The following is a 72,089-nucleotide window of genomic DNA, read 5'->3' on the forward strand; positions in this document are numbered from 1 at the left end:
CACAATTTCGACTGTTTGGAAAGAACTATACAGTAGGTGTGGCAGCAGATGGGTCAATCTCCTATTCAGGGATACATGGTATCCAACAGTAAAAATTGTTTTGAAGTAATTTATAGAGCGAGTGGTGGTCATACTCCATATAGATGTTTTGTGTGAATTTTCATTTTGAGGGTACATCATTTCCTTAACATTTCGCTTAAAATTGTGATGAGATACTTACATGAAATTTATGCAACTTTGAACTTAAATTTATATCATAAACCAAGAATTAAAGAAACCATTTATTGTTTGCATTTGTTCTCTATAATTTCAAAAATGTAAGGTGAACACTTATAAGTTTTGGTTCAGTGTACATAGCATATTTCACCATTTGGAAGCGAGGTTAGGGTTAAGTTCAGAAACTGAAAAAAAAAAAAAATATATATATATATATATATATATATATATATATATATATATATATATATATATATATATATATATATATATATATACTATTCACTTTCCTATATACTTATCTGGACTTAAAGAAAAAAAAATCTGAAAAAAAAATCAGTTATGGATATACAGTGTGTATAAATGTTGAAAGTAAAAAAAATGAAGTTCATGAAAGTAAACGTCAGCAGCAATGTGAGTTTGGACAAGATACTGAGACTAACACAGAAAGCAGTGAAATTCACAGTGTTCTTTCTGATGTTATCAGGAAAATGGAAGAAATTGGTCGTTTGGATGACTTTTGTGCATTAATGAAAAACATCAGAACATGGCAACATTGCACTCCACTTGTTGCTTGATATCGGCAAGTTCTATAAACAAAGGACGGTTTATTATACATGAGATATAGTGATGAATCACTGTCATTTTGGGTAAAACTGTTTGAAGGGCAAGGTTTGTCTTTTTTCAAAGGAGGACTAGGACTTACAATGTAGTGATGGTCGCAATATCAATATTATTCCTAAAGAATGCAAAATAAACTTAATAGTCGCAATTATTATTATTGTCATTTTATATGCATAATGTATATAACATTGTATAATAAAACAGAAAAAAATAAAATCAGGTCGAAGAAAAGTGTTACTTCTTTTCAAGATTTTTTCATTAATACTTTGTTTAACATTCTAAATTAACCGTGGCTTCTCTTATCGATAAGTATTGAATCAATCATATTTAAAAAGTTTCAGTTCTTTTTTATGACCTCCATACTAATTAGTATATAGATCTTGTATAATGTAATCTGTATTGAACATCTAGTACTGATATTGAATAAGATATTTTCGTCTCAATTAATTTTGTACGAGGGCCGTTCAAAAATTACGCGGACTTGCTGCACAGAAAAAATATTTGACGACAAAATCGGGCAAAATGTCGCACATAATATAAAAGAACCTTAACTTATATGGTGTACAAAATTTCATATCAAAATGTTGTAAATTGGTATCAATTTTTAGTGATTCTTCATGACATACCATTAATTCACGGAGCAGCAAAATCTTCGACGTCAAAGGCATTATAACAAAAATGTGATTGAGTTTTCATTTTCTCAGCATTTTCCCAAGAGTACCTGTACAGTTTGAGTTATCTTATCCACTCAACATCCAAACACCATTTCTTGTCAAGCTTTAAATCTTTTAAACAAGTAAAGAAAATTCTTTTTTTGTTTTAAAACCAAAAACCTGCAGGTACTTATGAGATATAGTATGATATTGATGACTCTCAATCCATTCTTTGTAGTCCGGATCAAGTTTTCGTCGATAATCTTCTTCCCGTCCTCCCGTATAGCCATTGAACAGAGGTCTAATGGTCTAAAATTCCTATTTGCTATTTGTGGACAAATGTCACGAATACCCTAGTTTACTACATGTTTTATTATTCATATTTTGGATCTATGTTGGCAATACTTCGAGCATTACACATAATTTAACTAAAGTGTGATGCACCGTCATTTCACGAGACGTCATTTTCACAGTCGTTTTCTCGGGAATCGCATCAGAGGAAAATCACTTTATTTCTGTTAATACTTCAAATATCACGCCAGAAATCCAAATACACAATAATAGAACAATTTAAAGATAAATTTGAGAAAATTGTCGAAAACTATTGCGAATTATAGAAAATAAATGAGTTAAATTTTGGATTCCAAATTCTTTTGCTTCAGATTTTTTGTCGTGCTCCGTACCTCTCCATCAGCGATATCAATATACCGATAATTTCAGTAGAATGTTTTTAAAATACAGGAATTTTGACCAAAATTTATTGGAATCTTTGAGATACATATTTCTGTGAAATTTCATATCTCTATGACGTCTGTAAGTTTAAATAATAGCACAGTCCGCGTAATTTTTGAACGGCCCTCGTACATATACTACGGTCATCTCTATAATTATATTACGGTCATCATCTACTTTGTCGAGTGTGGTTATTACGGTCATCATTGTCAAAAACTTTGAGGTCCTACTACAGCTTTATTTCTTTAAATTCAAGTAAGTTATACTAACCTATAGCAAGTTCTCATTAGCGTACATTTAAATTTTGCAAGAATTAACACAGAAAACCTAGCAAATGTTTAAAATCTTGACTGAAAATTTCTAACCGGTGACCTCGGCCGACATGTTTTGATGACCGTAGTATATACTACGGTCAGCCGCTTTCCTACAGTGAATAAAAAGCGCCCTCGTTCTTTACTCAAATTAAAGATGTTTATCTCTGTGTGTTATAATGTTTCACATGCAGAGTTCGGGGGGGGGGGTTAAAATTTGTACAGTCATACATTAAAGAAACTAAACGAATTACCGGTATAACTGACTTTGGACCCTCCACTTAGAAAACGCCGATCAAACATTTATAAATAGCTCTTTGTTTGTACAAATAAAATATGTTTACATGCATAGATCTAGAGAGAGGGGTCTAAAACACCCCTTTGAAATTTGTAAAGTTATTTATTGCACAAACTAAACCAATTAAAAGTTATTTAATGTATAAAATAAATAAACTAAAATGGACCTTAAATTAGACCCCCCCCCTCCCCAACCGAAAATATGGATTTGTGTTAAGTTGGTATGAAAAATGTCATACACATAAAGGTATGACGTATAAGAACCCCCTCTCCCCGGCCGAAATAAATTTTCACATTTAGGAAAGGACTTTATGTTTTTTTTTTCTTGTCAAGAAATTTCTGGGTTGGATTTTTTTTTACCAGAGTGACCCTCTTTGAAAAAATGTCCTATAGATCCGCGCCTTTTTTTTTAATTTACATAAATATCAATATAAAAACAAAATTTATTCAAATATGTGTGGCAGTTGGCAGTAAGCAGCTAACAATTGGCAGTAAGCAGTCAGCAGTTGGCAGTAAGCAGTTGGCTGTCGTATATGGCATTCCATACCCGACTTTTTTTTTTTTTTTTTTTTTTTTTTATAGTTTTTATTGCCGACATTTAAAGTTGTCATCTCCGACATTTTATATGTAGTGGATCGAAGAATTCACTTATGAAAAATTCTAAAGAATAATTTATACACTTTATAATATATCAATGCTGTGGCCTCCAATTAAAATCTAGATACATTGAAATTTATCAATAAACAATGAATATTTCAACTCAGTCATTATCTCGACTCAATATATATCAGTGAACTTGAACAAAAATAACTTACAGAGCCTGTTCTATTTGTTTCATTTTTGAATATTTATTGAGTATAGACGATAAGGACAAGTGACTATCGAGATGCCATCAGCTTTTCCATCATCTTTTTTTCCTTCTAATTTATAATTATTATATTTCCACCATCTCCTGCATACGCTGTTCATGTCTCCAAATTATTCGATACTCAAGAGCATGCTCACAATAAGGCTGTCAATCAAGTTTTAAGACAGGCTACTGCCAGATTAGTTGATGTTACAGGTTTTCAAAATTCTTGTCTAAACTTAACTTTAATGTATAGGGCTCAAGCCGGGTGTCAATGGATAGCAAGAAAAATAAAACTCCTCTCTTAGGTCTTCGTCTTTTGATAATTTCTTTAAGATGAATATGGAGATAACGAACAGTATTCAATATCAAAGTCCATAAAACAATACAAAATAAGAGAAGAGCAAACACGGACCTCCGAAACATCAGAGGTGGGATCAGGTGCCACGGAGGAGTGAGCATCTCCTGCCGACCGGTCACACCCGCCGTGTGCTCCTTGTCACGATCAGGAAATAACGGAAACAATCTGTCGTCAATTCAGTGTATAAATAATGGACTAACAATTAGTATGAAAAACGTCAATCGGCATTTAACTCAATGATAAATTGTATTTGCTGACAAGGTCATTGTATCGACCATAGAACTTGCAAAATGTGGACCTGAAATAAGACTGCTGATATTCTTGTTTCATCAACTTGTTTATCAATAACTTACCTCGTTTTAGAAATTTTTCATACATAGAGCATGCTATTGCGTATCGAAATAACTGTCAGAGATAGATATAAACTCCGTATGCAGGTGATGAAGGTATATTGCTGCATAAGTAAGGGAAGTTGACAATAGAAAAGTGAAAGTCATCACGTTTATCATTATATCTTGGTTGTTAGGTTACAATTAACGTCTTTTTCAAGTAAAATTTCCAAGTATGAAACAGATGTGTCAGACCCTGTGGTATCTTTTAAATGATCTATTTTTTCATCAGTATATAATTCTGCAAATTTTAAACTGTTTCAAGTGGTTTCGGCTAAAAATGGTACAGAATAAAGTAAATCGGCTGGTGTATATTTACCTGTTAAGGGAAATCATGTTGACACTAAGATTGACACAAAAGAGCGGTATAGAATACTTTTTATTTTCAATGATACATGTATCTTCAAGAAAAAGTATATCCTAAATTTTCGTTTTACAATCTTCGCCACCATATCCAGCCTCACATTTACACTGACTTCCGGTCTGGTGTTCCTTGCACTGACATGCGCAGTTAGACTGATCTACTGTTGCTCCGTTAAAGCAGTATATATTACAGCGACTGTTGCACTGCGGTCCTGTTTTTAAAAAAATCAGTTGCAATGCTTAGCGAAATTCATTTTCATATATATAACATATAATTTGAAATATATATTCCTTTAAATATGATAACATTTACCCTCTTTTATCAATTTAATGTGTTCTGTGTTTGAGTCCGGTATTTTCAATTGAATCATTAAAGTCAGAGATGCAAATTTATTAATATCGCACAATATTAACTCTCATGGAAATATGAAGCCTACATAATTTCTTTAACAGTCAAAGAATTTGATAACGTTTATTAAATAGGTAGGAACGATAGTCTAAGACGCGGAGTCTGAGAAAATATGGGATTGAAATTCTACGGTCTTTAAAATAAATTCATGTTCAATACACCCTAAGTACCATCATGCAGAGTGTTTGTAACTGAAGAAGACAAATAATATCAATTTCGGGATTGTTTGAATTGAGGAATTAATTTAATGGCTACCCATTTTATACGGTATAAACTGGGATGGGGCAGTTTACTCTTTATAAATCGCAAGTGGTTTATAAAAAAGCTTAAACTGTTCCAACCCAGTTAATACCGTATAAAATGGGTGGCTACTAAATTCATTCCTTATTAGTTAATCTTCATTAATTTTGCGTAAGAAAAAAAGATGATTGTTCTTGAAAAATGACTGCAATTTGTACAAAATTTGAATGTAATGTCAGGCGCATTGACACAAGTCGTGGTGACATAGGTTACCCATTATATACGATATAAAGTAAATTTTTAGCCAATCAAATACAGTGTTACAATCAGAATTAAATTAATCAGAGTTTTTTTGTTCAATTAAAAAAAAAAATAATAGTACATTGTATTATAATAATTAATCGAAATAATTGGAAGACGACTGTTTCATGCATAAGAGGGGTGAAGCAGGTACTTGGAAATAAAACAGGAAAGGTTTTGGATTCCCACCCTCATTCCAGTTTTATTTTGTTTGTCCAAAAAGAGAGAAAACAATATTTAGTTTCAACCAAGAAATATATATGCAACATATTCTGAATGTTAAAGATTCAATCGAAAGAGTTCTTGTACAATAAGTTTAAGCTCTGTAGATATATCACATTAAAAATTCTACATGAATTTCAAACGACTTGGAAATTCACTTTGCGTATGAAAAAGAAGTCCCTGTCGAATTTAACCAACTCGTGTCATTATCTGTCATGCAATAATTTGACTTCAGCAGATGGAAATGACGTGAACTGCTTGCCAATTAAAACTCCATGGTCTTGAGAGAATTTTTTTTGGGGGGGGGGGCTTAAACAAAAAACAATACATATTATAAACTCTCAAAAGGCAAACAGTTTGTAAAAAAAATACTTATATCCAATTTCAAATTTTTCTGTGTTTAAAAAATTGTATTTTATCTAACTGATCGTATCTATTGCATTTTGTCGAAACTTATGCCGAATTTTTCACCATAGATAGTGCCATTCATATTAAACATGAATCTAATCTAATGGCGATACGATACTATTGGAATTTAATTTTCTTTAGCCATGGAATGTTGTCAAAAATTACACTGAATTTTTACCATTCATATAAATAAAGAAAAAAACATAATGGTATAGCCTAACCATAAAATCCATTGGGGCAGTCACAGGAGCAGATCTTTGTGTTAAATGTTCCACCATTAGCGCACTGTCCTTGACAAGTTTTAGCTTCAATGGAAATAAAAAATTTTATATATATATATATATATATATATATATATATATTTATATATATATATATATATATATTATATATATATATATATATATATATATAAAGGAGTACCGACTTTTATCATAATAATATACTTTCATTGTAAGCATAATAGGACTGAGACTTTTCAACATGATTATGATAATATATATCGAACTAAAGAGAATTAATTATAAATGAAAACCCGGTATGTATATATGAAAATAAGCAATGACTTCTGTAAAAAAAATGTTCACGCTACTGTTTTAAAGTTTTATGTTTTATCTTTCCATTTACCAGATTTTGGTACAGTATACGTATAGTTAATGCCAGTATTATTCTTGTCACCATGTCTGTAGTGCTGAAAATATGAGTGAATGTCGTATTTCAATATGCACTGTACCGGATGTAAACAACATTCAAAACATCTGAAAGCTTATCAAACATTATTTACTTTAGAAGATTTTTCACCATGAATTATATTTATTTATGTAGAATGTTACCGCAGTCGCGTATATATATTTGTGTTGTGAATAATTGTTGGTTTAATTTGTTTCCATCAGTGTATAATAGTTTGTTTAATTAGTGTCCATCCTCTTTGGACTGATAAAAACTATTGAGACATTACCTTGATGATGACAGGTTCTGTGAGAGGCCCTTTAGCGTACAGGTCCTGACGCCACCAAGTATACATCCAATACGTACCCGCGAAATTTGTGGGGTTCTTTGTCGTATCCCAAATCCACTGTTTAAAGCTGGACAGAATTACAAGTCCGTCTTTGTTGTAGATTTCTGAGACAAATGTAGATGAATTCATTGTATTATAATGATGATTTACCTTGCAAGGTAAGTACATTGTTTTACAATTATACACGATAAAGAAAACAACAGCATTGTTTTTCTTAATATCTATTGCGAATATGCCTGAGACTTTACCATAAAGACTGCTTGTTTTGTAATACAGGATAGTATTACACATGAAGATATACCAAAAAACGGGACATCGTCGATTCGACTTTGGAAGATAACTTCAGATATCTCGAACCCCCGGATATCTCGAATTCGTGTCCAGGTCCCCTCAACTTCGAGATACTGATATTTCACTGTATACACATATATGTATCTTAGTACTGTGAAATCACAAATTTTCGTGGGGGGTTAATTTTCGTTGTTTTCGAGGTATGACGAGACCCACGAATTCATGTCCACCACGAAATGTAAAATTTTACATACATTGGTACTCATTAATTCTTTGTCCACGAAATCAAAGCCCCACGAAACAAGAGGTTTTCCTCAAACCATGAAAATTTGACCCCACTAAAATATGTGATTTTACAGAAATACTTGAAAATACATGTCCTCAGATTAGAATTCTGAGAATTTAGTACATGTCTGTTGTAAACAATAGGATATTATAAATATAAGATTGCCGATTGTGTATCATGTAACTTAACTTATTTATTAGAATTGAATATTCATTAAAAAAACTGGAAGTATGTGAGTAAAACGAAATAATAAAGCATAATCTTAGATGATAATGTTAGAATAAAGACCATGTTAGTCTGCAAAAAAATTTATTATGTAGGTCTCTCTTCTGGGAATGTTCTGGTGTATTTTTAAGATTCTGCCTCCCTGCTTGCTTATTTAAGCCAGGTTACGACAAATGTAAATCCATTACCTACATAGTTTTCCCTCATAACTCCTAGCCAGTCAAACCAGAAACGTATGTTAATCGCTCCAGCGGGTATCTCTGTAATTGTCTTCCTTGTACCTGAAAACAATTAAAATCATTCATTAAAGACAATTAATAAGATAACAACTAATTTGAGAAAGTGAAGACGTCAAGTTTAGGGCCAATATTTTATAAATTTTGTAAACTTGTGTTATAATGATTTTGCGAACAGATCTAACCCATCACTTGGTTGTGTTTTAGCTTGTTTGTTTCATTCTAAATGTTAAGCATTTACTTCTTTTTATTAGATTTGATCACGAAATGTTCTGTCTACTTGCTAAATACGTAGGGCTCTCAGCAAGAGTGGGCGGTTAGAGAATACTTATTCCCTCTAGGCACCTAATCCCACCTCTGGAGTTTCCAGGTCACCTTGTTTACTATGCTTTATTCACAGATTGTTAGTGTTTAGTTTTTGTGACATAGAATTGTTTGTTATTTTGATTTTATTTTTCATTTATCCTGTTCAATACTTTTTATACCTTAGTAAACCTTGCCACTGTTCTTAGCACTATAAATAACAGAGAAAGAAAAAGATTTCGTAATATTTTAAATACTGAAGTCCTTTATGGTATCTCACGTGCCTCGTGCTGTTCTCTCCGTATACACTCCATTTACTTTACACGTAGAATTATCTCCTTTACAAACACCGCAGATGTCATATTTACCGTTGAGCTCTCCGTTACAACCAAAAAACTAAGGTTTATATAATACAAAAAAAAACAGGCAGTAAGTACATGCAAAACTAGTACAGTGTATATCTTCTTGGTAACTTAAGGGATTAACTTTATATAGCTACCCAAGTTATAGGTATATAACCTGCATGGGTTAAAATAACGTTTTTTTTTGTCTAAACCGTTTCATTCATGCGGTTTACAAAATAACGTAAACCACTCCAAAGCAGGTCATACCGTATAATATCTGTAGCTATATTAAGGTTATTCCTTGTAACAAGTCTCAAGTCTCCACTAAGTGTAAGACAAAAGACAATTTCATATCAATTATGACTTTTAATTTTACAAAATTTAAATGTAACTTTAATACGTTGATACGTTTTTACGCAAGTTGTTGTGACAAAACAGTAAGGTTATACAGTATAAATTAATTTAATCAAAAATGTTTTTACAACCAGAATTAAATTCTGTAATTAAATATGTGATAATACAACTGTGCGAAAGGCAGGTATAAACATTGTTTGTCTTTGCTTGAAGCTAAGAATAAATTGTAAGACTTTGTGGATGTCGTTTTATATTTTTTTTTTAAAGTTGGTTGACCAGGGCTGCACATGTGAGTTGTTTCTTTATTTTTTGAAAAAATCCACTTTTTTTGGTGGGCAGGCAATTGTAAACAAACGTTATAACTTTGTATAATCTAATAAATTTATCCCTACCCTACAATAGCCGTCCAAACATCTGTAGTTCTTTTCAGCGGGCCCTTGGCACGGGGTACCTTGGGGCATTAAGCCAAACCTTGTAAAAGAAGGAGTAGTGTATCCCGACACCGCAGCACATGACACCTCGCATTTCATATGCCCTACAATGGTATTTTTAGATCCATTTCTTAAAAAAATTGTTATGTTCTCTAGAACGAAATTTTGTTCATTTTTCAAAATTGCATTGCAAATATTATGAATTGCAGTTAATGTACATGTTGATAAAATGACGTGACCAATGGCACAAGCAGGGGCGTGAATTGTTTACGTTGGGTGCATCTGTGGAAAAATATCGCGACGTAATGAAACGGCGCACTTAACTGCAATTGATAATAAAATGCCAAATAGCCCTTCTTATATCATAGCTAGGTGGCGGGTACACTTTTTCGTTTAAAACTTTAAGTGTAATAACCGCGACAAGCAGATGATGCAAATTAAGCAGATCTCTACCGTACCATTAGAGTTCATTTTCCTTCCAACCGATGTGTACTTTGTAGAGTCCAATACTTTATTCTTTAACAATCTACTGCAGGTTTCAGACGCCCGCTGATTAATAAGCGTGTTTATGTCGGAACTGTCGTTAGGGCAAGGCTTCAATTAAATACCATGTCAAAGATTACCTTATATATGTGTTAATTTATAAGATGCAAGTTTAGTATCATAACTTTATTAGATTCAAAGAACTGATTTTAAGAAAATCATCCATTGCAAGGACGTGTCGATTATCAACCAACCTCGGGATTGCAAGTCCTGGCTTCATATCCATTGTCATCTCCACCTTCACAGCCTGGATGGTTAAAAGGACTGGAGTACAAACAAAATGTTTTCATTCGGAAATAATATTTTTAACTCATAGTATTAGTGTTATTTTCATATACTATGGGTTAAAAAATATTTTTGAAACAAGTGCCCATGGTTTTAATATACAAGTAACATGTTGAAAATTTTGAACTTGATATACTAAGTGCAAGTAAACGCGAAATTAATCACATGATAATTAGGTAACATACCCATTTTTGAATCACTGTATACTTAGTACTTTAGAATAGAAGAAAAATAAACAAATAAACACCGTAAAATTGTTATATAGTGCTAAATGGACTTAAATCTCATGTCGAGAAATACAGGAACAACATTTAAGAACATTGAAAGACTTTGAAAAAAGAGAAAGATATCAAACTATATTTTAGCCCCCCCCCCCCCACAAATTAAAACCTTGGATTGTTGCAGAATCTCCTCCTGTAGGTTAACCCTGTCCCACAAGTCCTGGAACAGGGCTGCCAATCTGCCCAAGGTCCCCATCCCCCGGGCCTGACAACACCTGGTTTCATTTTGACCTCTTCAAATGTCGCGCATCTCCGATTGAAACATATCTGTTCAAAAAAGACATGCAGCTTTAATGCTGTGAAATATAGCTATATATACAGCACGAAAGTTAGAAAGGTCTTATTTATCTGTGTAAATTTGTACAGGCCTTACTTTGCCTGTTCCACAATATATTCCATTTAGAGTGTGCGTTGATGACGTAATCATTTGTCCAAATAAATTTCCTTCGTTCAAGTCTGCACAGCTATATAAAGCCTCGCAATCCTAAAAGAAATCAAAACATATAAACTACAAGTCAATGTTTATATAGAAGATTTCGTTATTCTAAATTTGTCACGGTAAAATAAATAGAGGATATTCAATGCTTTGTAGTTGAATATAGAATTTATTTCACGAATGTGACAGAATTTTTTTTATTTTCACGAATGAAAAATATTAAAAAATCCTGTCTCATGAGTGAAGTAAATACCATATTACACTACAAAACATTGGATTTTCTGTTTATTACATTTTCTTTGATTTTCCCTTTGCATATTTGATTTTTTGTAATATGATATACAGTCATACGCTAAATGACGTCATAGTTGAGGCATTTGGCAGTCTTATTCTCTGTCAGAATGATTTATTTACTCTCTTTATATATTATAACAGTCTAAGGAATATTTTTACAACACTCTTCGTTATGTGACAGGATATAATTTTTATTCAATGAATAAATTACAGTATTTCACTAATGAAAATGTAATATTAAATGATATTCTTACCCCAAGAAAGTAAAAATTACGGAAGTGAAAATTAGGGCCATACTGCATCTCACATAATTCGTCTGCACTGTGCATCTGACCTAGAATATTGGCAAAAGCAAGCAAAAAACTTTTATTTACGATAAAACAGGAAGTTTTTTTTTCTTTAGTGTTTATACCATAGGCGCTTGGGTCAAGGATACTGTATTTTTTCTACATAATGTATTGTCGAGGAAATTCGAACTATACTCGTAACATTTTTTTTCAGTGTGCAGTGTTAATTTTTAGTTTTTTGTAAACCTTTCTGCTTCATATACACTAGAATGTCGCGGAAATTCGATTTTATGCAAGCTTTAAAAATGACATATCCCACTGTATACTAAAATGTCATTTAAGTTCCTTTTCAGGAATGTCTAAAAATATGAATGATACACGAGTATAGAATTACAGTACAGAAATTGCGCCCTTCAAAATTGTCCTGATGGGTCAAAGAGGCACTATGTATTTGTATTCAAAGAAATTGCAAACTGATTTTTAATTGAAAAAAGTTTCTTTTTAGTATACAGTGGGATATGTCATTTTTAAAGCTTGCATAAAATCGAATTTCCGCGACATTCTAGTGTATATGAAGCAGAAAGGTTTACAAAAAACTAAAAATTAACACTACACACTGAGAGAAAAAAAATGTAACGAGTATAGTTCGAATTTCCTCGACAATACATTGTGTAGAAAAAATACAGTATCCTTGACCCAAGCGCCTATGGTTTATACGTGAAAATGATCTCAAAAGCATTTTTAACGCAATTTTGACTAATAAAAACAAGTGTATTTTATCATGCTCATTTAAAATTACCATTCACATCCGATTTATTTATCAGAGTTACATTTTCAAATCATTAAAATCATTTCTATTTAATTTCAACAGAATCGTGATATTTTGTTTACTTAAAACGGGCGACTGTTTTTATTTTGAAAAGATATTCTATGTAAACGTTGATCGTCTATAATAATTGTGCCTTTCCTACCACTGGATGCTAGGTTTGAAGAAATTAATGAAAGGAAGGATTGATGGAATAAAATATCGGGAGTTAACGATCACTATTCGAATTCAAAAGTCCGTTAAACAATACAAATCAGGAGCAGAGAAAACACGGACCTCTAAAACATTAGAGGTGGGATCAGGTGCCATGGAGGAGAATACATTCTCTACCAAATAGTTACAGCCGCCATGTGATCCATGTCCGGGAAATATCGAAAACACCCATCGGCAATTCAGTGTACATATATAATGGTCTTATAATTAGTACGAAAACGTCAGTCAAAATTTGACTGTTTGTTAATAATCTATACCTCGTTTTAGAAATTGTTCATACGTACTCATAGGTAAGTAAGATGTATTAGTCTCTGTAGTTAGTTTTGTTTCAGGTTCACCGGGATATTTCGTACAAGTATTGACAAAAGAATGGAAATACAATGTAACCATTGTTCATTAACAATATGTCGTCGGTAGAAGGCCACATTTTAGGTCAGTGTTAATTTTTTGTTCGGCCATATTGTTTTTGAGAAGAATTTTAAAAGGCAACTAGTGCTAATTGTAACGGGAACCGTTACAGATGTTCCCCAAACGCTCCCCAACTCCCTTCCCTTGCCATATTCCCTGTAAGTTTCATTAAAGAAGGCAAAATCTATGCATTTAAGACGTAAACAACGTTTTCCCAAAAGTATACCAAGTATTTCAAATTTAAGCAATGCAGGCGTGCGCATGTGATTGCATGAGCGTAATGACGATAACATCTTGTCTACACTATTTTACTCATTTGCACGTGCACGCACGTGCATGAGGACCATACCTTCTTGTAGGAGTCCATTATGTCTGTCTATGTTCTTAATCCCATCCTGTTTGGTTGAAAAACAAGGGAGTTTTAAAGTTTAAGCCAATCAGATTGCAGCGCACGTGCATGCGCGTATTTTCATGACAATTATTATATATCATATTGTAGGACATCTTAAAGTATGCTTATGTTTTAAATTTCAAAGCATTTTGTAAAAAAACAGAAAAGATATTGAGATTTTTGTTTCAGCCAATCAGAGCAAAGCGCACGTGCACACATGTGCATGCATGTGAATGGTGACCATACCATCCTGTAGGAGTCCTTTATGTCTATCTATGTTGTAAATCCCATGCTGTTTGGTTGAAAACCAAGGGAGTTATACTCATTTAAAGTTTCAGCCAATCAGATTGCAACGCACGCGCATGCGCGTGATTTCATGAAAAATTTTATATATCATATTGTAGTACATCCTAATGCATGTCTATGTTATAAATTTCAAAGCATTTCATCATAAAACAAAAAAGATATTGAGATTTCTGTTTCAGCCAATCAGAGCAAAGCGCACGTGCATGCGCGTGATTTCATGCAAATTTGACCATGTCATCTTATCTACACAACTTATATATCTTTATATAATGAGTTTCAAAACATTTTATCAAAAAATATAAAAGTTACAACCATATTAAATATATCAGTCATTTTACTCATTGCACGCGCCCGCACGTGCAGGCGTATGCGCGCAAAATGACCTTCGTTCGGCACATCTACACAACATGCCTACTAACCCTAAAAAGGTTTTAACTTAGTTTGGTGAACAGTTTCTGAGAACACTTCCGGACAAAAAAGTACCGGAGAAGAAATAAGAAGAAAAAAGAATAATAATAATAATAATAATAATAAGAAACAGAGTAAAAACAATATGTTCCCCAACTTCGTTTGGGGAACATAATAACTAGTGCTAATTGTAACGGGAACCGTTACAGATGTTCCCCAAACGCTCCCCAACTCCCTTCTCGTGCCGTATTCCCTGTAAGTTTCATTAAAGAAGGCAAAATCTATGCATTTAAGACGTAAACAACGTTTTCCCAAAAGTATACCAAGTATTTCAAATTTAAGCAATGCAGGCGTGCGCATGTGATTGCATGAGCGTAATGACGATATCATCTTGTCTACACTATTTTACTCATATGCACGTGCACGCACGTGCATGATGACCATACCTTCTTGTAGGAGTCCATTATGTCTGTCTATGTTCTTAATCCCATCCTGTTTGGTTGAAAAACAAGGGAGTTATAGCCATTTAAAATTTAAGCCAATCAGATTGCAGCGCACGTGCATGCGCGTGTTTTCATGACAATTATTATATATCTTATTGTAGGACATCCTAAAGTATGCCTATGTTTAAAATTTCAAAGCATTTTGTAAAAAAACAGAAAAGATATTGAGATTTTTGTTTCAGCCAATCAGAGCAAAGCGCACGTGCATGCATGTAAATGGTGACCATACCATCTTGTAGGAGTCCTTTATGTCTATCTATGTTCTAAATCCCATGCTGTTTGGTTGAAAACCAAGGGAGCTATAGTCATTTAAAGTTTCAGCCAATCAGATTGCAGCGCACGTGCATGCGCGTGATTTCATGAAATTTTTTATATATCATATTGTAGTACATCATAAAACATGTCTATGTTATAAATTTCAAAGCATTTCATCATAAAACAAAAAAGATATTAAGATTTCTGTTTCAGCCAATCAGAGCAAAGCGCACGTGCATGCGCGTGAGTTCAGGCAAATTTGACCATGTCATCTTATCTACACAACTTATATATCTTTATATAATGAGTTTCAAAACATTTTATCAAAAAATATAAAAGTTACAACCATATTAAATATATCAGTCAGTTTACTCATTGCACGCGCCCGCACGTGCATGCGAATGCGCGCAAAATGACCTTCGTTCGGCACATCTACACAACATGCCTACTAACCCTAAAAAGGTTTTAACTTAGTTTGGTGAACAGTTTCTGAGAACACTTCCGGACAAAAAAGTACCGGAGAAGAAATAAGAAGAAAAAAGAATAATAATAATAATAATAATAATAAGAAACAGAGTAAAAACAATATGTTCCCCAACTTCGTTTGGGGAACATAATTACTGCACCAACAAATCTTTCCTTATTCTTATTACCATTCCCCTCACCCAAGAATCCTTAGTGACAAGTTTGGTAGAAATTGGCACAAAAGTTATGGTCAGGAGGTCGAAAAAGTAAACAGACAGACAGATAGACGACAGACAAAATGTGATAGTAAAAATATTCTTGAGCATACAGTCCGGGGAAGTTACATGTAAAAGCTTAAGAATGGTGTTACCAGGAAGCGCTGGTGTGAGGGGACCAAAGACGGTTACATCTTTGCGAAACAAACACTGGCCCTTCTCACTTCTGAAATCAAGAAGAATTTGCATTCAGTTCATCTCTGCCTTAGTCATGAGTAGACCGCGAAAGCTTTGTCTAAATGGAGAACATCGAAAACTTAAAGCCGCTTGGTCCGATTCTAATCGCTAAAAATATATATTCGATTTTCTTCTTGAAAAATAATTGTCCATAAATTGTTTCAACTTTTGTCAAATTATGTCACCAAAGTCCTTTTCTTTTAAAAGATATCAAAATTCAAAAGTTGAAAAAATAATTTTTGTTAGGTCACACAAAAAATAATCCTATGTTGATCATTGTTGATATTGCGTTAAATCACCCAATCGCATCATCTCGGGTCTTTCCGTCAGAGGTCGGAAAAACAACCTCGAATGTATTAACATCACCGGATGTTAAAAATTTATACATTTCCTGTTTAGTCAAATATAGAAAGGACGGAGTAAGAAGTCCCTTCTATAGTATATTTTAGGTAATATCATTACATTGAATTAAGTTCAACTCCATATTCCACAGATAAAATATCTCCATGCATTTAGTTCAAAGATCGTGAAAAGGGGGAGGTGTCATGGCGGCTACCATATACATTCGAGGTCGTTTTTCCGCTATAGTCGGAAAGGCCCGAGAAGTTGCGATTGTTAAATCACCTTCGAAAAATTAAATTTATCGCTTACATGTTTATCTCATGAAGAACGAACCCGAGCATTATTTTTTTTTTCACAACAAAGTACATATATAACCTGTACACGGACAATATTTTAGCTCCCTTCAAAAAAATTATTTTAAATATCTGATCTTCCTTTAGTCTTTAAATATGCATATCAATATAAAAATTACTATGTTCAATTATTTTCTTAATTTTGAAAAGATGTATTATGACTAAGGCTTCTTATACTCACAGTAATAGAGAAAAAAATACTCGGGTATAAATTATCTTCATTATTAGATATATCCGATAAACTTATTTTTTTCAAAATTGACTTAACAACAGATCTTAACTTCCGTTAGGAACTACTGTTTGTCAATAAGGTTTTTGATCTGCATTTTCCATGTAAGGATTGTTGTAATAAACTATTAAATCAATCTTATAATTTCTTTTTATATATTATCTATGTAATGAAGTACTTTTATTGTATAAGATAATATGTGCCTGTTTCGGGTTAATTAAGCGGCTTTAAAGGTGAGAGAAAATGTAACATATTAACTTAAGGTCATATAGTTCGGCGGATATATATAGAGATCGAAACTTATGAAAGGAAGATAATTCAACTAACTAGCATGTATATAAAAATCTATTACAGTTCATTTTTTAGACATACTGTAGAAATTTATCAAAGTCTCTGATACTGCAGGAACTCCAGCCTGTCCCTTGTCCTCCCATCACACCTCTGTCACTTCCAGTACATCCTACTTCATCGTCATGCCGCATTCCCATACTTAAACATGTTAAAAAATATTAGTACGTTTCTTTCAGTGATATACAGTACATATACACGTGTATTTTTAATAGAATGAGAACAGTACATACACATTAACTAAAACAATGGCAACATTATTTTTTAAATAATCATTCCATATTTTTTGTATTTTCAGTTGTTTTGGTCTTCTTACCATTTATGACATTGTTCCCTGCTTTCAATGAATGAGATATTGCATATTCCAAACCTATTACAGTGTATTTAAACAATATTGTGTCTTCTTGTCTTACCATCGCCCGCGTGGTGCAGAGGTTAGAGCGTCTGGTCTAGTGTCGCGGAGAAAGGAGTTGATCCTTATTCGCGGATTTGAATCCCAGTGCCACTGTGGGACATGGAGACCGGTCCTTCGGATGATACCGTATAAACCGAGGTCCCGTGTCGCAGTAAGTACTAGCACGAAAAAGTCCCGAGTGCCGAGTATAGGACAAATTGCAGCTATCCACCGGCAGCTGGTGGGGTCTCCAAATGAGTGGAAATTTCTTGAGAGGGACATTAAACAACATACAACCAATCAATCCTTTCTTACCTGTGTCCTAGCTCGTGGGCTGTACCTGTGTGTGCTAATACTGGCAAACTATCGATACCACAATGGTAAAGTGGATTACAAGCAGAAGACTGAAAGGCACTACCATCAATGTTAGTTGGCGTCTCCCTAAAAGGTTAGTGAAGAATCACTTGCAAAGATATTGATCAATATAAAAGAAAGAAACAACTGGAATTTCTATAGGTAGGATTAGGTACCAAGGAAGACTAAGCATCCCCTGTCTATTGCATATAGGAGTAATTTTTTGCCAAGGATCTTACGTGTCAGTGAATATATATACAACCATTCAATTGGTAGGTTAAATTTTCTAGAAAGGACATTACACCGTCAAAATACTTTACAAAATGCTGATTCCAAACAAAATTGTTAAAATGACTGTAACATTGATTTTGTTTTTCAGAATTCTGTTTAGGTTAAGAAATTGATTGCACTTAAAGTTTTCTCGTGACTATCGCAGAAATAGGGAGAAATAAACGCCAGCTACCAATGATGTAATGATAGTGTACTATATTACTACATAAATATGGGAACAATGGAGAAGAGCGTTTACTTGTTGTTAATTTCAGAAATTGCTTTTAGCTCACCTCGACGAAGTCGAGATGAGCATCTGCTATACCCCTGTGTCGGTGTCAGGCTAGCGTGGGCGTTCCTGTTAAAGATTTAGGAGCAAGTCGCGCGTACCTATAAACCATATATCTTGACTAAACTTGCATGGGTGATGCAACTAGGCGCTACCAAACTTCCTTGAGTTGCTGTATTTGACCTACTTTTCCCGATGAGTGACCATGTTTTTAAAAGTATTTGGAACGGGTTCATTTTAAACTAACCATATGCTCTATCTTGATAAAACTTGGTACATTACATGGTTATGCATCTAGGGATGGACTCTACCAGACTTGCTTCGAATGCCGAATTTGACTTACATTCTTAAAAAGAGTGATCAGGGTAATAATTCTGGAGTAGCTTAATAATAATTTATAATACAGTCTATTATGAATTACTATACTTCTAAGGATGGATTCTTCCATACTTGATCCAGATTTGGAACTTTTAACTTTTTCCTAAGTATTAAACATATTACAGTCTTGGAGCAAATTCATTTGCTTGGATATTGAATTTGAAATACATACAAGTAGAAAAAAAAATATGATGTGATATTTGCTTTAAAGATAACATTCGTCGAGATGAGCTTCGTAATCTTTGATTTACTAATATCTTGTTCTCTGATGAAAATTACTTTAATTAACCCGGTTACAAGCAATCGATTTGACATTACTAATTAAAATGCTTTCATTACAGGTGACATTTTATGACTTTTTGATTTTTCTAAATAAAGAAGGAGAAACTTAGTGAATGACAAATCGCGAGAAACAAGAAGCCCCATTGACCACAGCGCTCACCTTTTTAATTTTAATCTGCACTTGTTTAAAAAAGATTTTCAATTTTTTTAATCTTTATGTTCCCTTGTGAATGATTAGTTTTTCGTTCGATAAATACTGAATCACCTTTAGGATGCTTTATCTCAAATCTGGTTGAAAGTTACAGTGGTTTTGAAAAAGACGCAAAGCTTTATGGGATTGCGAGATCAAAGACGGATATAGAATACCTGAGTACTTGTCACCTGACAACAATACATAAAATAAAACATACTTGAGCTTTAAGTGTGATTACAGTTTGTATTATACAAAGAACTTTATTCGGTATTCTACAACGATTATTGCCTACGTCAAAGAAATGCCGCGGACATTATTCTCCAATAAATCACGAACGTCATCAAAAAATTATCAGATCAGAAACACGTAACAAACCTAAACAATTCAAATACATGTTTGGTTGTAGCATAAAATTCTTGTTTTGACCATATCGATGCGTCGTCTTTTGCAGTATAAACACTGTAAATTGCATCAAGTTGCTGATGATTGTCGGTTTTTCTAGCTAAACGGAGATATTCCACGGACCTCTCTACACATTTAAACTCATGATTTTAGTCCCATTAAAGAAGTAAAACAGGAACATGATTTTGTTATTGTATATTCATTAAAACTAATCAATACATATTACGAACAAATTTGTAATTTAAAAAAGCTATTTTTAATGCAACGAAAGCTCAAATCGACTGCATTCCATACATAGGTAAGCAAACAAATTTTCCCTCTGTTGTTAAATGGAACAGCGTAATCGAGACATGTTGACCTAATTCGTTTCTCTATAAAGAAAACGACCAGCCGTATTCAAGCGATTTTAGTAGACATGGTAGAATAAAAATAAAGTCCGCGTTGTCGTGAATGATGCAGGATAACCTCCTCGGTCTCGAAATGTTGTTTGAAATATAAAAGCCTCGGCTAACGCCTCTGCTTTTATCTTTCAAACAACATTTCGAGACGTCGGAGGTTATCCTGCAACATTCACGAAAACGCGGACTTTATTTCTTAAATAACCAATATTTGCCCCCCAAATCAAACTTTAATGGAGATATATTCAATTAAGTTCTTAAACAGGGGAGTATATGCTGACTTCAAAGCACTGAATATTTTCATAAGTAATGACGCCATATGTACGTAATGACGTCACAAACATGACGTAAATTTCCAATCAGTTTTTATGAATTTTACAGAAAAATGTACATATTTCGTCGATATTTTGAGTAAAAGTCACCTAGCGCATGTGTGTTTAGGATCAATATTTTGATATAATGTGTAGAATGATAATATCAATGAAATATGTCAATATTGTTCCTGAACAAACTTGCGCTCTATAAATTTTAAAGATAAAATTGTTGAAATTTTGTCCATTTTGTCCATTTTGTCCTCTTTCTGAAAAAAGGATATAAAATTGGACTAGTTTGTGACGTCATAAAAACAAAATTGTGAATACACTGCTTTGACACTATAATATTTTCCGTCACTTTATATTTCTCATACAATTTATTGAATTCAGCACATTTCAGGAAGTTTTCAAAATTTGACTTTTGTGGGGGTAAATATATTCAATATACCGCATATAGTTCTTTCATTCAGAAAGGCTAAAACATATACGTACCCAGTATGCATATAGAAGATATCATAATTTATGGGACTCTTGCGCATGCCTACACAAAATGAATCCATGATTTTCCCAAGGTGATAATGTGTTGAGTAAAAGGACTGTAAATATAAAATCGTAATTTGCTCAGTTTTATTCTCGCAAAATTTGAGGTTTACGCCTTAATTAAGAAAATGATATCTATGTATATTGGAAAATGATTAATTGATAAGAATCAGAAGAATATCATTACCGGATCCTTCTCCCAAAAACCAAAATATTTAATCTGGATTTTTACATTGTATCCGAGAGCATCCGATCTAGAATATTCCATCTGTACCTGGATCAATTTAAGCAAACGTCATAATTAAAGGAGATTAGCAATTATAGTAAAAACTTGTATTATTCAGGTAATTGAGAAATAATGTTACAGTTGAAAACAAATACAGGTAAGTCATTAAACTCCACAAATCGGAGTATTATCTTTACATTTATGACTGTTATAAACGAAATACCGGTAAATCATAAGATTCCAATAAACAGCAAATAAGGATATGTTGAATATTTTGAAAAAAAAACCATGGCAACATATGATTTCACTGTAAGCTTACGTCATTTAAAACAATAACTATGTGGTCATGAAACTAACCCGTAATTATAATAGGTTTAAATATGGATTGATCTAATAGGTTTTTATTAGGAAAATTTTTACATCTGTAAATATTTTAAAAATGAATTTTAATTTTTTTATCATTAAATCTTTAATATATTCAGGCAATGAAATTCTATACCCCGTTATATTTTACGATCATAAGTTCAATTCTCCTTGCAGTGTCCTTAGATCGAAGTCTTTCTGTGTATTTGCTGTCAGTATACACTGCCAGTTCAACAACCACATCCTTTGTGGTGGTCTGTCTTCTGTGTTTGTCCTTTAGTTTTCTTATTTGGTCATCCAGTGCAGATAGACTGACATCTAACAAGATTTTGTAATTTTTTTTTTGCATTACGTATCTTGTATTTTTCATTGGTTTAACTTATTAACAAATTTTAAGTAGGAAATTCAGATTATATATTCGTTGAAGTACATGCAGCAATTAATAAAAAAGAATTGTTGGATTATAAAACCGATAAATTAAAGGGAATACGAAACAGTCAATCCTCTAAAATATGATAAAGGGTAGAAGATATTGTGTCACCTCTGACGTCAACAGCTGTCCCTCCCATGTTGTTCTTTTGTCTCATTCTACCAACCACAAGAACGGTATCTTCATCTGAGAAATGGAGTCTTTTGTTGTGAACTTTGGGTAGTTCTCTCAATTGAAAATCTCCAGATGGCGTGGTTAGTGTTCCTTTCTAAACATCAAAAATGTTGCAAAAAAGATTTTAAAATGCTAATAAAAGTCATCCAAAATATGATTTACAGTGTTTTCGTGGAGAAAAAATGCTGCACAAATGAAAACATTCCTGTAGAAATTGGTCACAAATTATGAGTTGGACGAAAGTATTGCGACTTCTATAAGAAGCATAATACGTAAATAATTTACCAAGCCTTCACAATGTGACAGGGAAGCAGTTCCGTTGTGTGAAGTCACGTGACCGACCAAGAAGCAATCCGGAATTATTCCTTTCCACTCTTGGTCGCCATCTTCATTCCTGGTTACAATCTTGACTTCCGGGTGTAACACGGATGCCGGTTTAGATACTTGTAACTGATAATCCTCACCAAAAGCTGACAAGCTTAGTTCTGTTGGTGATAACCCTCTGGTACTCCGGACATTTGATCTATTAATTTCAAAAAAAGCGTTTTCGTTACAGTAAAATACACAGTAAAGACAAAATGATCTTGAATTTGATATTTTTAAAGCTACATATTAACAAATACAAAATTGCAATTAAAGAAGATAGTTTTGAAGACTCAAAGCACTAAACACTTCCTAAAAGGTAATAGAATATAAAGTTTTGTGGAGATAGTCACGCTCACTGTTTTTCAAAAAAATATCTTAAGAGTTCATCTTTCTAGAAAAATAATCTCTAAATGAACAGGGACCATCTATTAATTTTCCTCCAAAAGTGAATCTTAATTAAAAAAAAACAGTTTAATGGTTAAAAAAGAAACCATTTCTAATAACATTTGCCAATTATTGACACTCAAGGCAACTATAAGATAGATAAAATGCAACCTCTGATAGGTTTCATGAAATATAGAGGTAATGAACAGTTTTCAATCTCAAGTACCATTTAACAATACCAATTTGGAGCAGAGCAAACAAAAATATCAGAGGTAGGATCAAGTGCCATGGGGAGTGAGCATCCCCTGACCACCGGTCACCTCTGCCGTATGTTCCTTGTTGTGTTCGGGAAAAACGAAAATTTCGCAGACAATTCAGAGTTTCAATAATGGCATGATAATAAGTACGAAAACGCCAGTCAATATTTGACTCAATGATGGGATGTACTATATACTAGTATGAACATATCGAGCATAAAACTTACAAAATGATGACATTAACATGTTGGTATCCTCGTTTTATAAACTTGTTGAAATGTTTAAATAAAATTTTAGTGAGAAAACAAGTTTTAGTTCCCTACAGAGGACCTATTAGCCCCTACTTCCTACTTTGCCTTTTAAATATAGTTTTTATCTTTTGAGTTGATGAATAAACCAAATAAAGATTCTTTGGGGTTATTTTTCTTACCGTCTTTTATCATGGCCAACCTCTTTTAAGCTAGAAATATCAATCGCCTCAATTTCCTCTGGAATGAAGAATAATATAAAATCAAGAAAATAGTTAAATAGTACGATAAGTAATTTAAATATCAGTACATAATAATTAAAGCAGGTATCATTAATTATAGTAACTGTAATAACTATAACAGACGCTTACCAATGTCTCTTTCAAATAAAGACTTTAAGGTTGATTCGTGTATCTTTTTATTTCCGTACATCTGAAAATGTATTAACGGTATTAGTAAGCATTTATGCAACAGCTGCTTTGCAGAAAATTTTTCTTATTTGAAATTAAAAAAAATCCAATTCTATAAAGAATTAATGAAAGAAATGGTAAAATCTATCTTCAAAACATATGGAAATTATGAAAAGTATTCAAAATCAAAAGTCCATAAAACAATACAAAATATGGAGCAGAGCAAACACGGACATCCAAAACATCAGAGGTGGGATCATGTGCCAAGAAGGAGTGAGCATCCCCCTGCCAACCGGTCACACCCGCGGTGTTTATTACCAAATGATAAGATTGCTCCAATCTGATATTTTCTATAAAACGTGATTTTCAGGGATGTACAGAAACTTGTCCAGGACATACTAGTAGTTTATTGTTTCCTGTTAAATTCCTTAAATTTTTGAATTTAAAAAAAAAAATCTTTGCATGCACAAACGGGCTATTTTTTTCTTCAGTGAATGCAAACATTGACCCCTGTTTAAATCGACTATTTACATCAGTCAAAATTAGTACTGATTTCTTGATGAAATTGATAAGTGATTATAATGATGAAAGAATTGCGGCAAGATGAAATCTAGAATGATATATGTTCCGAGGAAAATTATCAATAAGAAATTCAATCGTTAAATGCAAAGTTTTTATTGCAAAGACAAAATGAGGTCTAATGAGTGAAATATATACGTTTAATTACATTATTTTTATCAATTCTATTATTATCTATTAAGATCTACAAAATTATATAAAAAAAAAAAATATTAGAATTTTAAGAGAAATGAAAAAAAAAATGAACATCATATGAATTCAAATATAATTTTTTTTTAAAAACTGTAAGATTTGATAATATATCATTTACCACAAATTCAAAGGTATAACACCAATCTATGCATAGAACTTATTATAACACACAATTTAGGAATATGCAAAAAGATTAACACACCTCTGTTTTTCTTCATTTTTTTCAAAACAAATTTAAACATTTATTGATTTTTATTATTAGTTTCATGATCACTTACAGTTTGATAAAAACAATATACCAAAGATAAAAAACTTATATAAGTTAAAAGAATTACCTCAGCGCCGTAAGAGTACGTTGCAAAGATGAGAAATGGGAATACTACCAAGGAAAACGACATCTGGCTGCAGTTGTTGTTCCAAAGTAGTCTTTCGAACTTCTGTTAAATTACTTGTTAGCCAAACGCTTTTTATATGTAATGTTTTCCACGCTTTTAACCTTTAAGTTATAAATATTTATTATAAATTATATTTTATCAATTTTTCGCTGATTCTGCGGATTTTTTGTTCTGCCTACGGGCAATGTAGCTCATGAGATTGTTTTAATAATTATTAGAGAAACTCGTAAAATGGAGCATTTTATTTGACCTTGTACCTCAATATCAAAATTTAGAAAGGCAATGGTATCTACAGTAGAAACATTTGAATTCAGATCTGCTAATTAATATATAAATTCCGTGCAAACAAACCCTTTGTAGCATGAACGTAATGTGTTTGGTACTTTAATATCAAGAACGTTGCATGTAATTTCATGAATTACTGTTATAGTGTCTAGATATTTTGAGTCGTATAATCATAATATTAAAAATGTCTGATTATAGTTAAATAAAAAGATACATTTAATAAATTATATGACATCAAATTATTATATTTCCAATAACAGACAGAAAGGCATAATGGAGCCAGGCGTAAAAGATTCAAGAGACAAGAACTGGAAAGATATAGAAAGCATTGCTCAGGATTGACTGCTTGGAGGAATCTTGTCATTTGTCTTTGCCCCTAAAGGGGTAGCGGACATAATAAAGTAAGTAATAATCTTAAAGGTCTATCCTTTATCCAGCGTCCTTGAAGAAGCTCCACACATATGGAAGGTTTAAGTGTATGGCAGAGCTCTGAGTATGTAAAATGATGAAGAATTAGACACAGGAGTCAGTTCTTGACATCATACATGTGTGCTATAGATAAAAAGAATTCTTGATTTTTTGTTTTGACCAAGATTAGGTAATGGAGAACAAAACATTATTCAATAGTATTTTTACAGTGTTTATAATAAAGCATTTGTGATAACTCTACAAGTATATACAATTGCCTTTCTAATTTCTCCCATATAAAGTATAACAGTTATTCTTAGTTTAAACCGAAACAGATAAACCCAATCCTAAACTTTTATAGGAAGAAATTTTTTTAATTTTCAGTGATTTTTCAATCATTTTGCAGTCTTACTTCTGTTAAAAGAAAATTGTCGAACCTTTTTATTGTTTTATTCAAAATTGTTTTTTCTTTTGTGATTATGTTTGAAACATATGTTTTCATATTAATGGAATATAATGGAATATAGCAATTTTGACTGATTTTTAACCAATATTTAACCGAAATCATCATCTGTTTCCAGGCGCCAAATTGAATTGACTCATTTTCTCTCAATTGTATCTAAATTAAGGGTTATTAACATAAAAATATTAAGTTAATAAATAAGGTTTAAATCTATACATGAGAAAAATGTAAATACAGAACATATTGCAGCAGTGTTTTAACCAGACAATAAATATATTTACATTTTTAAAAACCTTATTGAAAATGTGCTGATAATTTCTCATTTAAAGAATAAAATGTCAGCAGGGATATGACTCATTTTATACAAGCAAACGATGATTAAAATATAGAGCATATTTTGTCATAAAATGACATTTAAAGTTCGCATCTTAGGGTAGTCCATTTCGCGGGTTCTGAAAATCAGGAGTAAGAACATGTAATTGAAAATGCTCATGAAGGTCACCAGGGAATGCTCACTCCTCCATGGAACCTGATCACTCCTCTTATGTTTTGGAGTTCCGTGTTTGGTTTTCACCAACTTTGTATTGTTTGTGGACTTTTGATCTTGAATATTGTTCATTATCTTCATATGTATCACAAAAGTCACTTTTAAAATTTATTAATTATGTACATATATATGTTTCCTCCTTAAGCTTCTTCATTGAAAGTTAAATTGAATCATTTGTTATATAATATATCAAAAATGACACATCTGAAAAAATGTCCTAAGAAACAACCATGGAAAGATTGCAGTATCCAATTCCTTTTTTTAACAATGCAATTATTTTTGTTATGGTATTATTTCATTGTACTCAAGATATGAAGGGACCAACAAACTTATGTCCACCACAAAATTTATTTATATATACATAACTTCTCAATTTTTCCCCAACCACGAAATCAAATCCGATCAAACCAATATTTATCTTCAAACCTCGAAATATTGACCCCATGAAAATAACATCAAAGTAAAGATAAAATTAAAGAAAAATAATAATTTGCGTGTTCTCTCACTGACAAATTCTTATTATTTAAACTTCCAAGCATAAAGTGCTCAATAATTTACTTCAATAATGATGATATTGCTGGTTAAAGATTCAGAAACTTAACTGTTACAGTTGTTTTGCATGGCAGCTCAAATATTGCTTAATTATTACATTTAAGAAATAAGGTATCATTTTTTGAGTTTTATTGAGATGTAAAACGGGTTGGTCATGTGATCAAATCCCATAAAGCCCGAAGGGCTTTATGGAAGATTTGATCATGTGCCAACCCGTCTTACATCTCAATAAAACTCAAAAAATGATACCTTATTACTTATATTTACATTTGTGACTTATTCATACTTTATATTTGCCTGATTGTTACTGTTAACGTGTGAAATGCCTTAATTTTTCAAACCCAACGGCATGTATGTAATCCACTAAACGCGTGTCGACCCTTTATGACGTCACAGAGAAATTACGTTGAACGTTTATCCAAACGCACATCTATGACCTCTTGACCCCATACCTGTATTTACACAGTTATAAAAACGCTTGCCTTTAGTAATTTATATAAAGGAAAACATTTGCAAATGTAAATATTAGTTTTTGAGACAAGTTTAAATGATGTTTAAGAATTGCTTTATAGTTATGTTCATAAACATTATAATCCAGAAATATTTTTTATATTTAATGTAGATTTCCGAATCCAGAGAAAATAGCATGGTATAGTATGCATACTAATTTCCATGAAAAACCACATTGTATTCATATGAAACAGATCCGTTTGTTGTGAGAAAGAAAGAGAGAGGGAGAGGTAAATATATAAAACAAGTTTAAACTTTTTCGTGTATAAAGTACACCAGAAAAAACAAGCATGATATAATGCCAAAATTAATTGACCTTTGTTAAAGAAATGTGCTTTAAAGGTCAAAGTAATGTTGAGAGACCAAAGGTCAAATATCGTGATGAAGCCTTGTGATTCTTTTATTTTCTGGTATGATTTTCTTTTTTAAAATCGTCGAAATGTCTGAAACAGTTGGTTTCAATAACTACGGAAGGTTCCTACTACCTGATAAACATACAAGCATATACATTTAGGGCCCACGGCGGGTGTGAACGGTCATAAGGGAATACTAACTCGGCCATGGAACCCTGCTTGAGGCCTGAAGGCGGTACAATGCCTATTTTTTTTAGCTTACTCAAAAATTCTTTTTAAGATTTTTTTTCTTACTTCATTGACCTGGATTCGTGCCTGGTAACAACCCGTTGTTCAGGACACCAAGCTTAGAACTCTTGTACCTTTTGTTGTTCATGTCTCATTTAGGGATAGGGTCATTTTCGTAAGTCAGGGATATATAGGATTCAGTCCAAAATCATTTTGCATTGTTTTCACAGTGATTGATTTTTTACCAAACTTTATGATCAAGAAGTATAAGAGTACATGTAGAACTGTTCTCAATAGAAAAGGAATTATATTCGTGCTTTACAATGATGTATTCTTTTTATTTATTATCTTGAAGGTTATTTGGTACAAACAACACACGTTGCGTCTCTGTCATTATGATAGGGCGGACAAGCCAGAGAACCGCACGCAATTCTGACGGTGTACAGGAGTTTTCCGTCCAACGTCACCTCATCTCCTGCTTGCCATTGATCTGTATGTTCATCCAAACAGATGTAATTTGCGGAAGATGTAAATGCTTCATTTCCAGATGCTAAGAAGCCTCTGTATTGCATTTTCCATCCGGGATAGCAAGACGATTTTCCTGGAAGCATGAGTGTGCTCTCCTCGGTTCTACTTCTACATACTGAACAAAGAACATTTTGTCCTACTTTTGATCCGCTTATTCCGTGATCATATTCCACGCCATGGATATACTGACCGCTTCCTACATCTGGAATTAAATAAGGATCTGGCACAAGACAAAGGAAATTAGCAGGTCCGCCTACCTTGGAATATTTAGACCCACCTGCATACCCTAAAAGAAAAGGAAACCGTGTTATTTTAACATTTTCTTCGCAAAATCAAATATTATTATAAAGAATATAGACCCCCGATTTACAAGAAATCATATAAAACACTATTTTCATAAACATGCTTATTCAAGGGAAATAATTCGGGTTTAAAAGCCCATGTTGTACTTAAAATAGGTCACATGTATCCATAGCTGCAGACCTGTAGCTCTCCGAAAAAATATATATTGATAGACCAGAGAGCTACAGAGCCACCCATTGAAAAAACTGTATATTTATTGCGCACAAAAAAGTGCGCTCGGTTCTCGATTTATTTCTCAATGTTTTTAAAACTGTTATCTCAAAATATTACTAACCGTGTGTTCCTAACATATTCTTTGACTCTTTCCACAACAAAAAAATCCTCATAATTGTCGTTACTGGTCCTCCTGGTCCTGATATTGCAATCATCGAACATTTAGCTAATTTATACTGCCATTTTGGTTTCAAAGATAATTCGGTCCAATATACTTCGTTCAGATGTCAAATACGACAGTACTTGATAGAGGACAGAGGAAGTTATTGAAATCTTCCATTTTTTGCAACTGAGGTAAGAATTTGGAAGAATTAATCAAGAACAGAGCGCACTTTTTTGTGCGCAATAAATATACAGTTTTTTCAATGGGTGGCTCTGTAGCTCTCCGGTCTATCAATATATATTTTTTTCGGAGAGCTACAGATCTGCAGCTAATGTATCCAATGATATAAAAGATAGCTGTTCCTAATACTTTTTTTCAAAATTTCTTTGATGAGTAAAACAATATGCGTTTCTTTTTTTGTTGTTGAGTATATACATGTATTGCATACATGTATTTTCTAACTGAAATCAGCAAATCGCATATTTCCTACATAGAATAGGGATTTCTGATATTTCCTATAATTCATGAAACAAATGGAATTTTTTATTACACATATCTACTGTAACATAAATGAAACATTGGGTTTTTTTTTTTACATATGTACCTGAGTATACAAGGTCCGTTGTATTGTCGGGACAAGTCTTTCTTCCCCATCGGACAAACAGTGCGCCACCTAAACCAAAAACATAATGCTGAATATATGCTATCTTTTGCTCACTTTTTAGGTTATAAATAGACAGTTTAAGTCATAAGAATTTTAAAATGATAAATGAAGAATTTACCTGATTTTGTCGTCGCCAGCGTTTGGTATTTAGATGACAGCGACTGAATACGTAATGCATTGTCGTCATTTTTATTGCTTTCTCGGAGCAACTTAAGGGTAAGATCTGTTATAGTCGATGATTGAGTTTGAGATTTCGTAGTGAGATCTTGAATTACGGTTTCCTGAGCTTTTACCTTGACCTCTAGGTCATGTATGACTCTTGATTGGTTAGCATTGACAGTCTTTGTTAAAAGAACTTCTGACTTCAGCTCATTGATGGTGGATTCCTGAGCCATATACTTGTATGTGAGGTCCAAGAGTTTGCTTTGTAAATCTTGAAGATGAGAATTTACAGAGCTCCCGTTGTTAATAAGAAACCGCTTTTCAATGTTTCCACAATATGCCTCCTTGACATAAACCACACAACACAATGTTGAAAGGAAAACTTTCACAAAAATAATGACCGCCATTGCTATATATTCACTTTGAACTATTTTTGTCTTATCAGTTGCCCCTGTTGCACGTTATAAACATGCATGTCATTCTTGTGCGCAAATATTTAGACAAGTCATTTAGTGTCATATATGTTAGTCAAATTTATTTGACCAACAATAGAGTAATGTTAGATTTTGACCAACATAAAGAAATTTAATGCATTATACAAGGATATTTTACAATGTTTATAAGTGAGCAGTGGTAATTACTCCATTTATTTATTATATAGAATTGTCTTTCCAAAATTTCCCTTGTAAAATATAACATTATTATTAGTTTAAAGTGAACCAGAAAAACCCATTTCTAAACTTTAAAGGAGAAAATTCTAATGTTCAATCATTTTTTTCAATCGTTGTTCAGTCTTACTTCTGTTCATTGAAAATTGTCGCTTTTATGACATTTATCAAAATATATCAAAATAACATTTTTGTGTGACTGAAATGAAGAATGATAAAAGCTCGGGTCCAGGTGGATTTACTTTTGAATTCTTCATTTATTATGTTCGTCACATTCATGACACGTGCAATAAATGACAAAGTTTTTCTGAATCCAACAAACTAGGCCTACTAACTTGTTTTCCAAAACTTTTGAATAACAATTAAAAAAAATGGCGTCCTATCAATCTCCTGAATACTGTATACAAGTTTGTACCTAGATGTATTGCAGAAAGAATTAAAAAGTGTCTTAAATAAGTCATACAAAAAGACCAAACTGGGTGTATCAAAGGCAGATTTTTTGTTGAAATGTTAAATTAATATATAATAGCGGAAAAAAGAAACTGTGCATTATATCTAATATGAGAAAAAATATAGAATATAACAATGAACAAATTTTATTTTTGTAATACTAAAAACAAATATTTCCTAATCCATAAATGTTAACGTCAACTAACGTCAATTTTAGCACACTTGAAAGACACCGGTATTCAAACTTGAAAATTTATTTTGCAAGTTAACATAGGTGTCCATTTTACCAGTTGCGAATAAGCCGACGAGTTCGGATACCCTAGCCGTACCCATTCAATTCAAACCTAAATTAAAAAATATACATCCCCCACATTATCCATTGGCATGCCCAAGAAAAGTTAAATTAATGATTTACCAATAAGTTATTTGTATTTCCAAAGATTAAAAAGAAAGTAGGGGTACTTTAAACACTGAGCTCACTTTAATGATATCCCGCGCCTCAAATATGATTATTATGACAAAGACCATGTTTTGCTGTAACCAGGAGACCCGAAATATGTGTCAGATAAAAAAAATATGATAAGAGGTCACATGTACAATATAATAAAGAATCAATGAAAGTATCGTTATATCTTATTCAGTGGAATGGAGGAATTGTGGATTAGAGATGGATACACCCTTCAATATTAGAAAGAATGGCAGTATCCATGTAATGCTAAAGGATCCCAAATTTTGTGCCAGATCAAAAACTAAAACAGAAGGTGTACTTTGGCACTATTTAACAAAGAATTCTGTGAAAGCCTCATTAAATTCTGTGAAGCCTCATTAATTTTCATTTAGTAGTAGAAGAGGAGTTGTCGATAAGAAATGGGTACCCCAAAGAGTATCAGACGGACGTACAGACGGATGACTTTTTTAGCGCGGGTATAATAAGTCACGTTTAAAATGAAGAAAACAACGAAGAATTAACTTTTAATAGTGATTAAAATTGGTATTCGGAACTGGTAAAATGACAACACGAAAGTATTACGATATTTTCCAGTGTTCTAAATATTTATTTTAGACAAGTTTTTAGTATTTGTTAGAGTACATATCGAACTTACTTTTGATACCTGGAATGTTATTTCATGCGAAAAATTGAAGTCTCTGCAGAGGTTTTTATGCAAACTTACGCGTCGCGGTGAATCAGATTTGTTGCATTGTAAAGGAATGTCGACTCTTTCAAGTACGATAAAGAAACCGAACTGTCGGCAAAAAAATCAAAACTTCACATAATTCATACACTCATAAATAAGCCTTCTTACCATAGGTATCAATTTATTTTTACACCTTTGAATGTATTAACTATCAGATCTTAAACACATGTTAAATTAAGAATTATTCGGAACTGGTCAAAATTTGGTACTGGCCAAACGACTGTACCTTTTCTAATCATTTTCAGTTACAGAACTGCTGGTTTTCAGACCGCAAGGAATAGACTGCCTCAAGATATCGGCTAAAACGGAAATTTTATGATAAAATATTTTCTTGTTTTCACCGTATATTTGTAGAGTAACCAAAAGCCTACTACTTCATTCATTTTGAAATTAGAAATTATTGGATAATTTGAATAAATGAATATAATAATGTATATACATTTATTGTCTGCTTTAAAAACATTGCAAGATGTTCCATTTGTATTTATTTTTCTTTTCTGTTGAATAGATATTAAAAATTAACTTTTAATTATGTTACAATTGTAAAAGAATAAGTTGAATCAGTTTGTTGACCTGGAAACTGCTGATGATTTTTGGTTTAAGAAAGATGAAAATCAGTCAAAAATACTAATATATTCAATTAAGTTCAAACAAAATAAAAACATATATATTTTTTCAAACACGGTCACGCAAGAAAAAATATATTAAAAAAGAACTTTTAACAGCTGAATTGAATGAAAATGTATAGTGGTTGATTAAGGAAGGTTGCAAAACTGTGGGAAAATATATTTTGATGCTTAGAAATTTTCACATATAAAAATTTACGTACTGGGTTAATCTGGGGTTTTCTTAATTTAAAATACCTGCCATTCTTTATGAAGGAAAATGTGTGAAGACAATGTAGAATAAGATTTAAAAATAAAATTTGCTGACTAATTTTGAAAAAAAATAGAGGCACCATGAACACTGAGCTCACTAAATGATACCCTGCCTCTCATAGGATAATAATGGCAAAGTCCATACTTGGCTCTGGGAGACCCGAAATAAGTGTCAGATCAAAAATTAAAATATAGTAGTTGTACAATGGCATTTATGTAATAAATAGGCTTTGATATTATCATTAAATTTTATTCAGGAGTGCAGCAGGAGTTGCGGATAAGAGATGGGTATCCTTCAATATGATAGAAAGAATGTTAGTGTCCCTGTGTTGCTGCAGGAAAACCAACATATTTGTCGGATCAAAAGGTAGAAAAGAAGGTGCAAAATGACACTATGAAACACATATTTTGTGAAAGTCTCATTAAGGTTCATTGAAACTTTGATCAGCGAGATATCTCTTAATGACATGTCTATTATTCCTTTATAGATTTGCCAAGTTGATGTGTCTTTTTGTCCAATTTTGTCTTGCAAGCTAAGCTATAATTGTATTTTACTTATAAAACACATTTATTATGGAAAATCATTTTGGTTCAAGCCACATTTTATATGAGTGAGCAGAGGTATTATGAACCTTATATTTCATTGAGTAGTATATAAGGAATCGCAGATAAGAGATAATGGGTACCCCAAAACGTTACAGACGGACGGACGGACAGACAGAGGGACGGTCAAACGAATTGATAGATGGACGGACACCCTCATCATTATATACCCCACCCTGCTTTTCAAGCAGCGGTATAAAACACCCGAATAATGTATTCGCTTATTTTATCTTGTAGATAACTTTTTTCTTTAACTTTAAATATTGTGAACTGATCTACGCATATTTTAATCTTTATGAGCTCAAACAATCTGAAAATGAAATCTCTTATTACACAGTATTAAAGGCTTCCTAAGAAAGTCTATATGAGGTCTGTTACTATGTTGTCATATGGAATTTATTATAACATGAAACGTACAACATTAATTCATGGGATTGATTTACTAAGTAATTCTCACTGTTAAGTTGAAATTAGACCTTTTTCTATAAGATATGAAGTTTTAGCAAAGTGGTATCTAGAAACCTAGTATTAAAATAAAATTACCTGCAACATTTTATATACCAGATGAGGCTCCACTTTCATGCTACAAAAATATTGCATGAAATTTTATTGATGGATTGAATTCAAATTTCCCTACTGATTATACCACCGATAATTCAAATTATTTGAATTTCTTTTTAAAATCTAATTTAAATATTGCAATAAAGGACTTCTACAAAGACTTAAATAGTTACAAGAGCAATATTGCCCACAGGCATAATATAATAGTGTGCAGAATATAGGTAATAGAGAAAAATGATTTAAATATATAATTTTTTATAAATATTTATAATGTAAAAGGGTCAAAGGCTAAGAAAGCATTATATATATAAAGCATTTGGCTTACAAGTCATCAAAACTTTGGAAGACTACTTTGCAGAGCGAAATGTTGTTTTCCTTGGGTTCATGTGCAGTCCTCATCTTTGCCGCATTATTCTCTCAAGGCGCAGAGGTATCATTTATTTTTATCAAATTGTAAACAATAACGAAAAACATCAAAACAATAAAAGATTTTTTAAAGAAAAAATGAAAGAATTCTAAAACGTTCATAGCTTTTTAAATTTTCATAGTATGCAACATAACGTTCTATTAGAAAGTACATGTTATCAAAATTTATTTGGTGCATTTTCAAAGTGCGTTGATTTTGTCCCAATTTTAACACACTTTGAAAATTTTTTTCAAAGTGCGTAATTTTTTCAAAGTGCGTAACTTTTTCAAAGTGCGTAATTTTTTCAAAGTGTGTAATTTTTTCAAAGTGCGTTGTCACAGTGCATAGTTATATTTGATATCTTTAAATTTAATTGTTTGAGATATATAAATGAAGAAAATAAAACAACTACAATAATTGTATTAAATCTATGATATTTAATCACATTTTGTTCCTTTTAAATTTCGCTGAATTGAATATTTTACCATAACTTTAAACATAATTAAATAATTAAAAAATCTTTTAAAAAAGTGGCATGGACACAGTTTCAGCTAAAAAATCAAATTAGTTGAAACTGTGTCCATGTCCCTTAAAATGTGGCAAAACGTATTTTTTACTTATAATTAACCATTGGATTAGTATCTCATTTCCTCATTGCTATTAAAAATTTGTTACCGGTGTTGTACAGAAGGATTTCCCCTATAGCCAGCTTTCCCCCCTGAAATAGTGCTCTAGTGTTAGATTTTTCTCGACGGAAATTAAGACAACAGAGTCAAATTTCCCCCTCTTTTTTTTCTCAGAGTTGGATTTCCCTCTTCTGATAAAGTCAATATAAACCACAGACGCAATATTTTTGTGTAAAAATATTAACGACAAACTGCTTTTTTAAATGGTAAATGAGTGTTTTTCTACTTGTGTGGTAGGAAATTTCGAAGCATAAATTCCAAATCATGGAGTCTCGACCCAAATATATATTTAAGTTTTTTTAAAGAAATGCACATGTAAATATCCTCAGACTCGCTGTTTCAGCATAAAACTAGCTCTATATCTCCATTCTTTTAGAAAAAATACTTTGCAGAAAACCCTTATTAAATATTTGAAAGGTCACTATTCCGTAAAAAAATTATTGAAGCGGAATAAAATGTAAACTTGAACTTTAACTCATCAAGATACACTCCGTATCAAAAATCAGCTCAATAATTTCAAAAATTTAGAAAACTGCAGAAAACCATTTTTGGGTCAGACGAATTTATTTACTTGATCTGAAAAAATGTTTTAATAGTTGCTGGGAAAAGTGATATATATATATATATATATATATATATATATATATATATATATATATATATATATATATATATATATATATATATATATATATATATATATATCATTTTCTTTTTTCGTATACGTACGAGGGCTGTTCAATAAATAATGTCCTGAACTATATGACATATATTACAGATATCATATGTCATTAAACTTGACTTTCTCTCATTATTGAATCTTTCATAAATTTATAACAGTTTACATGACCATTTTTCATCACATAGTTTCATCGTGAGAAGCTGGGAAACAAGGGCTTTTCGAGACACTGCATTATAAATGAATGGTAAAGAATCAGTAAACTAGAGTGAAAATAAAAGCTTCATTATAGCTGCCGTAAAACTTGTTAAAAATCCCAAAGAAATATTCACTGAAATATGTGACATTTACAGCAACCAATGCCTGTTTTATAGACAAAAGATCAGGTGGTTTTCAATGTTAAAAAATTATATAATGGGCATTACAAATAGGTACCCTCCTTGCCAACAAAAATTATAACAACTTATGTACTGGTCACCAAATTTCAAAAAATAATATTTGATGATGTATGACTGACTTTAAGACACATAGCAAATTTGATAGACATCATATCGGGAGTAGATTACACTGTTTTTAAGAAAAGTTTGACGGTAAAAAAGCTTGGTACTCAAAAGTCATCCTATATTTTGAAAAATGAGTGAAAACGACAGCTTATACGAAATTCTTAACAATTATTTTATAATATCAGTAATTGTAGTTATCAACGTTTGTTTTATTTTCAAAACGATATTGGAACATATCTATTGCTTAAAACCCTCAAAACAAAATTTACCATAAGATGTACTTGATAAAAACGGCGAATGTCTGACAACAGCACAGGTATGCAAGAACACAAAGACAGATTTATATGTAATTTTTTTTAAAAAAATTGTGGTATTGTTGTTCAAAAACGTATTCGGAGAGACAGTTTAATTTCTGGAGGAGTCTAGATAGCAATTTTTTTGCTAAAAAATAGAGAGGTATTATAGAGGAGCGACCCAGAATCGAGAATCCACTACATTGAATTTCTTCAAGACAGCGTCCAAACCCGCATGCCCTGAAGAGTAAAGGGGTTTTCGGGATAAACAGAAAGTTAATGTTTTTTCACATTAACAATATTCGCCAGATCTTTGACCTTTTCACTTGTTTCTATTTCCAAACTTGATAAAAACACCTTTCAGAGGGAAGAAACAAGTCCAGGAAATCACTGGATCTGCCATTTTCCAGTATACTAAGGGTCATACCCAAAAATGAGTTTTATAAACAATCAGAAATTGGATAAAAAATGTTACGGACATGCATTTTACTCAAAAGAGATTAATTAGTAAAATCATAAAGACTAAATCATTGAAAAGCGTCTTTTCCTTCTTTCTGAGCACCGAGGACATTATTTATTGAACAGCCCTCGTATATGTTCAATAAATCTGGTCGATCACCACTTTAAAGAAGGTAAACTTAATTGTAATAATGCACCCCTCTCCCCTTGAAAACCTAAATACAGCAATTATATTTCATTTGGGGGGGGGGGGGTAATTGGCTCTTGGGAAAATTGCACTCTATAACTACTGCACAGAGTAGGATTTCCCACGGACTGTTGTGGGAGTCTTGTATGTGGAATCATGCTCTTAAAACAGATTACCGTTTGGGGGTGAATCTTACCCTAGAGCCAGTTTCCCGTGGGGGAAATCTTACTCTAGAGCCAGTTTTCCGGGGGGAGGATTTTAAGGGGAAAGCCTATTCTACAAGACCTGTAGTAGATCGTTTTCCCCCCGGGTAACAGATAATTGCAGATCCCGTTTTGCCTTTAAGTTTCTTATATTATTGTAATCCAAGATATTTATTATTTATTATTCACATATCATTTTCAATTTTAACACTTGTCTATTGATGTAGAATTGAAGAGATTTTTAACACGAAAAGTTCAAAAGTAAACGGTATCAAATTTCTTCTATAGTTAACTATAGTAATCTATAATTAACTATAGCTATGTTTGTTATCTGTATATTAGATGGGGTTGCAGATCATATGTTATTGTATGTTTATAAATATACTGGAAAATTAAAATTACGGTATTTTTGTTTCAAATTAATTATCTAAAAGAGGTGTTCGGAAATGTTTGGTGCGAATACCGCAAATATTAGTGCATCGTGCAAAAACATGCGACACGGTAAAATTTTACGCGTAGATGTTAGAAAGTCCCTGTTGAAACAAATGCAATATATATATATATATATATATATATATATATATATATATATATATATATATATATATATATATATATATATATATATATATATATATATTGCTCAAAAGAAAATTATGTATGCGTACAAATGAAAACGTTTTAAACACTTTTTCAGCTGTACGGAAATAATGAGATACCAGAATCAACCCTAAAGACTTTGTTTGAAAGAGACATTGGTAAGCCTCAGTTTTAAATTTGCCATTAAAAACTAACACTTACTTTGTGTTTGCTTATTTATTTAAAATTTTTACCTGATTGCGTGTTGTTGGTCATTTCAGAGGAATTGGAAGCGATTGACATTTCTAGTTTAAAGGAGATTAACCATGACAAAAGAAGGTAAGGCAAAAAAAAAATCTTTTATTATGTTTATTCGTCAATATGTAACATCCTGGTTCTTGGGGTGAATTTTCCAAGGCAAACCCGGAGCATACAGATCTTTAAAATTGTACTTTACGATAATATCAATTCTCCGTATATTGCATTATACTTTTTAAAATATTGCATATTTTATTTGTATTGTTTGAATCATAAAATTGCATTTGCAGATTAAAGAAATGCAAAGGGCTTACTTTTATAAGTAATTGAAAAAACTATTAGAATCAATTAAAAAAGCATCTTGTTCAAAGACCTTTAAATTTCCTACCTGTCTGGTTAACTTTATTGCATCTTTGTTATGAGCAGTTATTATGTTATGAGCAGTCCACATTTTAAAAGAAATTTTTAGAAAATGCTTTATAATTTCGGAAATATCAAATTCAGCGTTTTCCTTTTTAGCCGGGCTTATTGCTCAAAGAGCAATTGCCGGCTTATGTCATCCTGTTCAAGGCAGGAAGTCAACCCCATAGTCGCCATTTTAAAGTTACGTGCAAAAATATAGTTTTAACTCTCAACCGCTTTTGAGATAATACAAACGCTAAATAAAGCAACAAATATAAAACCAAGTTTTATCTATATAAATAAACATCAGTAGTAATGACTTTGAAAACTTCAGTCCTAAGTCAAAGATATAGTTCATAAGCGTAAGGATTTTTATAATCAGTGTTATCGTAGTTCTCTACACATACGAGGTAAAGCAGGAGAGGGAATCAGACTGGCCTGTTTGTTTACATTCAACTGCGGTACCAGATTAATTCTGATTCTGACAAAGTCGGACCGTGGTATTAGGATTGAAAAACTCACTGTCAGTGTCTTATTATTTATACTGATAGTTTTAAAATATTTTTATATATATTATATTATATATTATTATATAATTTTATAATTAGAATTAAACTCTGAAAGAGACTTATTTTTTATTTAGATCTAACATTCGAAGTACCAGAGAGTTATCACCAACAGAACTCAGCTTGTCAGCATTTGGGGAGGATTATCAATTACAAGTATCTAAACCGGAATCCGTGTTGCACCCGGAAGTCAAGATTGTTACCAGGAATGACGACGGCGACCAAGAGTGGAAAGGAATAATTCCGGATTGTTTCTTGGTCGGTCACGTGACTTCACATAACGGCACTGCTTCCCTGTCACATTGTGAAGGCTTGGTAAATTATTTACTTATTATGCATCTTAGAGAAGATATAGCTGAAATTTCTTCATATAAAGTCATATTATATCCGCAGTATGAAATATCTAGGAATGTTTCTTAAAAATCCAGTATATTCAATGAATAAGTGATATAATTTCATCAAATTCTTAATCTGCGCCAAAAACCAAAGTCCAACATTTTCTACAAGAATGTTTTCATGCGTGCAGCTTTTTATCCCATGGAAACGCTTGAGATCATGTTTTGGTCGATTTTAATGAACATTTTAAAAGATTTTGTGCAACATTTTTCATGTTAAGAAAGGATCACTAACCACTCCATCTGGAGATTTCCAACTGAGAGAACTCCCCAAAGTTCACAACAAAGGACTCAATTTCTCGGATGAGGACTCTGTTCTTGTGGTTGGTAAAATGAGACCACAGAACAACATGGGAGGGGCAGGTGTAAAAGTCAAAGGTGACACAATGTCTTTCGTATTCAATTTGTTTTATCGTTATTGTTATCAACAAATGTTCTGATTTATTACTGCCAAACTATAAAATATATAGATTTTAAATTACATTCACAATTCGTAATTAATCAAATGAAAAACCTTAAGAAATGTAATGATGTCGGACTCTCTGTACTAGATGACCAGATAGGAAAACTAAAGGACAAATATAAAAGACAGACCACTACGAAGGATGTCTTTGTTGAACTGGCAGTGTATACTGACAGCAAATACACAGAACGACTTCGATTTAAGGACACTGCAAGGAGAATGGAACTTATCATCGTTAAATATAACGGGGTATAGATTATCTCTATGGTTGAATAATTATATTTAAGATTTAGTAGGAAAATGGGATATTTGATGTATGTAATATTTACATCTACAAATACCGTCAGTTTAAAGAATATTTAAGGTAATGCATATTATAACCTGGTTCTCATAACCACACATCCATTGTTTAAAAAAACCCGTAATTTCACAGTGAAGTCATACTAGTATATGGTCGAGACGTTGACAAATTCAACTTATACGGTTATAGTTTCAAAAATCATGAAACCATAACAAGCCACACACATTTGTAGATAAATCAGTAACAAATGTATGAAAGAATTATAAAATAAATTTTTGAGATTAAATGACGTGACCAGCCTTTATTTATAACTCGATGAATGTTTAAAAGTATGTATTACGCGATATCTCAATTACCGGCTACACATTTCATAACTATTGATGATGCCGATTTTTTTTTTACTATGACTTTGCTTAAATTGATCCAGGTACAGATGGAATATTCTAGATCAGATGTTCTCGGCTACAATGTTAAAATCCAGATTAAATATGTGGAATTTTGGGAGAAAGATCCGGTAATTATTTTTTGAATATCATTTACCAAATATTTTCAGCAATAGATTTCTCATTTTGCATAATTACGATGTACCTAAAATTTTGCGAGAATTACATTGCATATATTACGATTTTATATTGACAGTCCTTTTACACAACCTATTTTCACCTTGGAAAAACTATGAAGTCATTTTGTGAAGGCATTCACAACAATCCAGTTAAATACGATATCTTCATTATGCATAGCGGGTACGTATATATTTTAGCCCACCTGAGTGAAATACAGAGAACTGATACCAAGCTAAAAATAGTCCAAAGAAACAGTATAATTAGGGAGCAGAGCATAAAGGGGCCTCTAAAAATCAGGGATTATATGAAATACATGGAGATAAATGTATTCAAGCCTAAAATTCCATTAAACATTACTTACTTATTAGGAGCAGAGCAAACACGGACCTGTAGAAAATAAGACGTGTATAAGATGCCCACGTACCCGTGGCGTTGCCCTCACAACTTATATGAAAAGTCAGCATTTCACGTAACGATAGATTGCGTTTGTAAAAGATACTAAACTTTTTTTGATATGTTATCTGGCGATGAATTCGTCCGTCCATCTGTAACCCCAAACAACTCTAAAGTTTCACATCCTTTTCTCAAAACCACTGGGCAAATTTCAAGCAAATATGAGCGTCCTTGTGTACAGTTTAAAAAGTATTTAACAAACAATCGAGGAGTATATTATTTTTATGAGGGAGACAAAAATGGAAACAATTTTGAAAACATTTTAAATAATCACGGATTCAAGTACAATGGAAAGAATTGAGATCCATATGGTTCATAAGCTTGTTTATCAAGCATATTCGGAATTGATCGATCTCCTTATATGTTTATAAGGATACCAATATTCTGTTCACGTGCACAAAAAGTAATTTGTAATGAAAACAATTTACTAATGTCAAACTGACTGCTTGTTTATCAAATTAAATCAATATACCCTAATAGGATATTGGTAAAGAATAGAAATTAACGGTATCTTAAATTATTAACTAGTAATTTTGAGAATTTTAAAAAGGAAAATCAACAATGGAGAATGATTTTCCATTGTTAATTTTCCTGTTTAACCTAGTAATATTGTACCCTCGTTATATGGCTGGAAGATGGCGCCTATAAATCCCTTATTCTTCGATACGCCAGAGTATTCTCTAAGTGTGATTGATTTTTTAAACAAGGCAGGATATAGTAAAATAATGCTACAGTGATTTTAACATCGTTTTTTAAACTAAGCATTGTGATTTCTTTTTGGTTGTTTATATCTCTTTCCTAGCAAATATAACATATCATTGTATGATATTGTACATTGTTTACCGTCCCTCTCGAGAATTTTTCACTCATATGGAGACGCCGCCACTTGCCGGTGGAGAGCTGTATATTTTGTCCTATATTCGGCACTCAGTGCCATGGAGCAGGGAGGTATCTTTTTCGTGCCAGCACCTACTGCATCACGGGACCTCGTTTTATAATAATAATAATAACATTTGTATAGCGCCCTATTTAAAATAAATCACTCTAAGGTGCTGAACAGACAGTGTTTCAGATATACAAGTAGTTAAAAACAACACAATAATCATAAAAACATAAAACCTAAAATTATAGTACGAGATCGTTACTAACATAAGAGTTAGCTAAAATTATAAGGTGCTAGACTAAGATCTACATGAGATCAACTTAAAAATGATGATGATATCTTAGATATTTGTGGCTTCAGTGAAAACAACAAGTTTCTGACTCACATATTGAATATATTTAGTGCTCTTTAGTGCCTTACTAACATTAAACACCCAATTTTATGTTAACGCCCACAAAATCTACCTGATTCAAGATCAATAATTTACCGCCTGTCAACCATTAAAAAAACAATAGCTGCTGATTTGATTGACAGGCCAGCTACCCGTGCTACCTGATAGTCTGAGTTTGTGTCTTTTGAAAACGATCGCGTGGTCACGCGTCAAACACTTTCATGTAGCCGCCTTGTATACACTGGGGTTAAGAAAATGAATCTTGATAAAATTTTATTTCAAAAACAATTGGGAGTAAATAATTAAAACATGACATCAAAAAATATTTGCTTTCAATCTCAATGGCTATATTGTATTTGAGGCGATATGTCGTCCAAGATATCTATTGTAGAATTTAGATCGATCGGTGCACAGAAACGCTATTCGCCGATTAAAATTGGAATATGATAAATAAGAAAATATATTTAGCACAAACGGCATGGATGAAAAATTCCTTTATCCCATGTTTTATCTATAGTTTTGATCTTTATTCTTTTCTTTAATTTAATTTTACATATTTTTTAAATATAAAAACGATATTTCTTTGTATTTTTTTCTTTATTAGATATCGCTGAAAGTATTTATAAATAAATTTTATATTGTAATATTTTAATTGTTTCAAGTAGTTTCACTCAAATTTAGACACGAAACACGGAATGTTGAACCTGATCACCAGACACAGACTTCTTGTGTAATGCTATGTGTATATAGATTTTTGACATCTTGGGTATTGGGGGTCTCCAGGTAAATAACATCACTGTTACTTGGACCACTCCCCCTCCTCAGGTAACCGTACGGTAAAAAAATTGGGTCTTAGATTTACTAAGTTCAGATCTGATCGTTTCAATTTTTCCGGTAAAAAACTCACAAATCTATTTACTAACATCTCTTTGCTGTCATGTGCTGGAAAGGCAGTCTCCTTAACCTTCCCCATCAGATTGTTAGTTAGGTTATGTAGTTGTTTTAGGTCATGTCATGTCCAATTTCTAATATTTTTGTGGAGTAGAAATCGTGCTGCGATTGCAGCAGCAGTTTTGAATAATCGGTACACAATTCTCTGTAGATTTGCCTGTGTATCATTAAGTCTGTTTCACGCATTTTCCTCTCTGCTTTTCCACGAGCCTGCTTGGCGGCTTTTAAGTTGGCGTTATACCATGGTGTTTTTGGTCGTATGATTATTTCTTTTGTCTGAATAGGTGCATGGCTGTCAAGGATACATTTAAGACTGGTGTTATATGTCATGAATTATACAGTCTCGTCCTTAAGGACCGGTCTCCACGTCCCACAGTGAGATTCTAACCCAAGACGTAAGGATCAACTCCTTACTTTGCGACTCTAGAGCAGACGCTCTAACCACTGCGCGACGCTGGCGACTATTTTCACTTGACGTGAATCATATATACCACAATTTTGATCAAAATTATGTTATAAAAGCAAAGTCATCACAAAGCGGATCATACCCTTGCAAAGAGCATATCTATAAAATTAAAAAGCATTTGACATCAATTCCAAATTACGTCATTTCCGTTTCGTACAACTCGTTCACTCAAAAACGTACACACACGATTACGTGATTATTTCCTCTTCAACTTCGTTGCAAGGGGGTAATACAATTTGGCTACAAATTACTCCTTTATCTTTACATTTCAAAGGGCTTGCGGCTTAATTTCCCTAGGCACCTGATCCTACCCAGGTGTTCCCATTTGTTTATTTCTGTTACATCGAACAATGTATTTACATTTTTCATGTAAGCTAGTAATTCAATTACCTTTTTTAGGATGGATCAAGCAGACTCTAATGGCCGGGCATATCAGTCTTCTTCTTGTAATCCAACTTATCATTGTGCTATCCAAAGAGGTCCGATACTAACACACACTGGTACAGCACACGAATTGGGACATAGGTAAGAAACGAAGACATTGCATTGCTTAAAATTATGATAAGAAAGTTGCACTTTTTCATTAAAAATATAGAATGAATCAATATCATAGAGGGTGTTAAGACCAAAACAAAATTATAATAAAAAAATGAACTAATGATTAAAATTCTTTTGGGATGTAAATTTTTTTGTATACTGAAAGGAAAAAGAAACGCAGGGTAACATTATGTTCGAAAAAAAAATAACCACATGACCGAAAATTACGAAAATTGGTCAGAAGAGAAATTTAGTTATTGTACACCAAAATCAGTATTCAGAATTACTCAACCGTAAAATTTATGACGTCACGTAGGGAAAACGCTAAAAAGCCCAAAACACGTGCAATTTGATAACGACGAGTTTGTCAACAAATCTTGTTACATTCATTGATGCATATAAGGCATGCACATCGTTTTTCAATATTAAGAGACATTATGAATTTCTTGCAATCTTGGCACAGTTTACGGAAGTTCAATGGGGTCTTGTTTTCGAATTGCCTAATGAATGAAAAAGGCAACAACGGTTTACTAACCAGTTTCTTGTAAATTATCCCTCGTTATATATATATATATATATATATATATATATATATTGTTGTGAGGTGTGTTGTATTTGTATTATTTCATCATGTATATTATTAGTAACATTAAGTTTCTTGAACATTCCAGAGTGGTCAACATGTTCGGTCATTTTTCTAGAACATTCTTGAACTTTGTGCATGTCCAGAACTTTCCAGTAATATCATGTATTTATAATTTCTAGAATATTCTAGATTTATATTACTGTATAAATACCCTGTCAATTCGATGCAGAGGATAGAATTGTCGTATAAGCATCATTGAGGTATTACTGGGATATAATTTCACTGGGACATTGTGTGCAGTAACGGACACTCTGATGTATGTATTTTTAGATTTTTGCTAAGTTTGTACTTAATGATTTGTATATTACTGTAAATAAATTATTGTTAAGTTTAAACTGTGTGATTGATCTTTGCTGGCATTTAGGGTTATTCTGACCCATAACAGAATTGGGGGCTCGTCCGGGATAAAGAATTTCTTGCACTTTTGCAGTTTATTGTCAAAATTTTGTTTATTGAACCGTTAAATTTGACTATAAGCCAGCAAAAATCAACATGGTATTTTCGGTCACAGACTTTCTTAGTTCACCAAGTGTTCAGGTTTTTGATACGTTAAAAAAGGATGACTTGATCGCGTTAGGTTTGCATCTTGGGTTAGAGGTTAAATCTTCACAGAGAAAGCAAGATATTAGAATAAAGGTTGCAAACAAACTAGTTGAAGAAAACATCTTTGGAAAATATGATCTTCCAGATTATACACTTAAATCAGAATCTTATAATATGTCAGAATTTCAGTATCAAGTAGAGTTGGAAAAAATGAGATTTGAAGAACGAGAGCGTGAACGGAAATTTGAATTAGACAAATTAGAAAGAGAAAGAGAAGAGCGAGAAAGAGAAAGACAAGAGCGAGAAAGAGAGCGTGAAATGAACTTTGAATTAGAGAAATTAAAATTACAGAACCAACCAGGACCGTCAGTTGTCAAAACTGAATTTGACGCAGCAAAAAATATCAGATTAGTTCCAAAATTTCAAGAAAAATCTGTAGACAAATATTTTCCCCAATTCGAAAAAGTCGCAGAGAATCTTAAATGGCCACGAAATGTTTGGTCAACAATGTTACAAAGTGTACTGGTTGGCAAAGCAGCTGAGGTATACTCTGCACTAGGGGTAGCTGAAAGTTTAGACTATGAGAAGGTCAAAGCAGCAATATTAAAAGCATATGAATTAGTACCTGAAGCATATAGACAAAAATTCAGAAAGTATAGGAAGTTTGATAACCAAACATTTGTTGAATTTTCACGAGAGAAAGAAGATTTATTCGATCACTGGTTTAGATCTAAGAAACTTGATAAAACTTTTGCTAATTTGCGCCAAGTCATCCTGGTAGAAGAGTTTAAGGAATGTGTTTCTCAAGATTTGAAAACACATTTAGAAGATAAGAATGTGAAAACTCTTGAAGAGGCAGCAGTCATATCTGATACTTATGCTCTGTCTCATAAAAAGAATTTTGTATCAAGATCTCAGACTAGCAGTAATTCTACCAATTCAGACACATATAAAAAGAGTGGTTCAGGGTCTCAGTCTTTCACAAGTTCCCAGTCTCCATCCCAAGGTGGTTTTAAGTCCGGTCCAGGACGTGTTGAAGGATCGTCTGGAATAGGATCCCTTCCTACTTGTAGTTATTGTAAGAAAAAAGGTCATCTGATCAGTGAATGCTTTAAACTTAAGAGAAAAAATGATTTTGATAAAACTCAACCACATGCTTGTGCGGCAGTTAGAGGTGATAGAGAAGCCTTAGTTTCCATTTGTTCTGACACTCCTGATGTCCAGGGTTCACAGTCCAGTTCTATTGATTCTATGGAGGATTATAAGCCCTTTATGTCTCAGGGATTTGTTTCTCTCGGTGACTCTAGCGAAATAAAACCTGTCCAGATTTTGAGAGATACTGGTGCTGCACAGACGTTATTGTTAGAGGGCGTGCTTCCTTTGTCTGAGCAGACTTCTACTGGTGGGTCAGTTTTATTACAGGGTGTGGAGCTAGGCGTCATTGATGTTCCCCTGCATAGAATTAGTTTGAAGTCAGATTTAGTTACTGGACCTGTTATCGTAGGTGTTCGACCTACTCTTCCCGTTCCAGGCATTTCTTTGTTGCTAGGCAACGATTTAGCTGGTGGAAAAGTTGTACCAGATCCTATAGTTTGTGAGAAAATCACTTCCAATGTCATGTGCGATGATGAAGATGATGACATTTATCCAGCCTGTGCTGTTACTAGAGCGATGGCCAGAAGACGAGAGATGGAGGCAGACCATAATCAAGCCTTTGACGAGACAGATTCCTCTGTTGATATTGATTTGAATGACACTTTCTTATCTGACCTTGATGGCACTCAAACAAGCATGGAACCACACAATATCAAGAAGCAAGAGAAGAAAGAACTTTTACCAAAATTTGGTGGTGAGGATGATGAGTTGCATCCACTAGTTAGCCAAGGCAAGGACATCCTCAGCCGAGAACGTTTACTCTCTGAACAACATAAAGACCCAGATATCATTCAATTTAGTAAGAGGGCACTTCCACCAGAAGAGGCTACTAAAGTTGGAGAATGCTTCTATATGAAAGATGGCATCCTTATGCGAAAATGGCGACCACCTGACGCTTCCCCAGATGAAGTGTGGCGTGTTGTTCACCAGATAGTGGTCCCAGCTGCTTATCGTCGAGATGTCATGAGTTTAGCTCACGATACACCTATGGCTGGTCATTTAGGTATCAATAAGACTTATAATAGGATTTTGAGTCATTTTTATTGGCCTAAGCTAAGAAAGGATGTTTCGAAGTTTTGCAAGTCATGCCATGTCTGTCAGATGGTAGGTAAACCAAATCAGAAGATACCATCTGCTCCTCTCCAACCCATTCCAGCTTTTGAAGAACCGTTTAGTCGAGTGTTGGTGGATTGTGTAGGACCTTTGCTTAGGACTAGATCTGGAAACCAGTATTTACTTACCATTATGTGTACATCCACTCGGTTTCCTGAAGCCATACCTCTTAGGAATATAAAGGCAAAGAGCATAGTTAAGGCCCTAACCAAGTTTTTCAGTTTTGTAGGAGCACCCAAGGCAATTCAGTCGGATCAAGGTTCAAATTTTATGTCGGGGTTGTTCCAGCAAGTCATGCATGAGTTGGGTATTAGGCAGTATCGATCAACTGCTTATCATCCTGAGTCCCAGGGAGCGCTAGAACGTTTTCATCAAACCCTAAAAACAATGCTGAAGACCTATTGTTACCAGTATGAGAAAGACTGGGATGAAGGGGTTCATCTTGTACTATTTGCTGCACGAGAAGCAGTCCAGGAGTCTCTTGGGTTCAGTCCTTTTGAATTGGTGTTCGGTCATACAGTTAGAGGTCCTTTGAAATTGTTGAAGGAAAAGTGGCTGACTGAGACTAGTGATCTTAATCTTTTAGATTATGTGTCTGATTTCAAAGAAAAACTTTACAGTGCTTGTAAATTAGCACAAGAAAATTTGAAGAGTTCTCAGATGAAAATGAAAATGTGGTATGACAAAGATGCCAGAAATAGGGTGTTTAAGCCAGGTGATAAGGTTCTTGTATTTTTACCTATTCCTGGTCATCCTTTACAGGCCAGATTTTATGGCCCTTATGAAATTGAAAGCAAGATCAGTGATGTAAACTATGTAGTTAAGACACCAGGTCGACGTAAAGAGAAACGGGTTTGTCACATTAACATTTTAAAAGAGTATTTTGAAAGGTGTGACCGAAATTCTGTAAAACCAGTTTCCACTTTAGCCAATGCTAAGACTGTTCAAAATTGTATTGAAAGTGATACGAGTGTAGAAATGAATGAGAAAGATTGTAATCAGAGTGTCCGCTTGAAAAACTCAGAAATTTTGGCTAATTTTGATGCCAAACTTGGACATTTGAACATTCACCAAAAAGAACAAGTTAAAAACTTGATGAATGAGTATCATCAAATCTTCTCGGATGTTCCAAAGAAAACTAATGCAGCTTGTCATGATGTTATAGTTGGCGACGCTCTGCCTATCAAACAACATCCGTACCGTCTGAATCCAATAAAATTGCAGTACCTAAGAAGGGAAGTGCAGTACATGTTGGACAATGACATTGTTGAACCTAGTAAAAGTAATTGGAGCTCACCATGTATTCTTGTACCAAAGCAGGACGGTACCTACCGATTATGTACAGACTTTAGAAAGGTGAACTCTGTTACCAAAACTGATTCATATCCAATACCTAGAATTGATGACTGTATTGACAGCATTGGAAACGCCAAATTTGTCAGTAAATTTGACCTGTTGAAAGGCTACTGGCAAGTGCCGTTAACAGAAAGAGCAAAAGAAATATCTGCTTTTGCTACACCAGATGGACTTTATCAGTATAAAGTAATGCCTTTTGGCATGAAAAACGCACCGGCTACATTCCAAAGGATGATTCACTCCCTTCTTCAAGACCTTGAGGGATGCGAGGCCTACATTGATGATGTCGTCATATACAGCGACACATGGGACGAACATCTCCGAATCATGCGTGCTTTATTTGACATTTTAGCTAAAGCAAACTTAACTGTGAACCTTGAGAAGAGCGAATTTTGTCATGCCTATGTAGAGTATTTAGGTCATAAAGTAGGTCAAGGTTATGTTACACCCATTATGGCTAAAGTGGAAGCTATTGCAAAGTTCCCGATTCCTACAAACAAGAAAGAGTTAATGAGGTTTTTGGGCATGGCTGGGTTTTACAGAAAATTTTGTCCAAATTTTTCCTCAGTAGTTAGTCCACTTACAAATCTTTTGCAGAAGAGGGTTAAGTTTGAATGGACAAAGGACTGTGAAAAATCCTTTCATAAAATCAAATCTGTCCTTATGAGCAACCCAGTTCTGTCAACTCCAGATTTTTCTAAGCAATTTAAGCTTACTGTTGATGCTAGTGATGTTGGAATCGGGGCAGCTTTGTTTCAAGAACATAGTGATAATGTAGATAGAGTTGTTTCTTATTTTTCAAAGAAACTTACAAAATGTCAACAAAAGTATTCCACCATTGAAAAGGAATGCCTTGCTTTGTTGTTAGCCTTACAGCATTTTGATGTTTATCTGAATGTTACATTGCATCCAATTCTTGTGTATACTGATCACAACCCCCTGACATTTTTGCATAAATTGTCAAACAAAAATCAAAGACTGACTAGATGGAGTTTGTTGTTACAAGAATACAACATAACAATTAAGCATATCAAAGGCAAAGACAATGTTATTGCAGATGCCTTGTCCAGAGTATCGTGAACATATATGATTTTGTATTAATGTACATATATTTCATTTTAACAATATAAGTTTTCATTGACATTCAAACTTTTTAAGGGGGGAGGTGTTGTGAGGTGTGTTGTATTTGTATTATTTCATCATGTATATTATTAGTAACATTAAGTTTCTTGAACATTCCAGAGTGGTCAACATGTTCGGTCATTTTTCTAGAACATTCTTGAACTTTGTGCATGTCCAGAACTTTCCAGTAATATCATGTATTTATAATTTCTAGAATATTCTAGATTTATATTACTGTATAAATACCCTGTCAATTCGATGCAGAGGATAGAATTGTCGTATAAGCATCATTGAGGTATTACTGGGATATAATTTCACTGGGACATTGTGTGCAGTAACGGACACTCTGATGTATGTATTTTTAGATTTTTGCTAAGTTTGTACTTAATGATTTGTATATTACTGTAAATAAATTATTGTTAAGTTTAAACTGTGTGATTGATCTTTGCTGGCATTTAGGGTTATTCTGACCCATAACAGAATATATATATATATATATATATATATATATATATATATATATATATATATATATATATATATATATATATATATATATATATATACTGGGCATGTGTAACCACGCAAAAAAATTAGTCAAACGGCGTGCGCATGCGCCAGTGAGAGGAATACAACAGTAAGTTGAACTGGCTCAAAAAACCAAATAGCAGAATTGTTTTCTTTCAAATGTCTTATGAATTTAATGATTATAATCATCTACTTTATAAATGGCTGTTTTGTGGTAGTAAGGTGGCGATTTAAGAGATGGCAGGACGAATAAACCAATCGTAACATGGCTCTGTTTCGCGTTAACGTCATCGTCACGGTTGATTGAAAACCATTCCAGACCCTCTCTGACAACGGGTAACAAATTTTATGGGGGATAATTTACAAGAAACTGGTTAGTAAACCGTTGTTGCCTTTTTCATTCATTAGGCAATTCGAAAACAAGACCCCATTGAACTTCCGTAAACTGTGCCAAGATTGCAAGAAATTCATAATGTCTCTTAATATTGAAAAACGATGTGCATGCCTTATATGCATCAATGAATGTAACAAGATTTGTTGACAAACTCGTCGTTATCAAATTGCACGTGTTTTGGGCTTTTTAGCGTTTTCCCTACGTGACGTCATAAATTTTACGGTTGAGTAATTCTGAATACTGATTTTGGTGTACAATAACTAAATTTCTCTTCTGACAAATTTTCGTAATTTTCGGTCATGTGGTTAATTTTTTTTCGAACATAATGCTACCCTGCGTTTCTTTTTCCTTTCAGTATATATATATATATATATATATATATATATATATATATATATATATATATATATATATATATATATATATATATATATTGCTTTTTGTTTTAAAAATATATTATTGTTTTTCTTGAACATGTTTAAGTATGGGAATGTATCACGACGGTGAAGTAGGATGTACCGGAAGTGACAGGGGCGTGATGGGAGGACAAGGGACAGGCTGGAGTTCCTGTAGTATCAGAGACTTTGATAAATTTTTACAGTACGTTTATAAGTATTAAATATTAATATTAAATAATTTTGTTCATTAACAGGTTATTCTTGAATTTTCTTGAATTAGAAAAAAACTGAATCAAAACTATTCTTGATTTTAGAAGTAAAGACGCTGAATGCCTGTTTCGAGAAGATGTTTCTACTGACACCTCCTACGGTCCCCTCACTCCAGGTCTCCCGGGTAATACTAGTACAACAGTTAGGCTTTAAGCTCACCTGAGCTGAAAGCTCAAGTGAGTGTTTCTTATCAGATTTTGTCTGCCGTTTGTCTGCCTAGTTGTCTATCTGAAAGCTTTTTAATTTTCAACTTCTTCTCCAGAAATGATGAGTCAATTTCAGCCAAACTTCCCCCAAAGGATCCTTTCAAGAATGAGAGTGATACAAGTTTCAAAAATCTTTTTCTTAAGAATCATTTGGCCAAAAAAATGTTTTAACCTACCGGTATCTGAAACCTTTACACTGTGTAGCTGCAGGTTTGTTCAAGGAATATAAACTTTTTTAAAAATTCTTCTAAAGAACAGCGTGAAAGCATCTTCAGATTTAGTATAGATTCAGAAAATGGCCATCGGGGCAGGGTGGGCTACAATGGGGAATCAAAATTTAATATAGGAATGCTGTTGAAAAAGAACATCATATTAAATAAGTTGAGTATGTGTCCCATACTTTTTGTGTCTTTGAATATTTTACAAATGGATTCAATTTGCGTGCTTGTCTTGACACAAAATTAAACATAGGTAATCAGAGATTACAGAGCTCACCTCAACTTTAAGTAAGGCAAAGTCACACTATTAACCAACAAAAAGTGTACATTCCAAAAATGAAAATATTTAAGCAATTTCGATCTGATACTTTGAAATATACCTACATAAAAAATTTAAACTAGTTCTTCTTCATGAAAATGTAATTAAAATCCAGCATCTGAAGCAAATTTGAGAGTTTTCATCTCTTGATGCAACATTTGTGCAACTTTGGTTTATACAATGTTATATAAGCCTTTTAGTTTTTTGGTAATAGACCTGCACTCATAACTTTTACCTGGTCTATTATCTGAAAAATGTATGTCGAATTCAGAATCTGAAGCAAGTCCATTAGTGTGCATCCTAAGATGTATCATCCATGCAAGTTTGCTCATTATAGGGCTCATAGTTAATTAAAATGAAACATGCATCAAAAACTAACATTTTCACTCATCAACAAAAAGTAAGTCAGACTCAGCATCCGAAGCAAGCCCCGTAGTATGCATCCTTATATGTATCATCCATGCAAGTTTGGTCATTAAAGAACTCATAGTTACTACTTTGAAATGAATTATGCACCAAAAAATTTAACCTATTCACCTGAGCCGGAAAATGTTGGTCATATTCAGCATCCGAAGCAAGCCTGGTAGTATGCATCGTTATATGTATCATCCATGCAAGTTTGGTCAACATAAGGCTTCTAGTTATTTGGAAATGAAACCTGCACCAAAAACTTTTACCTGTTCACTCAACCGGAAAATGTAGGTCAAATTCAGCATCCGAAGCAAGCACCGTAGTATGCATCCTTTTATGTATCATCCATGCAAGTTTGGTCAACATAGAGCTTATAGTTACTTGGAAATAAAACCTACACCAAAAACTGCACCAAAAATGTTAACCTGCTCTAAAAACATTAAAGCTGACATGAACTCTTAAAAAGGCATCAGTTTTCATCTTTGTACGACTTACTACATTCCTGTACGCCCTTGTCCGACATATTTCTTTGATTCCGCCATATTTAATCGAAGATTTTTGGCCACCTGTACCTGCTATATATAGCCCTGTAGAATCGTTTCACTTGGGTGATTTTCTAGTCTGGCTGTCGACATGTACACATCTCCGATAGCATACTTTTTAGAAGTCCATAAACTGACCAATACATGTTTGAAAAGTAAAAATTCAACAAAAAATAGAACTATACCGAAAATTAAATTATTTTTGAATGCATTTGCTGCAATATAAAAAGTACACTAACACGGAATACATTTATGTACAGCGAAAATCCATGCAGGTCAAGAAAACGCGTCAAACGCAGTGATAAAACATTTACCTGAATACTGCTATCGTTACAGGGATGTGCACATGTCGAAAGAATTATCCTATTTTACTTTTATTGAAAAATACATCTCAGAAGTCATGTAATCCATTGCTAACTCAATAGTAAAAGATGCTTGGACACACGTGGCCCATGCCGATCATTTTATTTGGTCAGGGAAAATATCAAAGCTTGAAAGGTTGAAAGTTCAGTGTGGTTGATTGAAATTTTTTTTCAAAAATAAACATTACACTTGTTTGTAAATGTAGTAAATAAAATTTATGATGACTTGGTTTAACTTCATTAAATTTATAATAAAGCATGCATTATTACGAATCATTCACCTTTTGAAGACATTTTCCTGTGATAGGAGGAGGGAGGGGGGGGGGGGGTAAAACATGCATATTAACACTCTCATAAAAATGATTTAAGAAAAATGTCTGAAACAGATTCATTATTATCAAATAAATACTGTGTATAGGCTTTAAATTTTTATTATTTGATTTAAAGATATTTATAACTTTATGCACAATGAAAGAAAAAAAGTGAGCAAGTTCACATACCCCACGCTCCCCCAAAAGTCGAAGTGCTGAAATTCCCAGAAAGAAATAAAGGAATCGTAATTTCCATGTAATATGCTCATCTATACATATTGTGTCCTAAATATCTGCAAAGTTTGACGAAATTGTGTGCAGCGGTTTATGAGGAATTGCACTGACAAACTGTTCATCTCTATATTCAAGATATGGCCAAAATCTAAATGTGAAAGTGCGGAAATTCCCGAAAAAATAAAGAATTCGCAATTTTCTGGTGATGTGCAAATCTACACACACTTTGTCTCCTATAAATATCTGCAAAGTTCGACAAAACTCTGTGCAGTGGTTTATGAGAAGTTGCGCTAACCAAAAAAAAAAAAAAAAAAAAAGAAAAGAAAAGACTGACGGATCAAAAACATTATACCTCACGCAACTTATTGCGAGGGGTATGATAAACGAGTTTGATTCTGTGGTGCAAATGATAATGAAAATAGAATTTAATGTGAATTAAATTTCTAGATATAAATAATTAATGATTATTAGAAAAAGCATATAGGAAGAGAGAGCAAACTCCACGTGAGAATTCCACATTCTACCTACAATTAGCTTTTTAAAAATTCTCTTGTCTGTTGTCCAGGTCCAGGTTCGACACGTACGTTTGAGAAGGTTTTTGAGAGAGTTCCCATTCATGTGATGTATATTTCACGTTTATTTTATCCCCCGCTTGAAAAGTGGGAGGGTATATAGTAATCGTTATGTCCGTCCGTCTGTCCGTGCGTCTGTCTCTTACTCTTTGGGTACCAATCTCGTATCCGAGGGGGGGGGGGGGGGCAGGGGGGAGGGCTGCCGGCCCCCCTTTTTTCCGCGACCTGACTTATACTATAAGAAATGTTAATTGAAGGTGTGTTTTTTGTTTGTTTGTTTTTTTTTTTTTTGCTTGTCAACTTTTTAAGGTAATTAAAAAAAATTCTCGGACTGGCCACCACTTTCAAATACGATGCTACGTGCCTGCTTTTTGATTCGACACATATTTTGGGTTTAGCGACAACAGCAAAATATGGACTTTGCCATTATAACCATATATATGGGAGGCGGGGTATCATTTAGTGAGCTCATTGCTCACAATACCTCTAGTTTCTCTTTCAATTTGGGCGTTTGGGTTAATTTCTTGTCCAAATTAAAATTATTATTCAATTTATGAAGTTTCGACATCCCGCCTGAGAAAAATCCTTGATCAGTTCTAAGGCTTAATAAATGGTACAGCACAAAGTGCGTAAGATCTTATACCTATTATTGCCCTAACGGATGGGAGAGAGAGAGAGAGAGAGTTCAATATACAAAAGAGTTAATAAAAATTATCCGTATACAACCAGTGTCAAGTATCACTACCCTAGCTCTTAAAATTATCTCTCAAATACTCCTAGAGAAATTATTTTTATACAAAAAAATAGCTAGACTATCAGGCAGGGATACTGAAATCTCGAAAGACTCTCTGTAACAACATAAAACAGTTACATTCCTCAAAATGCACATACTTTGTGGTCGGAGTGACACATTTTAAAAAAATCTCAAAATTGAGTTCGACATAAATGTCTGTCTTCCAAGAATATTCAAATAACGGCCACGTCAATTATTTTTGCATGCCCCCCCCCCCCCCCCCGCGCCTAAAAAAAAAATCAAATGCCTAAATGTCAATCTGAACAGGGGATGGCCTTTCTCCGTGTGTGTGTGTGTGTGTGTGTGTGTGTTAAAGAACGTATAGATGTACACATAAAAATTTGTATTCTGGTTAATTGCTTTAAGATTTGAAGTAAATAATTACCGTATCTCAGATTACTTGGTTTAGATTTGAGATTAGTACTAAAATAATCAGTTAATATTGACAAATGAATTTTGCGACGCAAACCAACTGCAGACTATATACATGACTTTGTATAGAATGTATATTAGAACTACATGTAGATAGACCATATAGCTTATGAACAGCTGTTATAATAATTTAAACCCCCTCTTTTCAGCCGCGCAAATACCAAATAACTTCTCTTTCCACTTGTGATATTTTCCCTGACCAAAATGTGATCAGCACGGACTAAGTGTATCGACGTGTTAGTCTGTACGGAGTAATGACAGTGTGTTTACTGTTGAGCATTTATGGAGTTTATTTCTTTTCTGTGATGCATATTTCAATAAATGGGATTCAGGGTGTATATCACTTGACTTGTGCACATCTTCGAACCGATACAGTAACCTTATTTCCAGCTGTCCAGGTATGGGTACGTTTACAGCGTTCGAGGCGTTTTCTCGATATGCATCAATTGCATCTTTAGGACCTGCAAATCAAAGACGTAGGTTGTTTTGTTCCATTCAAATGATATAATTTCAAAATGTGTTTGCAGATTTTACTGCTTTTTATTTCAAGTTTATTCTGCATAAATTGGCGCATTGTAAAATACGTACTCATGCATCTAAATTTCTCTTCCAAACTTGCATTTTTTTCCTTTTGATTCAAATCAATAATTATTCAGAAATATGATTATTATGTTGTTTGTTGTGGTTTTCAAATGTCTTGATCACCTCATGTGTTCTCATATGCTTTACCATCGGAGATGTGCACAAGTCGATACTCAAGCCAAAAAATCATTCAAGTGTAACGACCGCATTGGGGTATATATCGTTACAATGAGACAATGTATCTGAAAGAAATATGGCGGAGTACGGCTATAGTTGGTATGAAACAAGTCGTACATAGATGAAAATGTTGCGTTTTTAAGAATTCATGTCAGCTTTAACCTGGTCATTCCTTTGCTGACATTGAAGCATCTGAAACTTTGACTGGTACAATGAAACGCACTAGAACCATCTTCCATGCATGTCTAATCAATATAGGACATAGAAGTACTTAAAAAGAAAACTGCTCCAAAAAACTTAACCTTAACCTAGGACGTTGACACCTAGGGTATTACATAAGCTCCCCCAACTTCGTTGAGGTGAGCTAAAAATCCAGTTAACAATTCCAGAATTTCAATTACCTTTAAATCGTTATTTTAGGAAGACAGCTGGTGCTTCATTATGTGAACACAACAATATAAAAATAACTCTTTCAATTTATGTCACATATATTTTACATTAACTTCAGTGTACACGTACACGCAAAGTTTAGGGAAAATCTATCACCTGTATATTTTTGGGACCATCTCAAAATACAGATATGGTTACTTTAGGATTATATGGGAATTTTTTTCACACTTCCAAGCAAAGTTAACAAATACACTGGATTTTAATACATAACGAGTGATAGTATATTGCATATTATAATTGAGAAACAAAATTTTATCATTTGATTTCCACATCGAAATGTAAAACTTGACAGATACAACCTTGTTTGTTTTTCCGACACTTCTATTGTGCAGTCTTTTCTTGCTTTACACTAGTGCAGGTTAAGTTCTCAAATCTTCACTATAATCATAATTTTTTTCATAAATCTTTCTATGTATAATACAGATATCTTAAAAGAAACTCATGATTTTGACTCATTATGTAACTTGAACTGACTTTTGGCAATTTTCTAGGTCAGATGTACAGTAAGGATGAATTGTGTGAGCTGCGGTACGGCCCTAATTTCCACTTCCGTAATTTTTCTGTACTTGGGGTAAGAATACCATTTTTTTTCACTATGGCAAATTTAGAATTATGGGATGTTCTGTAAACATATCAAGTAGTGCATGCGTTTTGATATCTTTTAGGATTGCGAGTATTATCATAGCTGTGTGGATCTCAACGAAGGGAATTTATTTGGACAATTATTCACGACAAAAACGGGTACTCTTATCGGAATATATTGTGGCACAGGCAAAGTAAGTCCTAAAAACTTAACAATGGGAGAAAAAACCTCCATTTTTTTCTCTTTAAGCTCAAATATTTATAGCTATTCTAAAGCGGTAAATCGGTCAAATGTTCAACAGATATGCATGAAACGACAATGTCGGACTTTTGAAGAGCTCAAAATGAAACCAGGCTTGGTAAGGCCCGGGGGATGGGGACCGTGGGCAGATTGGCGGCCCTGCTCCAGGACTTGTGGGACAGGGCTCACCTACAGGAGGAGATTCTGCAACAATCCAAGGTTTTATATTGATTTTTTTAAAATATCTTTCGCTATTTCAAAGCGCTTTAAAGTTTTAATATATACATTTTTCGCGATAAATGTACAATGCTGTATGTATATGTAGTTAGAGTAAATGCTCTTTACTAATTTCAGGACATAAAAAAGGTTATTTTGTATTGAAAATGCATTTGATTTTTATGATATGATTTATGCTCGGTACCTGAGAGAAAACTTGGTATTAGCTATAGGTGGTCTAAGTGTGAAAGGGGGGGGGGGGTTGATGATAGAATTGTTGCTGTTCAATTTCTAGAAAACGTAATTTGGACTTTGAAATGGCTCATTATTACCGTTTTATTAAATTATAAGCTGAATATTAAGACACATGCACCATGGAAGAGTTTCCGTACATTCGTAATACCGTAGTAAGCCGTCGATTATAAAAGTCGGCACTTCTCGCAAAAGTCCATCAATCCCATCTATCAGTGTCATTGATATTAATCAAGTTGGTTTTGATTTTAAAACATAAGCATGATGCTTAGAAAAGAATCCTTTGCGGACTGGTTTAATAATCAGTTGTAAAATTATAGTTTAAAAATTTCAAAAAGTTGTGTAACCCGGGGTCTTAGGGCGGTTCGAATTCTGTATGGATGGATGACTAACTCCAGTAACGTTTACATCATTTATTTGGATACATTGATGAAATGACAGATGATAGAATGATTCAGATTGACCCTGTAACATAATAAAAGCTTAATAAACAACATTGTAAGAAAGATAACTCTTACGCTCATGTTTTAGAATAAACTGAAAATGCTAGTTATTTCCCTTTATACACAAGACTCAAAAATATTTGTGTCTATCAAAATATATCTCTGACTGCTCATTATTATAATAAACAAAGTATTACAAATATACTGATAATATAAACTCATTCAAGTTTTACTGTATACCATCATGTAAACCTTATTTTACATGAATTCATAAAGAAAATATTTACATGTATATTTCACCAGTATTGTGAGCCTAGATGTATCATGACATATATATTTCAAACATAATACTCTAGAAATAATGCTTACCTCACATGAGGTGTAAAGGTCATCTTACAATAAGTAATCTACTGTCTACATCCTTTGATCATGAGAATTCTAAAGGTAAAAATAAATACACTAACTTCAGCTATTCAGTTCACTGTGCTATATCTATAGTTATATTTAAATCCTGTATTTCTTTACAAAATAAATGTTACACTTATCCTCATGTTTTCAATGCAATCAGCCATTTAAATAGCATATGTATCTAAATATTTCTAATATCATAAAACAGATATTTATGTATATAATATAAAGACTATATAGGTAAATACAAATTAACTGACCTGATAATGAGAAAAGATTCCAATTACTGTAACAGGTATAAAATTCTGGACAAAAAAATGGATGACACGACAAAGACTGCAGCACAGGAACTATACATTTAACACACAATAGAAAACTTCCCTCCAAATGTATCACATGACCAAATTCTTTACAATTGACCACACTGACCAATGAAAAACAAGGAAAAGGATATTCCCTCTAAATATAGATACAGTGTGCAAAAGTTAAAAATATTCACATGAGTGATACACTTATCTTAGAAAATAACTTAAAGTAGCTTAAATATATTAATATTCAACAAATTCATGATTCAAATAATTTTTCTAAATAATGAAAATAATAAATTGAATAATCATAATAAATTGATAAAAATAACTACAAATTTCACTCTGCCACAGTTGCAGTTAGCTTTTTGTTTCAATTCAGTCCTTTGAACCATCCAGGCTGTGAAGGCGGAGATGACAATGGATATGAAGCCAGGACTTGTAATCCTGGGGTAGGTTGATAAGCGACTGTAACGTCCTTTGCAATTGCTAAAGTTTTAGAATCAGTTGAATCTAATACAGTAAAAATGCTAAAAAGCGCAAGTGTATATGCAATCTCATCTTTTTTTTATGATATTATTTAATTGTAGCCCTGTCCTAATGACAGTGCAGACATAAAAACGCTTATAAATCAGCGGGCGTCTGAGACCTGCAGTAGATTGTTAAAGAATAACGTATTAGATTCTGAAAAGTACACATCAGTAGGGAAACAAATGGACTGGCGTGGTAAGGGATTGCTTTTATATGCTTTACCAGCCTTACAATCTATGAATGAAATATAAAATTGTAAAGTGCATACAATTTTTTTCAACAATGCATCTAATTTACAGTAAAACTAATTACTGTAACACAAATTAAACAATAAAAATTATCACTTTAGATCACATGAAATGCGAAGTGTTTTGTGAAGCGGCAGCAAATTACACATCTCCAGATTATACAAGGTTTGGGTTGATGCCCCAGGGTACTCCATGTGAAGGACCCAATGTTGTTTTGGAGAAAAACAAGCTTGGCAAGAGAACCTACAGATGTTTGGATGGCTTTTGCAGGGTAATACAAGGGTTTTCCCAAAATTCCGTAGACTGAGCTCATATCGTTTAAAGAAATTAAGGTATCTCTCTAAAATTTTATGGGTGGATAAAACATGTTCCTAGCAAATCAGTAAATTTTATCATGTTTACTTGAAAACAATTCGAGTGATGAGGTTTGAAGTGATATCGTTCGCTAATACCCGGAGCAATCTGCAACGTCGAAAAAGATAATGCCGGCGGTTCAAACGTTTGGAGAGAATATTCCAATTACCAGATTCACAATCTTTAATAAATCAAAACGATTTTAGATATAAATGTGAAATGTCTTTATTATGATTTGATTAAACATTAAAATATGGAAACAAAGTATATGCATGCACAAGTATGAAATAATAATATTTTAAAAACCCTTTATTTCTACTGGCTTTTCGTCTGTCTTCTATAATGGAGTTGCACAATGGCACTCTTGCCCAGTTCTAAGATCTGTCTTTTTTTAGTTTCTGTTATTCACAAACATGGAGAAACAACTTCAGTACGCCATTCTTTCAAAAAGTCGGATTTCAACCCAGTTTTTATAAAATGTTTATAAAATTCATATTTGTGAAATCATAATCACCATAATTTGAGGAAATATAGTTAATAAAAAAAATAATAATAGGAGTAATGCAATATTAAGAATTTTCATTTCCATCCCTTCAATACTAAGTAGTATTTAATTTTCCATAGGATTTTAAATATAATATACTATTTTTTAACCCTTCAATACTAAGTAGTATTTAATTTTCCATAGGATTTTAAATATAATATACTATTTTTTAAATGCAATTTTTGGGTATTGCGCCACCTTCCAAATTCAGACAATGAACTTCATCATTTAAATAGGATTTATTTGAAGTTACTCCACATGTATCCATAAATTTATTGAAGTGTTGCTTTAATCTATGTACAATTTTTCATTGATATATGACATCGGGTTTATACAAAACAAAGCTCGTCTACGGAATTTTGGGACAACCCTCGTGCAGTAGTAATCAGCGATTATAACGAATAAGAATAAAGCCTAGCACTGCTTATAATGAAATTCTATGGTTCAATTTGATGTTATATTAATATTTCCCTTATCTTTTGTTATGTATAACCTTAGTTTTTTGGCTGTAACGGTAAGCTTAACGCTGAATATGACGACTGTGGTGTTTGTAATGGAGATGGTTCTACGTGTAACGTAGTGGAAGGGATTTATAAAGAGACTATTGCAAAAGGTGGGATGATATAATTGCTAACTTTAAATACCAAGTACTTATTTTCCTTTTTTTCTGTATGTATTATTAAAGAAGATTTTCACAAACTTTATGTATTTAGATTAAATTCATCTCTACAAATACAGTTTCCTCTAGCCTCTTACAATTAAATTGCGTACCTTTCACTGCACCATTAAATCCAGTTTCCCACCACCACCCCCAGCTGCCAATATATAAATAAATATCTTGTAAGTTAGGCAGTAGTCATTTGTAAAAAAGCAATGAACTTGAAGTTAAATAAAATTTAATGCCTAAAAGTGCGTTTCTTAACCATATATTAATCATCTTACGGCATACTGTTTTCAGCTTCAAGAAAAGTTATAACTGAGATACCTGTTGGAGCGTATAACATACAGTTCTGGTTTGATTTTTCAAAAATGCGTTGGAACCTAGTAGGTAAAGTGATTAATATTTACAACAAACTACTGTAATACTAGGCCAGGGAAAATTTCTTCTTTAAAACAGACAAGAATATTTTCAGAATCGACTTTTGAGAGCTCGTATTTTTTAAATAAATTATGTATATAAAATAAATTACCTTATACAACCGTATAATGTTTCATTTCAGAAATCTACAACAAAGATGGACTTGCAATTATCTCTAGCTTGCTTAAAGGAGTTTGGGATACGACAGATAATCCATTAAATTTCGCAGGAACGTATTGGTCCTACGTTTTCTCGAAACAATACGTGTATGCGAAAGGCCCCATCACTGAACCTATCATAGTTAAGGTAGCACTTGTATCGCAATAGCTTTTTACTATTCAAAGGTATTATACATACTATTTCACATTACAGAAATCCATATTTGTAATTTTGTAATTCACTACGAGTTGTATATTTTCAGCACTACCAATATCGAAACAATAAAAATACTGGCATTAACTATGCGTATGCTTTACCCAAATATGGTAAGTGGAAAATGAATCTGAAAAATTGAAATGTAATTTTTAAAAAACATTTTCAGTTTTACAAGCTACCTTACCTTTATCTTAATAAACATCAACATAACATAATGGTATTAGAAATATATACTTAGAGTCAATCATTTTAAGAAAATAATAGATCCAAATGCATATGAACGGTGGATTTCTATTTTGCTATATATGTTTGTGAACTGTGAAGAAAACTAACAGTTATCACCCTCACAGTACAAATAAGGAGCAGCTTGTTCAAACACTGATCTCTTAGCTGGGAACAGGTGCTTGGAGGAGTAAGCGTTCCCTGTCGATCGGTCACACCTGCCATCTTCTCCTTGTTACTATGAAGGCAATCCGTTGACAATTCATTGAGAAAATTATGGCTTTTTTATGAAAAACGTCATATTTGCCGGTCAAGGGTTTCTGATCCTCTTTTCTTCTCAGGAACCCTCGGTCTACGGTACTGTTAAAGGTAGTAAATGTTGTCAATAGCTTGTTTCGTTGTAGAATTCATACGAAGGGCATGTTTTGCGTTTCGGTTAAACTTGGAAACAAACTCAATATGCACGTAATACAATGGTTGTCCCACAAAAAGCAAACATTTTCAATATTTGTTGTTTCACTAATATTATAATGTTTTCAGTTGGTATACATCATAATTTAAAAAAATTACAAAAAATACGGACACTCCTTCAAAAAGTTTAATTTTTTAATTAAAAGTTTATTCCGTTAAAATCATTGAAGCGGTACGAAAAGAAATACTTGATCTGTATCTCATCCACGTACTTTCACATACGAAAAATCAGCAAGTTATTTCACAAATTGAAGACTAGTTAGTGATTAAAGTTCCTCAATATTAACTACATTGTATAAATTTCGTATTCTTCAGGACTATAAGTGAAAGGTGATGAACATAAACACTTAGGAGGATTATATATCCATGTGCTTGATATCTATTGTTTCTTTTGAAGCTAAGACTTGTCAAGGACAGTGTGCTAATGGTGGATTGTTTAACACAAAAATCTGCTCCTGTGACTGTCCCAGGGGGTTTTATGGTACGGTTATGCATATTGTAGTTACTTTATGTATTTGTCTTCTTTTTGTACAGATTTAAGTTAGACATTTTGTTTGCATATCTCTGTCTCTTTATTGTTTATGACATAAATTTCAATACGTTTTGGAACAGTGGTTGGAATCATCTTAAGTTTATTTTAGCAAATGTTTGATAATGGGGGATTTAGAAAATTCTTAAAAGTGAATATTTTTTAAAAGGGTAAGGTGTTTGGTATATAATGTATCCCTACTATTACAATGCCATGTAATATTATATTACACAAACGTCAATACGACTAGAAACAGGCGATGTCATGCAAATTATTAAAAAAAGAATATTAGAGAGTCCTCTTATGATATTTAAACAAATATAGATAGGAGGGGATTAGAAAATTCTTAAATGTGAATGGGTTTGTTTTTTAAAGCGTAAGCATTAAGAGATAGGAAATAAAACATAAAATACAATAAAAGTATTAGTAAAAGTGGATAAATGTACATATATTAAAAAGGTACTTGAGAAACTGTTATTTATTACGACTGGTTTGTTCAACAGGAAATGAATGCACCAGTCGCTGTAACACCTACTGCTACAACGGTGCAACGGTTGATCAAACCACCTGCGCATGTCATTGCAAGGAACACCAGACTGGAAGACAATGTAAATGTGAGGAAGGGTACGGCGGTGAAGACTGCAAAACTAAAATATAGAACGACGAAGCTGGCTCGTGTAGATTTCAATAAAAATAAAAGCTTCTTTTCCCGTTTTTCTATTTTCGCGTTTTTTTTTTTTTTTTTTTTTTTTTTTTTTTTTTTTTTTTTTTTGTTTTTTGTTTTACAGACAATTTTTTGTACATTATTTACACACTGAATTGACTAGTTTTTTTATTACTCCCGATCATGACAAGGAGCACACGGCAGTCGGGTGTGACGGTCTGCAGAGGAAGCTCACTCCTTCATAGCACCTGATCCCACCTATGATGTTTGGAGGTCCGTGTTTGCTCTGCTCTCTATTTTTAAATGGACAACGAGCTTGCTTCATATTTCATTCATTACAAATGGTCTGTATGGTCTGGTCTGATATCCTGTGCCTTTAAGAGATATTATACAATTAACGTAGATCATTGAGGGGAGTTAGCAAGAATCCAGTTCACCAAAGGCCAGGACTATTTCTTGAGTCTCAGCCAAGGGAAATAGTCCTGGTCAAGGGGAACTGGAATCTTGCTAACTCTCTCAATGATATACCTGTACTTTTAACTGTTTTATTCTACCAATACAAAGGAGAATAACGAATGACGGGGAATTAGCTTCCGGACTAACGTACGAGGATTAGTCTATTAACATATTAGACAGATACAAAGTTAAAATCTAGAGCAATATGGATAACCGCGAAATTAGCTTTCGAAGTAGGGATTAGCTCATTTGACTTACGCATAGGGATTAGTCAATTCACAGAGATTTCAAGGGAATAATTCACATTTTATTGCTTATCTTCTATAAAGGAAAAAATCAGTAGAGGTATTATATGGAATACTATCAAAGATGAAACGTTGAAGATGAGTCAACTCCTAATTGAAGTGACCTTGTGCGGAAAACTTTTTGATTTTTTTTTTTTGACTTTTTGATGGGGTTTGATTTCGTGGTTGGAGAAGAGTAAAGTTATGTTTATGAAAGTTTACATTTCGTGGGGGACGAGTATGTTGGTTCCTTCATATCTCGAATACAACAAAAATTAAAGATTTCTAAGTTTCATTGTAAAGGAAAAGAATGGAATACTACATAATTTTCATGGCTGTTTCTTTGGGATTTTTCGGATGTGTCATTTATAATTAATTAGTTTATCTTTCACAGAAAAATAAGGGAACATATATAATCACATTATTTTATTAGTATCGCGAGTACTTCGCATTTATCTAACCTAGTATCACTCGTTTGAGAAGGAATCGAGGAAGCTCTTTTTTCTGGGGCATACTATTGTTTACATTAGTGACAATCGAATGAATCGAGCAATCATTATGCCACTGTAATTAGAAAAGTCCGCTTAGTTAAAAATTGTCATAAAATGTAACATATGGGGACACACATCTCTTAAAGATCTATTAGAATGATTCAGAAAATGTTTAGCAAGATATTTCACCTGGATTTCATTCTTTTCTACTATAAATTCCTCATTGATAGATCATTCTCTGTTTTCAATACCACTATAAAAGCACATTGCCTCCATCTAACAGACATTTCCTACCTCAACTGCGAAAAAGTTCGTTTAAGTTCAAGTTAAACACGCCTCTTACATGTAAATAGTCAAACTCCATTTTCGATCATACCAGCTACGATATCAACACCCAGGTATACTCTTCGCATTCGTTACACCTGACTGCTTTATTGACACGGGCACCCATACTAATGATATCGTGATTTAAATTCAAGACACGTGATTGAGATTTACCTATTCAAAGGTTATAGGGTAAAACCGGTTTTATAAATAAAATTCTCAATAACAGGAAATTGCTATAGTCTGTTTCTTCTGAAAACATGTCCTGTCGAAAATGTGTTTCCACACTTTCTGAAAGACATTCGTGATTTTACCCCCCGCTTGAAAAGCGGGAGGGTATATAGTAATCGTTAATTCCGTCCGTCCGTCCGTCGGTCCGTCCGTCCGTCTGTACGTCTGTCCGTCCGTCCGTCTGTTACGCTTTAGGGTACCCATCTCTTATCCTCAACTCCTCTTAAACCACTGAGTGAAATTTAATGAAACTTTCACAAAATCTTAATTACATATTGCCATTGTGCACCTCCTATTTTATTTTTTGATCCGACAAATATTTTGGGTTTCCCGGCCACCGCAAAACATGGACTTTGCCATTATAATCATATGGGAGGCGGGGGGTATCATTTAGTGAGCTCATTGCTCACAGTACCTCTAGTTTTCAACAGAAATGGGTGGCTAAAGGTGGAAAGGGGGGGGGACAATTAATACATCTTATCAGAGTTTACTGCTAAAATTACAGCTCAATGGCGACCGATACGCTGGTTAAAAAAAATGTGTAATATCATCTACTCTGACAAATCTTCGTTTGCCTTATATGGCTATTGCTATTAGTGCGCACAGAGGATCTTACCACGAGCAACTGACCAATTGTTGATTGAATACGTTTACGCCAAATGCATGTTTACATGTTACTTCGAACACGTGGTTCAGGTCAATCTATGATCATGTCAATGGAGTGCAAAAAAAAAAAAAAAAACTAGAGGTACTATGAGCAATGAGTTCACTAAATGATACACCCCGCCTCCCATATGAATATAATGGCAGTGCCCATGTTTTGCTCTGTAAAATCAAAAAAGTACACCCCAACACAAAGTAAAATAGGACGTGCACAATGGCAATATGTACTTAAGAATCTGTGAAAGTTTCATTAAATTTCCTTCAGTGGTATGAGAGAGAGTTGCGGATAAGAGATGGGTACCCCAAAGCGTAACAGACGGACGGACGGAAATACCAATTACTATATACCCTCCAACTTTTCAAGCGGGGGGTATAAAAATGTTCTTATGAACAAAATGCAAACATTAGAAACTATAAAAGATATCACGGGGCTCAGGGGCGTTTTTAATTTGTTGTTAACTAAAGAAAAATACGTTTTATAAAATATATAGGTTGTTATTATCATTTTACAAACAGCGTGACAGTTTGCTTTATGGGGCGTGATAAAATTTTGTGTGCTGGTTATCATTTTCCTCATCGATTGGATCAATGAAATCAATACTGATTTACATATGAAACAGGGATTCTTACAATACCCCGATGATACTGGCCAATCACATTGAATGATTGTTTCCCAGTACGGCATTTGTAGTCAGGAGCAACACGTGGTCAGTCAAAGCCCGTTTTCTGTCATTAAAACATGTACATGTTATACGTATTTAAAAACCCATCCGGTCAAATCACAACAAATATAATACGAGGGGCGTTCAATAAATAATGTCATAAGCTCTATGACATACAACATAGAAATTATATGACATAAAGCTTGACTTTCTCCCATTATTTAATCTTTAATAAATTGATTACAGTTTATGTGACCACTTTTCTTCACAAAGTTTTAAAGAGAGGAGCTGGAGAACAGGGGCTATTCGAGACACTGCATAATAAATGTATGGTAAAGAATCAGTATACTGGAGTAAAATTAAACGCTTCATGAAAGCTGCAGTAAAAATCGTTGAGAATCCCAAAGAAATAGTCACTAAAATATGTGAAATTTACAGCAATCAATATATGTTTTATAGACACATGAGCATGTGGATTTCAATGTACAAAAATAATATAATGGGCATCAAAAATAGATACCGTCCTTGTTGACAAAGACTGACAACAACTAATTTACTGTTTGCCAAAATTCAACAACTTATCACTGATCATGTTTGATTGACTTCAAGACACATAGCAAAATTAATAGGCATTGTTTTGGGGTAGTTAACACTGTTTTACAGAAACATTTGACAGAAAAAAAGCTTAGAACTCAATGGTCACCCTATGTTTTGAAAAATGAGTGAAAACGACAGCGTGTAAGAAATTTTTAAAGAATTATTTTTAAAAATCAAAAATTGTTGTTATCAACGTTTGTCTGAAATTCAGATAGATAGTGAAACTTGAATCCGTTGCTCTAAAACCTCTAAACAAATTTACAATAAGATGCACTTAACAAAAACAGCCAAGGTTTGAGAAAAACTATGAATTGCGAAAGCACAAAAACAGTTTCATATACCATTTTCTAAATATTAGTGATATTATTGTTCAAATTCTTATTCGGGGAGGCATTTGAATTTCTGGAGAAGTCTAGAAAGCAAAATTTTTTTTTTGCAAAAAAAAAAAAAAAAAAAAAAAAAAAAATCGAAAGGTTTACCAGAGGCAGGAACCAAATCAGGAATCCCCTACATTAAATTTCTTCATGACAGCGTCAAAACCAACACGCCATGAAGAGTTAAAGAGTTTATAAAGAAAAACGGAAAGTTAATGTTTTGTCACACCAACAATATTTGCCAGATCTTTCACTCCTTGACTTGTTTCGTTTTCCAAACTTGAACAAAACACCTTTTAGAAAGAAGAAACAAGTCCAGGAAATCATAGCATCTGCCATATTCCAGTATACGAAGGGTCATACCCAAAATTGTGTTCTAAAAAGAAACAGGAATTGGAGAAAAATGTCACGGACATGTGTTTTAATTAAAAGAGAATATTTAAATGAAATCATAAAGGCTAAATCATTGTAAAGCGTTTTTTGCTTCTTTCCGAGCACCGATGACATTATTTATTGAACGTCCCTCGTACATGCTTTTTTGAGGATAAAACGGGCTATGGCTGACCACGTGTAGCTCCTGACTACAAATGCCGTACTGGGAAACAATTATTCAATGTGATTGGCCAGTATTATTGGGGTATTGTTGTATTCCGAGTTTCATATGCAAATAAGCATTGATTTCAATGATCCCATCGATGAGTGAAATGACAAGCAGCACACAATATTTTAGCACGCCCCATCAAGCAAACTGTCACGCTGTTTGTAAAATGATAATACTATATATAGAGTAAATGCATAGAAGAAGCTGCTCGTTTTCCTTACCCTTGAAGTGCTGGTGTTCTGACCTTGACACTAACAACGTATACATTTTAAAAAACATATTTTTCTTTAGTTAACAACAAATTAAAAACGCCCGTGAGCCCCGTGATATCTTTTATAGTTTCTAATGTTTGCATTTTGTTCATAAGAACATTTTTGTTATTTTGCACTCCATTGACATGATCATAGATTGACCTGAACCACGTGTTCGAAGTAACATGTAAACATGCATTTGGCGTAAACGTATTCAATCAACAATTGGTTAGTTGTTCGTGGTAAGATCCTGTGTGCATTAATAGCAATAGCCATATAAGGCAAACGAAGATTTGTCAGTGTAGTTGATATTACACATTTTTTACCAGCGTATCGGTCGCTATTGAGCTGTAATTTTAGCAGTAAACTCTGATAAGATGTATTAATTGCCCCCCCCCCCCCCGCCACCTTTAGCCACCCATTTCTGTTGAAAATCATGAAAGTCTTTTAGAAAGGTCTGGAAACACATTTTTCCCAGTACATGTTTTCAGAAGAAACAGACTATAGCAATTTCCTCTTTACTGTCAATTTTATTTATAAAACCGGTTCTACCCTATAACCTTTGAATAGGTAAACCTAAACCACGTGTCTTGAATTTAAATCACAATAACATATTAGAAGGGGTGATTGTTTTACCGATAGTACAATAAAGAAATTTATCAAGCATAAAATTCCTGTAGTATTCGTAGTAACCCATAATGCCATTCTCATTCAGCTGATTTGTCAGTTAAAGTCATATTGGTGCCTCATTTGCTAATCTGACGCCAAAAAATATAGTCCCGGTTCCCAGGCAAAATATTTGTCCAAAAAGAGATTTTAATTCATGACAGCAGAAAATTGTATCATAGAGAATACTTAATATAATTTAAACTTGAA

The 72,089-nt window shown here is 33.1% G+C and overlaps 4 protein-coding genes across 4 annotated transcripts; 1 reads left to right on the forward strand and 3 right to left on the reverse strand.

The window, feature by feature from the left end:
* Window positions 1-4,797: 4,797 nt before the first annotated feature.
* On the reverse strand, window positions 4,798-22,237 carry LOC134247056 (A disintegrin and metalloproteinase with thrombospondin motifs 18-like). Its single transcript, XM_062729394.1, has 17 exons — window positions 22,025-22,237; window positions 21,487-21,573; window positions 21,252-21,355; window positions 18,195-18,320; window positions 17,510-17,626; window positions 11,954-12,062; window positions 11,343-11,453; window positions 11,079-11,236; window positions 10,598-10,667; window positions 10,319-10,454; window positions 9,822-9,964; window positions 9,016-9,127; window positions 8,381-8,473; window positions 7,331-7,494; window positions 7,000-7,063; window positions 6,594-6,677; window positions 4,798-5,005 (listed from the first exon to the last, which is right to left on the reverse strand). Exons 1-17 carry the CDS (start codon window positions 22,235-22,237, stop codon window positions 4,851-4,853), a joined length of 2,046 nt encoding a protein of 681 aa, XP_062585378.1. The 3' UTR covers window positions 4,798-4,850.
* A 148-nt stretch (window positions 22,238-22,385) lies between these two features.
* Window positions 22,386-24,179, reverse strand: LOC134247057 (uncharacterized). The gene is made up of 4 exons (XM_062729395.1): window positions 24,119-24,179; window positions 23,930-23,987; window positions 22,778-23,015; window positions 22,386-22,586 (listed from the first exon to the last, which is right to left on the reverse strand). The coding sequence occupies exons 1-4, from the start codon at window positions 24,177-24,179 to the stop codon at window positions 22,386-22,388; spliced, it is 558 nt and encodes a 185-aa protein (XP_062585379.1).
* Window positions 24,180-28,987: 4,808 nt separating this feature from the next.
* Window positions 28,988-31,108, reverse strand: LOC134247059 (uncharacterized). Its single transcript, XM_062729397.1, has 3 exons — window positions 30,659-31,108; window positions 30,481-30,549; window positions 28,988-29,483 (listed from the first exon to the last, which is right to left on the reverse strand). The coding sequence occupies exons 1-3, from the start codon at window positions 30,933-30,935 to the stop codon at window positions 29,026-29,028; spliced, it is 804 nt and encodes a 267-aa protein (XP_062585381.1). The 5' UTR covers window positions 30,936-31,108; the 3' UTR covers window positions 28,988-29,025.
* A 6,521-nt stretch (window positions 31,109-37,629) lies between these two features.
* On the forward strand, window positions 37,630-66,273 carry LOC134247058 (A disintegrin and metalloproteinase with thrombospondin motifs 18-like). Its single transcript, XM_062729396.1, has 24 exons — window positions 37,630-37,648; window positions 38,443-38,561; window positions 39,172-39,232; window positions 39,335-39,392; window positions 40,357-40,594; window positions 40,896-41,052; window positions 41,226-41,386; window positions 41,866-41,952; window positions 42,078-42,181; window positions 45,545-45,670; window positions 53,023-53,139; window positions 53,252-53,331; window positions 59,308-59,387; window positions 59,482-59,592; window positions 59,701-59,858; window positions 61,646-61,715; window positions 61,854-61,989; window positions 62,144-62,313; window positions 63,439-63,553; window positions 63,899-63,988; window positions 64,161-64,324; window positions 64,440-64,503; window positions 65,484-65,567; window positions 66,119-66,273. Exons 1-24 carry the CDS (start codon window positions 37,630-37,632, stop codon window positions 66,271-66,273), a joined length of 2,724 nt encoding a protein of 907 aa, XP_062585380.1.
* The last annotated feature ends 5,816 nt before the right edge of the window (window positions 66,274-72,089 follow it).

Source organism: Saccostrea cucullata, unplaced genomic scaffold, assembly GCF_032062105.1.
Source record: "Saccostrea cucullata isolate Sc308-1 unplaced genomic scaffold, CSIRO_AGI_Scuc_v1 ctg15160, whole genome shotgun sequence".
In the NCBI taxonomy this organism is placed as follows: Eukaryota; Metazoa; Mollusca; class Bivalvia; order Ostreida; family Ostreidae; genus Saccostrea; species Saccostrea cuccullata.

Bases quoted from the DNA above. Each gene is read 5' to 3' on its own strand.
- LOC134247056 (XM_062729394.1), bottom strand. From the start codon at position 22,237: ATGCAAAAAAAAAATTACAAAATCTTGTTAGATGTCAGTCTATCTGCA. The intron at 12,063-17,509 runs GTATGTCTAAAA...CGTAAATAAAAG, and splicing joins GACTTTGATAAATTTCTACA to TTTTTTGCTTGCTTTTGCCA. The intron at 10,455-10,597 runs GTTGGTTGATAA...ATTTAATTGAAG, and splicing joins CCAGGACTTGCAATCCCGAG to CCTTGCCCTAACGACAGTTC.
- LOC134247057 (XM_062729395.1), bottom strand. From the start codon at position 24,179: ATGTACGGAAATAAAAAGATACACGAATCAACCTTAAAGTCTTTATTT. The intron at 23,988-24,118 runs GTAAGCGTCTGT...TCTTCATTCCAG, and splicing joins TTTATTTGAAAGAGACATTG to AGGAAATTGAGGCGATTGAT. The intron at 23,016-23,929 runs GTAAGAAAAATA...TGAAATTAATAG, and splicing joins GTTGGCCATGATAAAAGACG to ATCAAATGTCCGGAGTACCA.
- LOC134247059 (XM_062729397.1), bottom strand. From the start codon at position 30,935: ATGGCTCAGGAATCCACCATCAATGAGCTGAAGTCAGAAGTTCTTTTA. The intron at 30,550-30,658 runs GTAAATTCTTCA...TTTTTGGTTTAG, and splicing joins GCTGGCGACGACAAAATCAG to GTGGCGCACTGTTTGTCCGA. The intron at 29,484-30,480 runs GTACATATGTAA...CTTTTCTTTTAG, and splicing joins AACGGACCTTGTATACTCAG to GGTATGCAGGTGGGTCTAAA.
- LOC134247058 (XM_062729396.1), top strand. The intron at 42,182-45,544 runs GTACGTATATAT...TACCTTTTTTAG, and splicing joins ATCTTCATTATGCATAGCGG to GATGGATCAAGCAGACTCTA. The intron at 45,671-53,022 runs GTAAGAAACGAA...AACATGTTTAAG, and splicing joins GCACACGAATTGGGACATAG to TATGGGAATGTATCACGACG.